Source organism: Pavona decussata, unplaced genomic scaffold, assembly GCF_977016875.1.
Source record: "Pavona decussata unplaced genomic scaffold, jaPavDecu1.1 SCAFFOLD_127, whole genome shotgun sequence".
Lineage (NCBI taxonomy): Eukaryota > Metazoa > Cnidaria > Anthozoa > Scleractinia > Agariciidae > Pavona > Pavona decussata.
In genome coordinates, this window is record NW_028145541.1 from 1,886,130 (window position 1) to 1,954,436 (window position 68,307).

General features: G+C 38.3%; 5 protein-coding genes and 1 long non-coding RNA gene across 6 annotated transcripts; 5 read left to right on the forward strand and 1 right to left on the reverse strand.

Moving 5' to 3' along the window:
* Positions 1-5,758: 5,758 nt before the first annotated feature.
* LOC146469164 (uncharacterized) lies at positions 5,759-7,285 on the forward strand. The gene is made up of 2 exons (XM_085123872.1): positions 5,759-6,047; positions 6,535-7,285. Exons 1-2 carry the CDS (start codon positions 5,811-5,813, stop codon positions 7,189-7,191), a joined length of 894 nt encoding a protein of 297 aa, XP_084979998.1. The 5' UTR covers positions 5,759-5,810; the 3' UTR covers positions 7,192-7,285.
* A 519-nt stretch (positions 7,286-7,804) lies between these two features.
* LOC146469165 (cilia- and flagella-associated protein 45-like) lies at positions 7,805-17,634 on the reverse strand. The gene is made up of 15 exons (XM_085123800.1): positions 17,518-17,634; positions 17,292-17,390; positions 16,907-17,003; positions 16,516-16,594; positions 15,677-15,743; positions 13,266-13,427; positions 12,581-12,667; positions 11,974-12,237; positions 11,538-11,645; positions 10,661-10,744; positions 10,062-10,175; positions 9,530-9,609; positions 9,267-9,380; positions 8,364-8,540; positions 7,805-8,221 (listed from the first exon to the last, which is right to left on the reverse strand). The coding sequence occupies exons 1-15, from the start codon at positions 17,518-17,520 to the stop codon at positions 8,089-8,091; spliced, it is 1,668 nt and encodes a 555-aa protein (XP_084979926.1). The 5' UTR covers positions 17,521-17,634; the 3' UTR covers positions 7,805-8,088.
* LOC146469166 (uncharacterized) lies at positions 13,847-15,205 on the forward strand. The gene is made up of 2 exons (XR_014867325.1): positions 13,847-14,018; positions 14,223-15,205. It is a non-coding gene; the product is annotated as an uncharacterized LOC146469166 (long non-coding RNA).
* A 35-nt stretch (positions 17,635-17,669) lies between the features above and the next one.
* Positions 17,670-23,257, forward strand: LOC146469167 (large ribosomal subunit protein mL37-like). Its single transcript, XM_085123804.1, has 3 exons — positions 17,670-18,065; positions 20,912-21,252; positions 22,794-23,257. The coding sequence occupies exons 1-3, from the start codon at positions 17,701-17,703 to the stop codon at positions 23,141-23,143; spliced, it is 1,056 nt and encodes a 351-aa protein (XP_084979930.1). The 5' UTR covers positions 17,670-17,700; the 3' UTR covers positions 23,144-23,257.
* Positions 23,258-24,336: 1,079 nt separating this feature from the next.
* LOC146469168 (prenylated Rab acceptor protein 1-like) lies at positions 24,337-27,514 on the forward strand. Its single transcript, XM_085123608.1, has 4 exons — positions 24,337-24,617; positions 26,289-26,386; positions 26,571-26,672; positions 27,141-27,514. Exons 1-4 carry the CDS (start codon positions 24,367-24,369, stop codon positions 27,233-27,235), a joined length of 546 nt encoding a protein of 181 aa, XP_084979734.1. The 5' UTR covers positions 24,337-24,366; the 3' UTR covers positions 27,236-27,514.
* A 1,539-nt stretch (positions 27,515-29,053) lies between these two features.
* LOC146469169 (NADH-ubiquinone oxidoreductase 49 kDa subunit-like) lies at positions 29,054-44,806 on the forward strand. The gene is made up of 16 exons (XM_085123854.1): positions 29,054-29,184; positions 30,978-31,108; positions 31,190-31,293; positions 31,924-32,004; positions 33,848-33,968; positions 34,235-34,347; positions 36,314-36,388; positions 37,340-37,417; positions 38,631-38,716; positions 39,625-39,744; positions 40,443-40,494; positions 41,128-41,205; positions 42,522-42,617; positions 43,519-43,602; positions 43,896-43,953; positions 44,527-44,806. Exons 1-16 carry the CDS (start codon positions 29,099-29,101, stop codon positions 44,562-44,564), a joined length of 1,401 nt encoding a protein of 466 aa, XP_084979980.1. The 5' UTR covers positions 29,054-29,098; the 3' UTR covers positions 44,565-44,806.
* The last annotated feature ends 23,501 nt before the right edge of the window (positions 44,807-68,307 follow it).

Here is a 68,307-nt window from a genome sequence, read left to right on the forward strand (position 1 = left end):
CAATAGATTTATAAGTGTAGACTAGATCCAAGTATTCATGCCAATAGCACAGAGGGATAAGGCCTGTGAGTGTTAGTCTGTTTTTATACGAGATACCAGTCCTGTAGGGTAGTGAGAGTATATATTTAGTTGCACGTCGTTGTATTCTCTCGATAATTTCGATCAGTTTGACTGACTGCGGGGCCCATACTTGTGAACTGTACGAGAGGTTGCTCATCACTAAGGCTGTATACAGTGCTTTGCGAGCAGATTGATTTTTGACCTCAAGTGTCGACCTACGAATAAAACCCAGCATCCTATTAGCGTTAGAGGCAGCCGCTAGTACTTGACTGTTCCATTTCAAGTCCTTACATACTAATATCCCGAGATCCTTTTGAGCATCAGTACGTTTGACTGGTGTATTTTGAAGTAAGTAAGGTGTTTCCACTAGATTGACATTTCTCGTTGTAGACATCACTGTACATTTAGACTGGTTGAGATCCATCCTCCAATCATGACACCATAAAGTGATTCGATCGAGGTCTTCCTGGAGTAGTCGTCCATCATCAGTGTTCGTGATGGGACGGTAGCACTTGGTGTCATCCGCGAATAGTGCTATGGAACTATTGACAGTGGCTATGGCCAGATCGTTGACATATATTAGAAACAATAATGGCCCTAGGATGGACCCTTGAGGTACTCCAGAGGGAACAGGGAGAATGTTTGATGTTTTACCGAGAACAGTTACTTTCTGAAATCTAAAATGTAAATAATCGGAGAACCAGCAGAGGAGACTGCCATTGATGCCAAATAGTCGTAGCTTTTTCAGGAGAAGCTGGTGGTCAACTCTGTCAAAAGCTTTCGCAAAGTCTAAGTAGATGGTATCAACTTGCACTCGTTTATCAAGCAGCTCACCAATTTCATTCAAGACTTGAAGAAGCTGCGATGTGGTTGATTTTCCCTTAAGGAAACCATACTGTAGATTGTGAAGCTGGCTAGAAATGTGCTTAATAAGATGATTGTATACTTAATTGTCTCTAAAAAATGCGTGGTTACTCCCAATTTTCTTTTTGGATTCCAATAGCCCCTGCTAAGATCTGTTTTGCCCATATTGTCATTAACCAAACAAAAATACTTCTTTATTTAGTGGGCACCGTCCTTAAATGTCGTAAATGATCCATCGATTCATATTTGCAGTTATTCCTTCCACTTGGTTCCTGTTGATGTTGCTCATCTGCTAATCGATAACAAAAAGGCTTCTGATATCCTAAGTATGCAGTGTGCGCACTTATAATGCTTCGCGTTCCCCTTTTAAGCTCCACTGCCGAGTAAGTGCCTCCATCCCACCTTCCCTGAATAAGCACCACACACGGAAGCAAAGACACTTAAGCAACGCCTTCAAATCCCCCGTGGTTCACATGGTTCATGCTCAGCTAAAATGAAATAAAAACTCCAAACACTCTAAGATAAATGAACGAGCGCCACTAACTTGCGATCAAGCCCAATTTCAACAGCGCTCAGTGCCTCTTATTTATCGCTCGTTCAATTGGGCTTTGAAGTTTTTCGTTTCGCGTTTCCAAAAAAGCAATGAAAAAGGTTTTCCAGGATAAACGAAAATGGAGCCTTGTCGCATGTTAGAGCGCCGCCGCATCCCTTTTTGAAAAAATACGTGAGTGTTCCTATTACAATTTACACAAGACAAAGCCAAAGAAACCGTAGCTTGGGTAATGATTTGATTTGATGTTAACGACAAAAATACTTCTTTTGGTTGGCCTCACGGATTTGAGTCTGTGACTCAGTTTACTTTAAATATATATTTGCTGCATTAGGGTTATATTATTTTCTATCGAATTTAGGAGTTCTTGTTTAGTTCGAATCACCCTGAATCAAAGCGAATTGTGTTGTGAATAAAGTAGTAGATCATTTATTATCACTGATCCTTCTGGGTCTGTGTGTTAAAGTAGCACCAAGGTCCGGGGGGGGGGGGGGGGGGTGGGAGGTACTCAATAAATTTTTCTACGGACAGGCTTCGCTCCGAACCCCAAACCCTTACACTCTGATATATCATTTTTGACAGAAAAGACAACCCTTTCATGTACCTTCTGTACAAAATGTTACCCCTTTCATACACGTTCAGTATAAAAACTGTATCTTTTCTTAGTGGCTCTGATCGAGATATTTTGACACTTTTAAATACGTAAATAACAGTCCCATACCCTTTTCTATACTTCAGCTAGTAAAATCCCTCCCCTTTTATTAACCTCTAGCTCAAAAAGGTGCCTCAAGGAAGATAATATGTGCACCTTTTACAATATTGAGGTGGAAAGCCTAGTCCATCTTTTATGGTTTTACAAGGCGACGTCCTGCTTCTGGCCTTGTTGCAAGCAATAGCTTATTACTGTAAAAGGCATGACAGATTTAGTGGCTATCAACCTTGCTCAAGCCATAATATTGGGCCTAAAGCCTCATTCTTTCAGAAATAAACAAGTGCACCTCTTTTTCTTAATCGCAATATATTTTATTTGGCTCAACAATTCAATTTTTTTTATTTTTCACACGTACAACGAGATTCAATACAATACATAAAAAACATAAACATTTATATTACAAAGGAGTATTAAAAAGAATTAGGATAAATTTGTTTGGTTTAGTGTGAGCAGTGCCCAAAGGAGCAACAAAATGCAGGATAAAGACCCTGATATACAAAATGTTTTGTCTTTCCTAGCCTCCTTCCTGTGATGAGAGGTATCAAATTGTCTCGTGTGCTTTGCCTGTCACGAAGTTAAAATTGATACTCTCAGCCATGCTTCCATAAGCCATGTGATTTTTCCTCCTATAATTTAATTTAACTTTCCGCTTAATAAAAGTTCTGTATTGTATTTGATTGCTGTAACTGTAGCGTGCCAGTAATAGTGTTACAACTGTACTGTAATGTAATTATAAATGAATTAATTTTAAAAGTATCGGGAATATTGTCAATATTGTAAGTAATGTAGGTATTGTAAGTATTGTTTAGTGTCAGAATTGTAAGCATTGTTAGTATTGTGCGCGTGGTAAAAGTATTGTCAGTAGTGCGAGTATTGTTAGTATTGTAAGTAGCTATTTATAGCAAAAATGGTGCCTCTATCGGGCGGAGCCTCCCCCTATAGACCATTTTAGGTAGTACCAGAGCTCCCCCCCCCCCCCCCGGCACCAAGGAGTTGCAATAATAGCTTTATTATATACGTGCAAACGTATGTTGTATATATGGCCTTAACCTGCACCACAGCGAAGACTAGTTTCTTAACTGCTTTGATCGCATTCTTTGTAAGCAGTATGGATGTGTCTCCAGATCTGCGACGAAAATATAAAGGACCGAATTTCAAGCGGCAGTTATAACGTCAATATTATTACTCAATTTTAAAAATGGTTTGGGCATGTTAAAGTGCCCCTAACCCTTCAATTTTTTTTCTTTTGGTAGATCTCCATATCTTTCAAGAACTCATTTTCGAAAACTTTTTTAAGAAATATAGAATCCTTTTTTTTTACGAGCGCTAGAAGTGAAGGCAGTCTTGTCGATATTTTCACCTATCGTTTGCATTAGTCCCCCACTCGGCCAAATGTGTCAAAATATGGAGCGCGACGTGAGAAAAAGACATCGTGCAAAAATATCCGAAGATTCGCGGTAATGCTTCAATTGTAAACAGAGAAAATGGTTGAGAAATGTGTGGTTTTTGGATGCAGCAACTCTCGAAATGTAGAGAAAGGAATCAGCATGCATAACATTCCTTCCTTCCTTCCTTCCTTCCTTCGTGCTTTTAGCCTCCCACGCAGACGTTCTTAGGGGTTCATCACGCGTTCCTGCCCCACGAACGTCTGCTGAAACGAACAGCCACTTCCGTTCGTCGACTGCGGACCAATCAGGAGCCGTTTCCCAACTTTGGGTAAACTCGTGTTTGATATTAAAAATATTACCCGAGACAGGATGGCGGACTTAAATGTGGTTTTTGGCCCGGGTTTTTCGGTCATGTGTGCCAAACGTTTGGTATAAGGGAGTTGAATGCGTATGAAAGAGAAGTCATAGTGCAATTTGCGCAGAAGAAAACTGATGTGTTCATAAACCTTCCAACTGGTTATGGAAAGTCACTTATTTATCAAGCTCTATCGTTTGTTTACAATTCAATATTCTTGAAGCTGCTGGTCACTGATTGTTGTTGTGGTTTTGCCGCTTGTAAATCTTATGAAAGACCAGGTAGACAAACTGGCAAATCTTGGAATTCATGCCGCTTCTCTCAGTGAAATCACTGAAGAAAATGCAGGGTGTTGTGGAAGGAAAAATTTCAATCGTATATGCACGTCCGGAAGCAAAAATATCTCCACGGGTGATGATTTCCGTTGTTTAGCAGTATGTGATTGGCTTTACTTGTCATAATGAGTCAATGCTGATTGGTCTGTTCAGACAAAGGCAATTTGCCGACGAACGGAAGTGGCTGTTCGTTTCAGCAGACGTTCGTGGGCAGGAACGCGTGACGAACCCCTAAGAACGTCTGCGTGGGAGGCTATCGTGCTTTGGAATGGTGTCCTTTTCTAAGGTCACAGCTAAGAAAGTGTCAAATATCGGACGCTTCTCATTGGCTCGTTCCTAATGAGCCCACGAGACAAAAATTTGTCCAGGGGGGCTTAAAGCGCGAAAAAATTTAAAAATTTCAGTAACTTTTAGCGCTGGTAAAAAAAAAAAAAAGGATTCAATATTTCTAAAAAAAATTTTCGAAAATGAGTTCTTCACAGATATGGAAATCTACCAAAAGAAAACAAATTGAAGGGTTAAGGGCACTTTAATTATTATTTCACTATGAAACATACATCATAATGTCTACTTGAAGATAATAGTAAATAGATTAAGATTGAGCATTCTCAACAGTAGATTTCATTTGACTTATTGCCCTATAGGAGTTTATACATAGAATCGAAAGTTGGAGCTACCTTATATACTAAACAATTATTCACCGAATGGGAAGTAAATATTCAGTCTAAATTTTAACCGAGCTGAAAGGCGGCAGTGAATATAATCATTGACATCATTCAAAACTGCATGATACATACGTAAACTTTATTTTCACTCGAATTTGAGAGTTGTACTGCCGATAGCTAGTGTCTTCGAGCAGAATTAAAAGAAATACATAAACAAAACCAAACAAAAAAAAGGAATATAAATAAAATGTGTACTAGAATGCGAAACTGAGATCTGATAGTCTTATTGATAAGGATTAGCATGTTATAATTTCCAATTTGCATCCCCCTTAAATTTGTTCATTTGCCGACAAATTCGTATTTTCTCTGGGAGAGAATTCCACAGTTTTGCAGATAGATACCTAAAATTAAAGAGTCCAACCCATGGGTTGTAGTCCTAAGTTTAGGCAGGGCAAAAATGTTTCTGCCCCGAAGGTTGTAGTTAACAGACTCAGCGGAGGCTAAACATTTCCTCCGTGTAGTTCGGATACTTTGATAGAAACAGGCTCTTATAAGTTATGAAAGTACTCGCTAGGTACATGTAGTCGGGGGCTTCACCCACTGGGCCAATAAAAGTTAGAAACACACTACCCAGGTTTGGCTGAAGTCTATAAACGCGGAGCAGGATGTTCTTTACCCTACGACGATCTTGAACAAATAATCTTAACCTTCCTCATTAAGAAAACTACTTCCATCATGCATTGCGATCGGAATTCGTGTTTCTAACGTGTTCACGGATAGCATTTTTTTTCTTTTTAGATGCCATAAATAAACTGATCCTTGAAACTTGAACTTCCGTTCAGGAATAAGAAAGTTGTGTTGCCTTGTTGTCTCTAGTAACAATGTCGAATTTCAAGCGTTTGTTTGTGGTATTTGCTCTCTTTGCCGCCAATTCAAATTTTGGCGCAACTCTGCGGCATGCTCAACTATCCGTGACAGGCTACGGATCGCTTGAGATTGCTATGATGCGACATGGAGAGAAGTACGCCACTAACAGAGCTTGCTACCGGTGGGAAGATGTTTCACCGTTATATCACGGCTTGACCCATGTTCGAGGACTGAACGATAAAAGAGGAAAGGTAACTTTTTTTTATTCGGGCAGTGATTTCTTGTACAGGATAGCCCTTCACATAGGAAAGGAAGGGACCGTAAAACTGGCGAAATACTACGTCCAAAAAATCCCTACAAAAAACCCAAGAGTCAAATGTTTTCGTACTTGCGGTGAATACAGCATGAGGAACTGATACTTTGCGGAACAAACGCTTAAGACAAACGTAGTATTTTCTTCAAGTACAGAGGAGATTGCAACGGGATTCGTTAACCTCTGTAGCATGAAACTGATCTAAATGAATTCTCTCGTTATTTTGTCAGTCCCTCGGAACGTTTTTGACTCCCTTTTCGGCATAAAAACATTCGAAACAATTCTTTAAAATAATTTGATTACCCAGGCTGTTGTAATTACTGACCTCATTCTTGTACTGTATACATTCTGTTTGTTGTGTATTTCACCCGGGGGAGTGAATCATAACTGGATTGATCATTGTTTCGTTCCTTGTGTGATTTAAGGTACACTTCAAGGTCAGCGTCCCGGTTATAATTTACCTCGCCGTCGATTCACGCTATTCATATATCCATGGAGACGACTACGAAAACACCGGAGATGTTTTGATGTTAGGGGGGGGGGGGGGGTGCCATAAAAGGGTCAAGTTCCCAATCTACAGGAGCAAGAAAGTTTACGGTCCGGGTTTGGTGACGGTGAATTTTAAGTCTCGTCGTATGACAGGCATCTTCCTCCGTGGTAACCCCTATCAAGTGCGCCCATATGCTGAGCTAAAAGTCATTTTCCCCCGCCACACCCCGCGCGAGATAAGCATGGTACGAGAGGGGGAGAAATTCAGCACCAACCGGGCATGTTACACAATGGTTGATATCCCTCCGAAATACTATGGACTGACGCATCTCCGCGGCCCGAACAACGAGAGAACCATCACCTTTGCTGTGAACGTACCCGTGATAGTGTACGTGGCTATCGACTCCCGCCTGCATCACCAGAACATTCTTCCCTCGACATTCAAAGCCACCGGAGAGAAGATTGTACATGGGGGATGTCACGCTCGCACCGACTTCCCTATATACGAGCGGAAATACCCGAGCGGGGGAACTGTGATCATCCCACTAAGAGAGTCTCGGATGCTGACGGTTATGGTAAAACCGCTGATCTGATTGATTTATGGCTGCGTGTAATCGCTGGAATGTTTGTTATATTTACTTGCTCTTAAAATAAAGTTCCAGCCATGCAGAAGAAACTGGCTGTCAGCTTTTTTACTATAGCCCAACCCCACCCCCCCCCCCCCCTTACCCTGAACAATCTAAGTGCCCATATCTGCAGCTTTCTCTTTTAAAATGGGGTGGAGGGGAGTCAACAATGAAGCAAGCGTTTCACCAGCAAAAGAGAAAATCTTTCAACACTAAATATACTGCAAAAAAGTGTACTAGGAAGGAAGCTCTGTCTAACTCGGTACTTTTCATAAAGGCAAAAAAGCCAGCTAGCTGTATCAGTAACTTGCAGATATAAGTAGCCTGCGTGCAGGCGTCTCGTATTTCTCCCCACGTCCGTTTTTCAACGTAGGAAGAAATACGAGACGTCTGCACGCAGGCTAGATATAAGTTGCAGTTGTGCTTTGCCTACGGTTTACTTCAATGGTTTCTCTTGGCATGTTGTTGTGCAAGACTCATTGTCGAATACTGCTGAGGATTAATTAGAAAGAATAAACAGCTAGCTTTACCTTTCTAGCCTTTTCCGCGCATTTAAAGAAAATTTAACAAGACGTTGGCATTTTTTTATCACGCTCATTATTTAATTATTTCGATAGCATGCTCTTTGTACATGTGGTATGAACACAGCTTCTCTGTAAAAAAATGAAAATATTTACAGTGTAAGATAAATGCGACCAAGTAACACAATCACTTGTTGAAATTCCGTTCTTCCTCTATAAGCAATTTCTAAACGTAAAAGTGACATCTTTTACTTAATTCAAAGTTGAAGCGACAGAATGCCTCAGTACTCTTATTATATTTAAGACTAACGTGAATTTGAGAAAAAAAGAATTAGATGGCGAATCAATACATCCGGGACAGTGAAGGCGGTGGAGCCTCGATTCTGCGAGCAACCTCGTTACAGTATTTGTCGGGAACACCAGCCCCTCTTAATTCCTGGAGTTTTCTCTTCTTGATTTCGTCCAATTTCTGTCGCCTGAAAAATACAATAAATAAATAAATTAATAAAATGAATGGCTTGTTAAAAGCAGTCTCGACTTTTCTACTTTTCAACTTACCAGCATAATTAAAAAAAAACACCTCTAAACAAACAAACAAAACAAATAAGACTGTCATACCTAGCTTTGGCTTCCTGGTCCAACTTGATTCCTTCTTCAAAGAAAGCGTTTCTAGCTTTGACTTTATCTTTCTCCTTTTCTCGTATCTGTTGACGGACTTCTTCCGCGTGCTGATGGCGCCGGATATTCTGGATTCTGTCACCTTCTTCGTCTTTTATTGTCTGTTCTTCTTGTGCCCTGTAGACATGAACATCCAGTTTTTAAAACATCCTCTCTCTTTGCAATTACACAGCAAACGTAAGTAACACAGGTTGTACATTTTCCCGCGCTTGGCTCTGGTTGCATGTTTTCCTGCCTTTGGCACCGGTTGTATGTTTTCCCGCGCTTAACACCGGTTGCACATTTTCCCGCGGTTGGCACCGGTTGCATGTTTTCCTGCCCTTGGCACCGGCTGCATTTTTCCCGCGCTTGGCACCGGTTGTTTATTTCCCGCGCTTTGCACCGGTTGCATTTTCTCCCTTAAAAAGGTGCCATGTTTTCCCGCCCTCGGCAAATGTCTTCCCGCGCACGGCACTGGTAGTTTGTTTCTCGCGCTTTGCACCGGTTCCCCACCGATTACTTGTTTTTCCGCGCTTGGCACCGGTTGCATGTTTTCCCCCGTTTGCACCGGTTACATGTTACCCTACATTTGGCACCGGTTGCACATTTTCCCACGCTTGGCACTTGTTGTATTTGTCCTCGTTTCGTTATATATGTCGCATGCCTTTTTCTCCGAGATTTCATGGATGTAATTTTAGGAGTCTGCACAGAGGATGAAACACTCTTGACCAAACATCATTGCTCAAAACATACCTTGTGTACGAAGTTAAGGAGAAACATTTTTAAGGCAACATTTTTCATGTTTCCGCAGGAAAGTTTCTCCAGTTAACGTTAGAGAGGGCCTGAACAATTAATGCAACTCACCTTAAAACCCGTTCGAACTCCGCCCTGTCTCTTCCAGCTTGTACAGCCAAAAAGTGCTCTTTATTCTTGACCTGATCCTCGCGAGCTCTACGTAGCATTTCCTCTGTTGCTTTCCTGCAAAAGTGGGAATTTGTGTTGAAGTTAGTCGGACACATTGTTAAATAACTATTCTGAGAATACTGTGAGTAGCGCGGAAAGTCAAAAGCAATTCTCCTTTGCCTTGGTTTGTTTCAGATGGGTTTTTTAAACAACGAATTACGTACTTTTTCTCTGCTTCTTCTTTTTCTTTTCTTCTCCATTCTCGCTCAGCCTCCTCTTGATTTCGTTTGGCTCTAAGAGCATCCTAGAAAAAAAAAAAGAAATTCAACGTCACTTTGCAATGTGGTTTTTTCTCTTTTATGAAAGATTCCATAAACCCTCGTTCCCTTAAACTCCCTCTGGTCAGGAGTTAGACTCCACAATTCAGAAACGCGTTTTCGAACTTTGAAAACGCACTCAAATTCCATCTGATACTCACCATAACTCACTCATCGATACATTTCAGAAAAAAAAAATAACCTCAAAGTGCATCAAAGTTGAGATAAAGGTGCGTTTTCAAATGAGGCTCTTGTTCAGCGAGTGCTGGTAAGGGTGAAAGAGCAGGGGGAAGCATAATCCTTATCAGTAATGAACATCATCAACCTTCCTTTTTTCATTGTCAATCAGACAAGCAATCAATAAGGAGCCGAGTTTTCACATTTTGCACTAGAGCTGATAAAACCTTCTTGAACCGGAAAAAAATTATTCCCAACGTACCTTTTCCGCTTGCTTGTCCTTAGCTCTCTCCTGCTGAGCACGAAGACGAGCAATTTCTTTTTCTTTCTCAATTCTAGCAGCTTCCAATTCTCGCTGATAGGCTTCCTCTCTTTGCTGCACAAAAATACACACAAACCAATAAATAAAGATTTTCAAAGACATTCAGAATAATTCTGAAGTTCTCAAGGAAATGATTATGCTCCATACGGACCTTCAAAATCATGAGAGATTTCGGGGAAAGTATCGTCATTGACTGATTTTACGTGGACTTTTCATTTCTCACATTGGTTTGAGTTTAAATATTTTTGGAAAGTATGTCAGTTAAGACTGTAATAGCTCACATTTTTCAACCTGAAGTAAGAAATTGGTCTTGTAAGAATGAATTGGAGAAACATCGAAGTTTTCAACCTGCAGGCATAAGACTCACACCTTAAGTGTGAGAGTTAGCAGGTATAAGTTGCTAAAAGTCGAAACAGGCTGACTGAAGTAGCCTGAAAGTAACGATTAACAACAGGCTGCTAAAAGTAAGAGCAGCGAGAGTTGTTACTTTCGAAACTTCATGGCAAAGTGTTAATTTTACACAATTATGTAGTACATACCGCTTTCTCCTTTAAATAATTCATGACTTTGATGTCTTCCAGTTGTTCCTGCTCTTTTTTGCGTTCTTTCAGAACTTGCATCTCCTTAAAGAGTAAACAAGATAACATAAAATTGTCAGGGGCACCCAACGACAGTTTTCTAGATCCAGTCCTTTGAAACACAACTTTAGGCTATGTGGCCTTGCTTTTAAAGCTCTGTAGGTTCATTTCAGGCCGCGCAAAAATATTTTTATCTGTTTGGTCATTCTAGGGGAACTTGAGTATTTTCGAAATTTCAAGGGTTTTTTTGTCCATTTCCCGAAAATCTTATCAAACCTTAGGTCTTATTTCTTATTTTCAATTTTAAAGGGGCAGTGTCACATTTTTTGTGTCATTTTGAATAGCTAAAAAAACATATTTGCATTGGTGCAATGGTCAAAATAATTATCCAGTTGTGTTAGCAATAACCCTATCAGTGCACAGACACTATAGTATTAATTATCTTTGGCTGCGGATGGCTAGGATGGAAATGGATTGCAACTTGAAAAAAATGGCCAATTTTTTCAAGTTGTAGAGAAGTCACTAAAACCTAATTATAGTTTGTTCTTTCTCAGAGGAATCCCTTAGTATTTTCTCCCCAATGCTCTAAGAACGATTTCATGTTAGAAAAAAGGTTCTTCCTCAAATATTTGAGCTGTTGTTACCAAAACACAGCCAAATCGCTATGACAGTACCCCTTTAAGACAAAAAAGTCACATACATGTACAGTACGCGTCTCTACCACAAAACCCTCCAATTGGCATGTTGCACAACCCAAAACGTTGTCTTGTATTTTAGCCCTTCAACTACCTTTCATACCTCACTACTGATAATCAACAGGTATAGAATGAAAGAATACCTCATTAGCTTTAGCTACATCTACCATCAAGTTTCTTTGTACTTCACGCTTCTTGATCAGGTTCTCCATGTCCTCTTTTTGCAATTTATCCAGATATTGTAACATTGCCTAACAAGGAACAAAATACTGTCAACACCTTCCACTCTACATGTACCTTTCAACTGTAGCATTAAGGCGCCCCAGTTTAAATGTCAAACTTTAAATGTGCCAAACCTAATGTGCATGAGCCAAAGCTTTTGTTTTTCCTAATTTGCATTAGGCTCAACAACAAGTAAAGTTTGACGTTTAAACCGTGCCCAAGAAATCTGGAGATTTGCTTTTCCATGTAACTGACACCCCCCCACCTCCTGCCCTCCTCTCTGCTGTATTCTGTTCATGACTACCCACCCACTCCACTCAAAATCTACAACCATTTACTTTAGGAATTTTAAAGTACCTTTGTTTCTTGGTCCTTTTTCTCGCCATCAAGCAGCCTCAATTGAACTCTATCAGTAATTTGCTGCTGCAGAACCTGAGCTCCCTTAAGTCTTTCAAAGTGTGCTGCTTTTTCTCTCTCCTCATACTCATTCAGGGCTTTGCATCTCTCTACCTCCATCATCTCATCAAGGCGTTTTTCTTCATCCAGCTGCTCTTTCTTGATCTCGACTTTTTCAATGAGCTGTGCATCACGGATTGCATGACATTTAGCATTCAGTATGAGCTGCAACGGAATAAAACAGTCATGGGTTAAGATACAGTATCAGATGTCTTTAATTTTTTAGTTTTATTTTTTGGAGGCACAATGGTCCAGTAGTAACTGAGCTGTTCTTTTTAAGTTTTGTTATTAATTTTACAGTAAGTTGCATAGTATTGTGGCAGCTTATACCCCACTGGGACTGGAGAGAGTAAAAATCCTCAAATGTCAACTCTCAAATGAAAGCCATTGATAAGTTAATTTCTGTGGTTTATGATCATATTATTTAGTTTCTTCATCTTTTCTGAAGTTGAAATTAAAATCAAAAGAACATCAGAAAAAAAGGTAAATATTAGACAAATTTTGATACCTCATTAAGCTTCTTGATTTCATCTTCTTGTTCCTCCATCTGTTCTTGTGCCTTCTCTAGCAATGTACCACTCTTTTTCTGTTGTTCCTAAAGTTATTAGGGGAAAGAGTTTCAATAACATAATTATACAAATGAAAATCAACAAAAGTATGGCTTAAAACCGAAGAGTGTGGAGACAAGCCTTTATCCACAAATTGAAAATTAGGTACATCCAAGCAGTATGGTTTTAAATGAAAGGGTCTGTTCATAGCCAATAACATGCACACTAAGGAAATAGTGGAATTGTGCAAATAGGCAATTTTTTAGTTGCTTTTAGTGAGGCTGTTAGTGCAAAGCTTTTACCATGATAATAATGTTTGTGCAAAGTGTGCCTATATAGAAGTTATGGACAGTGATTCTGGCCGGGAAATTACAAAGGTGTTGGTGTTGTTGTGGCATGCGAGCAAGCTCTCTTAAGATCAGCTGCGAGAGGATTAGGGCAGAAGAATGCCCCAACCCTATCGTGGCTGACCTAATAGAGAGCTTGGTCGCAGGCTATTGTTGTTGGTTTACATTAGGAGAGGAAACAGAAACTCTTAAGGGGGGAAGGGGGTGATAAATTAAATTCCTAAAGGCAACGCAGTTAAAATATCAATGTCACCCATGGCAGGGTATGGATGTTTCCTGCAACCACCAAATAATTTACCTGCTCCAGATCAGAAGGCTGAGCATTCTCTTTCCTCTTTAGCTCCATAGTCTGCATAAAGTTCTTTCGTTCTTCTGAAGCATTCTGCTCATACTCTTTTCTCCTTTTAATCTCCTCCATGGCAAATTCTCTTTCCTCTTGTGTAGGGACATGCGATGCTGACTGAAAATTATATATATATAAAAAAAAAACATTTTTAACATGACTTGTTTTATTAAAGGATTCATGTAAATTATGTGCTATCATGTATAATCTAAAACCATGCTCAAACTTGGATCAACACTTTCAGCTCCCATATCAACATCCATATTCTTGTCACAGGGTTGTCACTAAAATTTCAAGTTGCCGGGTAAATACAACAAGTAGGAGGGGAATCAAACAGCAAGGAATTTCTTTCAGTTCTATTTTTCTTCTATATTCCAATAAAAGTAGCCGGGGACCACACTCATAGTAGCCGGGGGAAATCCCCGGCCCCTGGCTCTTAATGACAGCCCTGTTGTCAATATTTTCTATTAATTACTTCTTATCTTACTAGTAGGAAGAATTCAATTAAGGTAATACTTATAGGGAAGGAAGGTCGAATTTTTCTCAAATAATTTTTTTTAGATAATTGTTGAAACAAGAAAGGGATGCAAATTTTCGTGAAAACAGCCGTTAGAAATCTTAAAAAGAACGCGAGCTATCTGAAAAACAAAGTTTTGTAGGAAAAGCGGTGAGCGAGTGAAGGTGTCATAATCCAATTTATGCGGGACTGTGTTGAGATATTACGCGGGAAAATTTACCCGCGATCTCGAATAACCGGCAAATTTGCATATTTTTGTCTACATCGTGTTCATCGCATGTCACGGCGTTGTATGTAAAATTTTACTGTGAAACAGCGTTCCATTTTGGATTCAAGCATTGCGTAAAAGGTTGTGATGAAGAAAGCGAAACTAGAAAAGTCGCCTTGGGTGACAGTTAAGAAAAAACCGGGTCGAAAAATCATTTGACGAAGCCAAAAAAATTCAGCTGGCGGAGAGTGAAAAGGGTTCTTGGTACAACCAGTCAGATTTTCTATAACTGCCTCGGCAGCAGAGAAATTCGAGGACGAAAAAATTGGATAGTGGGGAGTCGAACATCAGTTCGGAGTCCGAAATCGAAGATGCCGGCGACAATCCAGCCACTTTCGCCGTTGTTGACCGGCTGAAAATAAGCAGCGAACCTCAGCGCGAAGCCTCGTGTACTGATAGCGGTGAGAAGTGCGTGCCTCGTGTCAACTCCGCTGGGGCTGCCAGTTTCATGTTCTGCGTCTATCTGCCGTTTTCTTCTTTGTTTTGGTTTCGCCGGTGGCTCTCTCGCGCCAGACTTAACTTTTCCCATACAGAAATCGCTTTACATTATTACAGTAACACTAAATGCTTACAGAACTCCCCACGGAATGCTTCTTTGTGTTTGATTGGCCGGCGGCTTGAGCGCGTTGACAAGTATTTTAATGAGGTGCGAAAACTCGGAAAATGTTTCAAGGCCGAAAACACGGCTTTTGTTTTTGCGCGAATTCCCCATCTTCAAATGAATTAATAGGGTATGTAGATTTGCCAGATTTCAACGAAATTTGGCCAAAATGGTCATCAGATATTAATGCATCAAAGTGTGTCAGGCTTTTACGAAATTCAAAATATTTTTCCCGTGACGTGTTAACATCTGACGGGACTACAAAAATTTTCCATTGTCCATCTTTAGAATGGGTTTTCTCACAAACCAATAGGAATAAAGAAAAAGCCTGACACACTTTGTTAGCCTATTATCTCCTGATTGATATTGTGCAGTCTGTTTGGTTGTGCGCCTTTACGTGAGAGTGGGTAATTCAGTTAAGTACACGTCGCTAGTATTGAGTTTGCAGGCCTCTGAGCGCTTATGCATCCAACAAAATAAAAAAACAGTGATATTTTCGCAAACTTCAATTTATCAGCTTTACAGTGATATATAGGTTTCCGTGGTTTTATTGAAAGCAGCGCGCGTACGCTAGATTTCCCTGAAGGCACTCGCGAAACATGGAAGTAACCTTAAAAAGCGACACATTTCATTTCTGGTGATCATTTTCTTTGTTCTCAATTGACCTAAATGCTTAATCAAGGAGTGATATTGTAAAGAGAAATTATATGCTGATCAGTACTGGGACTTACATGGTTAACTCAAACTCTCAATACCTTGAACTAAAGGCAGTTCCACTTAAAGCTTCTTTTATTACAGTAACACAAACTTTTTCCTGACCCGACCAATTTTGCTTTTCCCTTCATTGCTGAAATTATTGGAGAGTCTTTTTATAAACTTATTTAGGGGTGTCTGATATGGAAACTGTACAGTTGTGATCTCTGGCCCACTTCCACAAATCTCACTAAAAGTTTTCAAAAAGATGCTCTTACTAAACTCACCTTTATTCGGTGAAATTCTCCGACCTCTAGAATTATACTCCTCCCTGAAGGATCTTCTTTAGGGACTCTACACAAAATTAAACAGATTCTTTCAATCATAAATACAGTAATTCAAAAAGGTACTTGTAATTACTGACTTTCTCTCCTTTTAGCAAATTTTGAAAAGCATCCAGACAGTCTACCAAAAAAAAGCTGTCTTCATGAGCTAAAAACCTGGAACAGCTGAAGAAATATTGTGTTCAGAGCTGACCAGATTAATTATGTCTGTTGCCTTGGTAGCATGCAATAAAACCTGTAAGATGCCTATAAACATTTTAATAATGTTTTTGCAGCATATTTTGTATTTGCTTTGAAGGGCTGAGAGCATAACTGTTTAATAGGTTGCATTTAGGTTGATTTTTGGTTTCACTCAAGAGAGCCTAAATTTTTCCGTGGCCTTTAATTTGGTCACTAAGTAAATCACTCAGTGTTTTTGCACTGGTTTATGGTTTTTGAGAAAAATGAGGTTAAATACTGAGTCAGTGAAAATGAAAACAAAGACACTTAGGAGCGGAAAAAACAGAGCAATTTTCTTTGATTAAATTGAAGGCCACATAAGACACTTTTGCGTGAAACAAAAAATCAACCTAAAATTCAACATACAGGATGGTTATGTTCTCGGTCATTCAATTGGAGAATCAAACTAAAGTCAATTTCCTTTCACAGACACCTTGCTAAAAGCTAGCAGATACATCTTTGCACCTTAGCAGAGTTGGTACCATGAATACTTTCGTCCAGACAGCCAAAGCAGTTTGAACTGTCCATCTCAAGTAGAGAGAGCTCAGTGTCAATTATCTAACCTTAGTCTTCTGATCAGATCCTTTGTTATCACTTGAATTGTTTCTGGTTCATCAGATTTCTTACCAGAAGATCCTTTACCTGAAAATATGCCATAACTGTTAGCCATTAATTACCTACACTGCAACATGTGCAACGCCTTTACCTAATAGCCACTTTGGTCAACAACAAACTAACTTAGAGGTCTCCACAACTGAGGAAGCGTGATAGTAACTTTCCAAAACTTTCAGGAATGCCAGTGTTTCCCTAAAATTCTCCTCATCTGTGCGAAAAGAAACATTATTGAATGTGCACACAAATAGAGAAACATTCTCACTGGAAAATAACATTTCCACAGGCTTGTTTCAAGTGAGAACCTTATATGAAACACAGCATCACTCCACGTCAACTTACCACTCCTTCTTCTGGATGATCTTTCAGATAATGCAGTTGCAAAAGCGTCTTCTTCACCGGGTATTGTCTTCTTTGGGGAAGCAAATAAAGATTCATCCTGACAAAAGAAAGAAATGTCATGGATTGTCCATCCTTTTACACCCAAAATACATGTTATAATACTACAAACGAACTCGAAAGTTCTAAGGATTTGATGGCTTTCAAAAGTACCGTTAAAACATAATGCTCCTATAAATTTCGACTTAAAATTTATCAGCTTACTCTTAAGCTTAAATTCGGTACATTTTCTTTGCGACCTGATATATCAATATATCTGATATATCGATATTGGCATTTCTATGTTTAAACTTCAAAAACATAGAGAACTTGCTTCTCCAAAACTTACCACTGTGGACGTCTTATTTACGGTATGATACTGTCTTGTCCATGATTTTCTAGATGCGTTTGATCCGGCGGATTCTACCGAGCCGACAGTACTGTTTGGCTGTGGAGAAATCGATTCAAAACAGCACGTAAAAATCACGGATTTTTAGACAACATGACACAAAAGGACGATTGTTATCGCGTTGAGAATAACTTAGATCTACAAATAACTAGAAACTTGTACTGACCATCGTTTAAAAATCTTTTTCTCGCAGACTGTTTTCTCTAGTGCGACGTGAGTCCAAAATGGCGAGTCCCCGGTTGCAGATGTGAAGAAATATTGCTTTGTTTCCAAGACAACTAAACTGAACAACAACCGCTACAGTCTGGGACTGATTCGAACCCAGTCCCTGCTCAGCCATAAATTCAAGATGGCCGCCTTCATTTCCATAACGCGTGGAAACCTTTCTCGGTATCTACCGTCTTTTCTTCATAGAAGAGGCTATTGTATTGCAGCGGGCATACAGCCTTATATGTATCATCCTCAAAGCCGCGTTTTGGAACCAGAAAATCAGACACTATACCTTACGAAGACGTTGCAAATGGGGGGAGTTTCAAAATGCTTGCAAGAAACTGTTATAGATCGTCAAGTGAGAAAAGAAATGATGGAAAAATTCAAACAAAACGTCATTCAAACAAGGCTCTTCAACTATGAAGGTGAACATGCAACCAGAGAGATGTGTGCGTTACCCCTAATGCAGAATATGTTGAGGGTTGTGTGGAGCTATTCTGGCAGGTGAGAATCTACACCATAGTGTTTTTTTTGCGGGGGTGGGGGGGGGGGGTGGGGTGGGTGTGGGGAGGTAGGGCGTTGGGAGATACTCATAACATTTTTCAGGTGGTGTTATGTAACCATGTTTTGCAATCTTTGAACCTATTGTGGATTACACATGCTATTGATTCACTGATTTGATTAATTCGTTTCTTCAACTTGAGCAGTTGCAAAAAGAAAGCCCGAAAAAAATTCAGGCTTGAACGGAATTCAAACCCATGACCTTTGTGATGCTAGCGTTGGTGCAGTGCTCTACCAACTGAGCTATAAAGCCAACTGGGAGCTGGTCATATTGTGAATTCGTAACAGAGTCGAACCTCCCTTTGTGACCACCTCTCGTAAGCGACCACCTCTCATTAGCGACCACTTTTCCAAAATACCAAAATTTTTCAAGTCAAATCACTATAGATGGAACCTCTTGTGGGCGACCACCTCTTGTAAGCAACCACTTTTAGAGATGATTCTTTAATATTTTCAATTGTTTTTAACCTCCCGTAGGCAACCACGTGACACACAATCTGCTGTATCTCTCAAGGGCAGAAATTGAAAATGTGTCGCTGTAACATAATATTATTGGCTACATCATTACAGCGGACGCCGTAAATCTCACAGCCGGAGTTACGAGAAGTGTTTCCGATATAGCTTAGCATTGAAACAATTGATAAAATACACATGCACTATACTTCACACTGAAATAACATTTAATCAGATTGAATCCCTTGTAGGAAAAAACTGTCATCTTTTATCGTTCTTATCTTTTTGCTTACATGTATGTTCCGTTCCCTGAAAAATTTAGACAGCGCCACCTGGGGTAATAAAAGAGTCAAGTTTCTTTCAATAATTATCTCAATCGCTGTAATAAGTATTCGTGAGATACAAACAATAATCACCATAGACTGGCCCTAAGATATTTTGCCTGGAATAATTTTGGACCAGTCTTAATATACTTGTAGCTAAGAAAAGTTATTACTATGGGTTTCGATAAGCACTGGCAAAAGGGCTAGGTCTCCGCAATCACCATATGTAAATTACTCAAAATCTAGACATATCCTTGACATTATGGGTGGTCGCTTACGGGATGTTCGACTGTATACCCGTGAAGGATGAATAAATTAATATGAATATATGAAACATCTATTTGAACTGCGGGTGAGAGATTAAAATAGAAGAATTTAGTTATTGATTCATTTATGACAGTTTCTGTGGTGGGTTGTGCTGTCCAATTACTCAGGCATGATACGTCCACATCGCAATTGCTGCCTTTGTGACTTTTAACCAACTTATATTTATACTGTCTTATATCTTACTTGATTATCCATTATTTTAAATCATGTATATGACTTTCATGTACATAATCTTTGACTTATATTTTATATTTATTTTTTTAATTCATTTATTTTCTTTTGTATCCCCAATTTGTATAAGGATATTTTTTCCTTCGGCTAGTCTTGTATTTTGACACATAAAGTTATTCATTCATTCATCCATCCATCCATCCATCCATCCATCCATCCATCCATCCATCCATCCATCCATCCATCCATCCATCCATTCATTCATTCATTTATTTCACTGTCCTATTAATGCCTGAATTGTGGATTCTTATAGCCAATCAGTTTCCAGAATTTTGTTATAGTTATGATAAACTCTGAAATAGGTTATGTTTGGGTGTAGGTTGAATCTAGGATCCCTAGTTTTAAATTTTGACTTGAAAAATGGATTGATGTTAGGAATGTAGTCTGTGATGTGATGTTTAAAAAGAGAAACATACGTTTTGAAAGTGTTGGTGTTTTGAGCTCTAAGCAGCACATGTGACATCCTGTCACTCCCACAGAGAGTAGTTTGCTTTATTTGTTCCAAAGTATTTCTCTATCTTTTACTAGCTAGTTTCCCTTGCAGCCGTTCTGTGTCCCGTCACGGAACGCTCCTCCCCACAAACGGCTGCTCACATTCAAACCACATTCCTTTTCCATAATAATTGTTTTTGTGGTCTATTGAAGGGGCCAGTCATGTATCAGCGAAGCGACAATGACATAAGTTTTTGCATGAAAAAATGACAATGAGACAACAATGACAAGCAAGAGACAACAATGAACCATGATAAACAAACATACTGCAATCTTCCTGCAGCCAGATACAAGAGCATAAGCGAAATCAAGAGTATAGAAATACAAGGATCCTGTGTCTTCACAGAAAACATTTATTAAGTGCTACCTGAAATCTTGCAGTTTATCCGAGCCGATAAACCTAATGAAATGTCCCGGCTAGCATATCAAAAACTAATCCTAACGGTTGAGAATGATCAGTAAAAAAAACTCCATGCAGTATATTTGAGAATTTCCCCTCACGATCAAGACAAACACCATTAAGCAGCAGAAGCAGAACGGTCACACCGCATTTTGATCAAAAGGGAAAAATCTCTTATACAAAAGGAAAGTCGCTTTAAGACATGCTTGTAAAAGCAAAACTGAAAAGGCTTTTATCAACACAACGGATGCACAGTGGGAGTTGCGCAGGTCTGTCAACCCCATTTTAACATGATTCTTATCAAATTAGCTGATGATAAAACACGGGCTATGATTGGGCGAGTCGTCAAGAGATAATTTGGCGCGAGGCAGTTCCAGAAAATGGAACTGTAGCTGTGATTGGCTAAAATCGGGAAAGGAATGTGGCTCGATTGTGAGCAGCTGTTTGTGGGGAGGAGCGTTGTGTGACGAGACGCAGAACGGCTGCGAGGGAGGCTAGTTACTAGCCAACTTTCTTCTTAAGTGGCCAGATTCAAGTAGTTGTTTTTTTTTTTTGTATTTTAGGTTACCGAGGCTGCTGGAGACATCACTGACTTACAAACCCCGTGTCAGTGTATCATACAAAAGAGATGAGAATAACCTTATGGTTTCTGGAAATCTCGGTTTTTTGCTATCGTCAAAATATCCTCTGAAGCAAGTAATGGACATGAAGACGATAAAAGAGACAGAGCAAGTTGAGGTGGAGAAGCCAGAGATTATATCTCCAGTATTCAATCTAAACAAGGCAAAAACAACACAGAAGTTGGACACTGGATTCTTCGATGGTGCTCCGTTTCCTCATCCACACACTCTTGTCATTGTCAGTACAAATCAGAAATGGACTACAAGTGACCTGGTTGCTCAAGGTAAGGTTATCTTAAGAAATTGAGAATGGCTGACTTCTGGACATCCTTTTCATGGATGGTTGTTTTATGGGAAAATTATTGCAATTAGATGTTTCATCTGAAGGTCATGGAAGGTTTGAGCTTTCTCTCTGTCATTATGTGGTTCCTTTAGACAATGGGGTGGTGCTTATTAATAAAGAAGCAGACCTTCGAATGGGGGCTTATTTAGAGAGGCAGACTTAATAGATTGTTGGTGGGGATATTAAAAGAGTTTTTAAGGTACCGAAGTCTCTCAGTGGTTTGAGCGTCTGAGTGGCATCCTGAAGATCTGTATACCTAGGGTATACAACGCAACCTTTGGAATTGTCCAAAAAATGTAAAAGAAATTGCATATACATCCCTAGTTCGACCGAAGCTGGAATATGCAAGTGCAGCTTGGGACCCGTTTTGAAAGAAAGATATCAGTGCTCTGGAAAGGGTTCAACGTAAAGCAGCACGGTTCTGCTCACAGAATTATAATAGATATGCTAGTCTAACGGACATGATTTAAGACTTGGGGTGGGCCACGCTGGAAACGAGGAGAAGGCAGTCTAGGTTAACACTTATGTATAAGCTAACTCATGGTCTTATTGATATAGATAACCGAGAATATTTAATTCAACACTCCGAGAGTCGCACGAGGGGAAGCCATCAATTTAAATTTCGCATGCCATATGCAAATAAAGACGTTTTTAAATTTTCGTTCTTCCCAAAAACTATAGCAGACTGGAACTGCCTCCCAGAGGCCATTGTTTCGTCAACCTCTTTGGAAATATTTAAACATAGGTTATTAGCTTTTCTTAAGTATTAGTATATAGTTTTTATAGTTTTCTTTATTTGACTTTTATATCATTATTTTATATATTGACATATCTGTATTTTATTCATTTGCTAACTTTATTTATTTTTATGGTTGGTGTGATATCTAATGATTTTACCGACCAAATAACATGTAAAATGTAAATCAAAGGCTAGACTCCTGTCGAGGATGCATATTTTATCTTTTTTATTTTTTTATTAATTTTATCTTGCCTTTATCCCATGGTTGTGAAATTCTGAATACTGTATACATCATTAATTTTGTATTGTATGATCATTCTTCAAAGTTGCATATTTTTTCTTTATTAAGGACGGTGCCTACTTTTGTTACAGCGCATACGTTCTGTTTATCTCAAGACACTGGGGTTTTGGAGTATTTTTGCACGGTTTAAAGCTATGTGGAGAAAGCAGAACTTAGCAAGTGCTCTTGGTATCCAAAACGAAAATTGGGGGTAACCATGCATTTTTCAGAGATAATAAAGCTTCAATTTGGGAAAAAGTGCCATACATTGTCAATTGTTGCTTAATTATCTCTGAAAAATGCATGGCTACCCCCAATTTTCCTTTTTAATTTCAGTAGCCCTTGCTGAGATCTGCTTTCCCCACATAGTCATAAACAACCAAAAATACTTCTTTATTAGTAGTCCTAAAGATTCTGTCTTTTTAGCAGATTCATTTGACTGTAGCATTGTTGTCACTTGCAGGTATCATGTTCACATTTGGACGGCTTGCGGCAGAAGCTCTAAATCAAGGAGCTTTACTGGGAGACAAGTTAGAAAAGCCACTCACAGCACAATGTATTACTTCAGATGGAATCAAACTTTCATTCTTGCGTTATCAGTTGAACACCTTAGACTTAGAAAATAGCGATGGCGTCAAAAACATGGCCTGGATCACTCCTGGAGTTTTTATGTATGTAAAGCCAGTACTCCATGAGATTCCTGGAGCCAGGAAAAAAGACCCACCAACTTATGAAGTGGAATTGCAAGGTTTCAATGACACATGCTTTGAAACTTTTGTAAGGATGATTCTTAATGGAGCTCAAGATAGTTAAAGCATTTTGTTCATGTATGGTAAGAACAAGTTTTAATTAATTTTTGAAAGTTTTTGGAATTATAGTATTATACAAAGACTGTTGGATCTGTAAATTTGTCAATAAAAGTGTTGAAGAGAACCTGCCTATTGATCTGTAATTTGAAAAGAAGAGGGAAAACTTGTAAACTATTTTTATAGGTGAAAGTGCACTGAGTCACCACAAGTTAGTTCACAGGCACCCCAATCAAATAATAATTATTAGAAAAGAAATAATCAAAACTAATTGCATGGCTAAAAACTCAACTGGCCAAAGATGGACAATAATATTATTAGCCTTTTAAAATTGTGGCTAAGTACTTCAACTTGAGCTACCAAGAAACAAATCCAACTTGTGGTCAGTTAACCTTGCTGGCAGGGGTGGGGAGGGGCTGGTTCTAGCCGTCTACCCTCTCTTCTCTACAGAGGCTTCGCAATAAAAAAAGAGTGAAAAGTCAGAAATATGAAGTAAAATGGAAATGGAGAAAAAGTGTTACAGGGGATGACAGGAAGAGCGATAAGGAGGTAGTCTTCTTTCTTTCTCTTCTCTTCCCACTGTTGACCATTATTTCACTCTCTCCAGTCCCACATTCCCTTATTTGTCTCAAAGGTCATCAATCCACCGGTAATTAATTATTACATGCTCTCCAGTGATGCAAGCTTGGGCCTCCCGATGGTTTGCTGGGTTTTATTTAAAGATGAGATTGTTGACTTAGCAGTTGTACCTTTGCATGGACCACCTAGCTTGACAGTTTTTGTTGGCAATGAGGTACTTGACCAATGTACTTCCTACAGAACATTCAGTTAAATTCTAATGTAACCCCTCCCCCCGACCGTTGAAAATCAATTCCTAAGTCTAAGATGCTAAAGTCCTTTCTATAATCAGTGCTTGCCCTTGGATGAGATTTTAAGGGTTTCTAATCAAAGCCAACCGATTTTAATACACAAAATTTCCTCCAATATAAGCCCCACCATCCCCGGAAACAAGCTCCCTATGATCTGGAATTTTATGGTATTTCCCAGCCATAAGTGCTATCAGAACTTGATTAAAAAAAAATGCTTTTGAATCCCCCTCCTTGCTATATTTTTTTTTTTCATGATTGCCAATTCTCACCACCTGTGTGGTACCTCCTGGGGAGTGAATTTTCACCGTGGGGTGAGGGGAGAGTAAAATTGGTGACGCAGTCGAAAATTTGCAAACAAGCTATGGCGACGGAGGAAATCAGTGGTAACATCGAAATGGCGGCGGCAATAACTCCTTCCTCTCATGTACAGCTTGCAAAAGAATGGCTTTACCAACGGAAGACAAAACTGAAGCCATGGACAGAGTTTTTCAAGAGTTCTCGCTTCAGCAGACCAAAGACTGTGGCTGAAGCCGGCAGTAGAGTGATGAAGAACCTTGAGGACTACCAAAGTAACTACGTTCTCATCGTAATACTGCTGTGTTTTTACTGCGTGTAAGTATCACGATTCCCCTGAATTGGTATTGTCTTAAAAGAAAAACGTCTGTTTTAATATCCTAAACTTGCTCAAACTGAGTCGAGACGCTAGGAAGCCAAGTGCCAGCATTTTTCCTTAGCCAAAACACAGGAGTTCTTCGACTTACTTCATGATTTGCTTACGTAAAGCCTTCATAAAAGTTTTGTTTGTCCTTCGATCTGTGAGTAATGAAACTAAAAGATGGACTTAGATTTGTTCCTTTTAATCAGCGGTTTATTAGGTGGAATGTTTCAGTATTTGGGTAAGAGTAGTTGAGAAAAATTTAGTTTAATAATGCTTACGTCAAAATCAAAACGTCGGTAAGAATCTTGAATGTTCGATCGAATTTTTATATGTTTGTGCTTAAAGTTAACCTTAAAATGCTGTACATACTTGTTGCCTTATAAGTACAACAGTAGAGTATAGCATCTACATTATGACTCTAAATTTTACGTCTTACTCTAAAGTATTTCATACTGCTCCTAGAGGGGATATTCGACAGCGTCCATGTTGCCCCATATTTGTGAATTAATGCGTGTAAAAAAATACGCCAGCACATTCTTTTATGGAATGTTATTTGCCATGCCTACATGCTGTGTATGGATGGATGGTAATTTTTTTTTTATGACGCCCTGCCTTGTGCAAGCTTCACTTCTACCACCATTCAAAATACTAGGTGATAAATATAGAGCAATGGTGACTCTTAAATTTGATACTTTGTGACACTCATTTTTTGGGGGGGTGGGGGGGGGGGTGCGGGAGGGTTACTGTTTGTAATTTCTTGATGGAATTTCACCAAACCATGACCCTGTCTCAGAGCAATAGTGAAAATGTCCCATACCCTTTTTCAAACTGGGTCTCTAAAACCTTGATTTAACGAACCTCTATATAACAAAGTCCTTGGTATAATGAACAATTTTCTCCAGCCTGGCCTTTTAAAGTGCAGAGAATAGAACCTTGGTGTATAACAAACCAATTTCCCTAGTCTTCGTTAAATCGAGGTTCCACTGTACCCACTTCCAGATCTCCAAACCAAACTGGTTGAAAACTGTACCCCTTGGGATAGTGCATACCCTATGTAGATTATAAAAGGAAGAACCCCCTTCACCCTAGACATTGTGAGATTATTATTCCATTAATAATAATAATAATAATAATAATAATAATAATAATAATAGTAATAATAATAATAATAATAAAGTGTAATAATGGCGGTTTTTGATTAGCAGTTTAAGCAATAGTAATGACGACTGACGTTTCCATTACTCCATGTCATCATTTGAAAATGGTGATGCACAGTCATCAAAATGTCAGTCAACATTATTATCACTTGTTTTTATTGTAAATAATAAATTGCCTTCATAATCTGTTGTTGTTACAATTTTAGGTAATGGTACTGTTATTTCATTTGCTTTCGTTTTTAGTTTTTATCATTTGAGCTCTCTTACTTGTTCAAAGCATTAGTTGTCCTCCTTGATTACCTTTTCTAAGTATATGATCTTCTCTGCGACATGAAATAAAGAATTGTTGTTTGTTGATTCTAAATTCTAGTCAAGCCTATTGAGTTCCAGGAAAGCTTCAAACTGAAATGAAATTAATGTTCACTTTTACCTGTGTGACGTACCTGCTCAAAATTTCTTTCTTTACAGCCTCACATCTCCGCTGCTGCTTATTGCGCTGTCAGTTGCTGGTGGTGGCTGTTTGGTTATATCATACAAAAACCAAGGAAGAAAAATTCAACTGCTAGGTGAGTTAATTTGTAAAGAGATCTGAAACACTGACACTTTATTTGAGAATTTATTGGTGTAAATATTAATATTGCAGTTGTCATTGTTGGAACTATTCTATAAGCTTGTAAAATGTAACTGAGGTACATATATCCTTTCTTATGGTAAATGTAGTGAAGTTATAAACTTTTGCTGAATTTGTAGGTCGTGAATTAAGTCGAGTGGAACAGTATGGACTCGTCTTGTTGATCAGCCTTCCTCTCTTTATCCTGGCTTCAGCGGGATCAACAGTGTTCTGGATCATAGGTGAGTGAAAAATTGTTTTGGTCAAGGCCAGATGGTTTGGTTAAACAAGAACAGTTCCGAGCTTATTAGTTACTGTAATGTAAGGATGATGTAATTGAGGCCAACAAAACTCAGTCCTTCCCGATTTTATCACAAAAATACAAAGTGCCCTCCAAACAACAATAATAATAATATTAATATTAATAATAATGATAATAAATATATTACCCTGCGAGCAGAGATCCCTACTTGGGATCCTACTTGAGATTCTACTTTGGAAACTTAGAAAAGACTAGATGATTACTTCAACATTTATGCATTGCTCTCATCAAGCTCTTCATATAATTTGGTCCAATGTAGGTTCTGGGTTAGAATTTATGGTTTACTATGCGCCATCTTGGCACCAGGGGGCAAGTGAAGTGAAAAATTACAAAGAGTATCTCCCTTCCTGCAATGCTGTTTAACGGGATGTTTTATTGTTTATTGCAGGTGCTTCATTCTTCATCATTGGTCTACATGCTTGTCTCTTAAGTTCCTCTGATACCCCTGCAATCACAGAACAACTGACTATGGAAGAAGTTTAATTGCTGCTCAGTTAAACTCAGCGAGACTTAACAGAGAAGAAGAAAAAACATAAGTGGATTAACAAGCCCTAGAGTCAATAATGTACTCCATACAGACTTTTGGCACAAATGGAACAGCTAGACTTGTTGCCATTAGTTGTTGAATTAACAACACTCAATTCTGTTGTGAAAGACTTTATAACAGTGTGGAGTAAATACTGCAGATAAAGAGTAATTAGTAAAACTTAATGTACTATATCCTGCAAGTATTTATAAATAATATTTTTTGGTTGTGGTGTACATTTTATTTGCAATAATTTGATTCAGATGTTAATTCCTTGTAAGCCCCAATAGTGATCAGCATCAAATTTTTCTTTACATTATCTCTACTCAATCAAACGTACTGGTCACGAGAATAAGCCAAATCGTCACTGCAAGACATTTGCGCAAAAATCTTACTGTAGCTAGGTAACGAGTTACACATGTCAGAAAATTCCAAAAAATGCATATGGGAGGTCACCGACTTTGTTGTGGAGGAATGTTATATATAAGACCACAGTTTCAAACAATTGATCCTGTTTACTTCATATTGCCCATGTCTGTTAGTCTCACAATATTGCAAATGAATGCCTTAGAATGTAGACTGTCGGGAATAAAAGTGAATACAGGCTTCTAATGAATGGTGTGTGGATATTCCTGAAGAATCAGTAAATTTTTAAAGTTCATCCATGTGGCATTCCTTTTATTTTACAATGTGTCCACTGTTGATTTTTCTGTGAGGTTATTTGTAGCTCTTTGTTACAGACACCAAAACAATATTCTAAGACCCTCCTGATATCCCTTCGGCATACAATGCAAAAACCCCAGGGGGGGTATTCGGGTATATTAGTGACGGGGACGTGCGGAGACCTTTTTTGGGTTTGAAATTCTCAGCTTGCGACTTTTTGGGTTTGAAATTTTCTGGAGAACTTTTTTTGCCCTTAAAATTTTGGCGAGGACTTTTGTTGGGGTTGATGAAAATCGTGCCCTACCATTCTTGATTTTACGCAAAACGATTTTACTAACAAGTTTAAATCATGCAAATAAAATGACAAGACAAAGACAACTCTCGTTAAAGCCTTATTTTGTGATATAAAAAGAGACAAGATGTTCCTGTTTTTGGTTTTCCTGAACAAACATATATTGTGCTCGACTTTGAAAAATGACTGCAGTCTGCCTAAAGTTTTGTGACAGATGCACGAGGAATGAATAAAGTCGGACGCATGAAATATCTCGCATTCTCTTGGTGTTTTGTACTTTTATTGTTTTTGATGCTTAAAAAATTTGGACTTTTTTTGGGTTAAGTTTTTGGCTGCTGGACTTTTTTTGGGTTTTCCTTAGCGTGACGGGACTTTTTTTGGGTTTCAAAATTTGGCCTCATTCGCACCTCCCTGTAACTAATATACCCGAGTAACCCCCGCTGGGGCAAAAACTACCTCTAAAATTAATGACGAGAGAAATCCCTCCCCGCTAGTTTTTTCCGTTACCCCCCAACCCGCCTCCCCCAACCAGTAAAGACACCGACCCTGCCTGCTTGGTACGTATCTGTCATTTTTGCACAAATCACCCCTACCCTTAAGGTAGATCATTTGCCCCTAGTGGAGGCTAGATATAAAATGAGTTAACTTTTTGTCAATCAACCACATGCGCGATATTATTTTCATACCTCGGCGACTGCTTCACGATTATTTCTCACGCACCCTACTTTTGCCACTCCCCCTCGCTGTATGGCATCGACCTTAACCATCCCCTCCTCCGGGCCTACTTTATCACGGTCCTCGAGTGTTGTCATAATGGAGCAGGACTGGGAACTACATGTAATTTACTGGACGAGATATATCCAAGATGGCGGCGAGCGCTGTTCGGCAGTTCGGTCGCCTTTTTAGAGGCAAATCGCTTCTTCATCGAGCGCCCGTGGTTTCTTCCGTCCGGTAAAGTATCCATTTTCAATTCAAGCTAATTTAAATGGGACAAAGGCTCATTACTATTGCGAGAATTGCATATTAGTCCATGTTATGTAACAATATGTTTTGCTGTTGGGCTGTTGTTGAGCTGTTGGTCATTTCATGTTCCTCATTTCTGATCGCTTAGACTCATTCGTTTTCTCTAGAAACTGTGGCATCTTCGTCTTCCGCCAATTTTAAATGGTCTGCAATACTGTGCTTATGATTTGGATAAAAAGTAATCAGTGGTCTCAAAAACACTCTGCTGGCGTAATTTGCTCTGTTTGAACTTTACAACTTTAGAGATTATAACCTGTGAATCTTGCTTGAAAAATCACATTTTTTATTCATTTCTTATTCTTCAAGTCTTTAATTCATGACCAGTGATACTGATGTGCTTTTTCATAAATTAACAAATATTGGTTCATACTGTAGCATGTGTATATTGAGTTATGATGTAAACAGAAAGTTTGGAGGGTAAAAGGAAAGCATAAGAGTTGCTTGAAGAACAGCCAGAAGCAACTCTAGCTTCTTGAGTGCTCTCCAAATGCCCCACGTGCATCATAACTTGATATATGCACAGCTAAGTGAATAAACCAATTATTTTATACTGTTGGCCCGCACCGTTTGCAAGCTTGTCCATGATTGGCTTATAGGTCACTTCTGCTAGTTGCAAATGGTGTGGGCTGACTCATTTTATAGCACTGCCAGTGGAAATGTATGACAAATAACTTGATGAAAGATGACAGGCATATGAGGAAGGGGTCTATAAAATGAAAAAAAGCAAAACTTTGGCTCTGCACGTGCATTACACACTTTGGTACCAAATTCAAGGTTTGTGGAGAACGTGAACACACAATGGTTAAATTTTTCATTTTCTTTCTCAACTTGAATACCACTCCTACCAATTTAGTTTCTAGGTGGTTCAATGTTTTCATACAAGTCAAACAAGTTGAGATAATCACAAAGTAGCACAAATAAAATAAATCAAGTAATGTCTTTGGTTGCATTGACATCATCATTGTTTAAGTTCCGTAATATCCAATATATCCAATATCCAGCACCCTTCCATTCAGGACGTTAAAAGACACATGTATTTACGTTGCATTTGTAATGTTACTTTTTTTTGTTTATAGCATCCCAATTAGCACTGCCAAAACTGTGACACCTAGATAAAGTTGTTGTTATTATCATTATTATTATTATTATCATTATCTGCAATTAGTTAGACTTTCTAGTCTTCTTGGATAAGGACGATAAACCGTAGGCCCCGTCTCACAACCCTTGTTTGTATAAAACTCTGTGGGACGTTAAAGAACCCACTCACTGTTCGCAAAGAGTAGGGGACGTAAGTGTTGTGGTCTGGTCTTTGTGTATACATCTGTTTCAACAAAGGCTGTCCAAAAGAGCGTAAAAGCGTACGCGACAATGTCGAAAGGTAGTCTGGGAAATACCCAATAAATTTCAATAAAAGCTCAAAATCCATAATGCCTAGACCGTACAGGGAAGACTTGAGATGGCGGGCAATATGGATTCTGAGTTTTTATTGAAATTTATTGGGTATTTCCCAGACTACCGTTCGGCATTGTCGCATATGCTTTTACGCCTTTTTGGTCAACCTTTGTTGAAACAGCTGTATACTCTCATGGTTGGTTGGGGAATGGTTAGGTGGTGGGTTTACCCAGCAGGGGACCTAGTGTTCTATTATATGCCCACCTGCCTCAGGGCGAATTTGTAAGATGAAATGAAATGTTGTGTCTTGTTGTTCTGTCCCTGAGCAGTTACCTTCGCCGACTTCCAGAGAGTGAAGTTGAAGAAGAGAATAAACCGCTCAAGTTGCCAGGTGTGCTATCAACAATGACTGGAACTGTTCTGTATCCTGATGAAGAGTCAGCCAAGTGGGATGTGGATGGTATGTGCAAATCTTTCTTAAACATGCTATGAATGATTAAAAGTTGGAAAAGTGTGCTAATGTGATTTTCTGTACCTGTAGTTCCTGCCCAGGAAAAGATTGTGACTACAATGACAATGAACTTTGGACCTCAACATCCAGCAGCTCATGGTGTGTTGCGGCTTGTTCTGGAGCTTGATGGAGAGGTAATTATTTTATCATTTTCTCTGTTTACCATACCATTCAGTGTTTCTAAACTAAGGTGTATACACTCAATACCCCCAATTTTCATTTCATAAACTTGCCAAAAATATCTTAAAATATATCATTTTAGTAAGCACCATCCGTATGAAATTAAAGTTTCCCAGACCATCCCGAGATACACAGAATGAATGTGCATTAGCAAAAAGCAGCATCATCCTTAAAGAGACCTGAAATCAAAGCCAGGTTTCTGGGCTGGACTGGATGTCTTGATCAGGTCTTACATAACAACATACTTCTAGTTCTACTGTCAAGTTGAAACCTACCATACCCCAATTTGTTTCTGAGATTAAACATATGAAATATCATATATTCAAACTACAGGTGAAACATTTTAAATTAAGTTTAACGAAACATTAAAATTGAAATTACATTATGTTTTGTTTGCAAATTTAGCAGTTACAAAACAAAGCCTGAGGAAAAAATCCTGGGTTTTGTCCGATTCTTTTATTTATTTATTTATTTATTTATTTATTTATTTATTTATTTACTTCTGTAACAACGTATGTTATCTACATAACTGGTATGATCTTTCATATACTGGTATATAAAACAATCTTTTCTGCTGCTTTTAGGTTATTGCACGGGCAGATCCTCATGTTGGACTGTTGCATCGTGGTACAGAGAAGCTGATTGAATACAAGACATATCTACAGGTATTCACACCTGCCTAATGTTTGGTAATATTTATGAACGGATAATAGATAGGCATCACTCATTGATTTGTCTTGTTTAAACTGGCTTTAAATCTCTCAAGCGGCAGGTTTCATTTTTCAGAGTAAATGGGTGTAAGCACCCAGGACCTGACTTCTTATAAACCCCCTGCAAATGTAGAATGCAAAGTTCAAAATCCGAGAACTGAATTTTCATTGGATTAATAGATGGCTTCATGTATCTGGGACATGAGAATTTGACAGGTTTTCCTTCTCCAAATGGTCATCTGTATTTGTGCAATTTTTTCATCTCCTCTTTTCTCTTTGGTACCAGCTTTTCCAAGGGAAGGTATTTTGGAATTCTGTTCAGGTGGTGGCAAAGAGGAGACAGGAGGAAAAGAATGAGGAAAAAAGGATTTCCATCGGGAGATGGATCATGGAAGTAATATTTGGGAAACTGGTCAAACTCCTGGAGTTTTATTAGAAGCAGGGACACAGGTCCCAGCACATGTGTACTCTGAACATTGTATCTGCCTTTGAAGGATTGAAAATCACCTGGCTAGTCACCATTAGAAGTCCTTCTACTTTGAAAACCCCAATTCTCACGTGCCTAACATATGCAGCCATCCAAACATTCACATCTTAGATAAAGCTTCATTACAAAAAGTCCAAAATTTTGCTGGACAAATTATTCTGGGACTATGAAAGTATGACCATATTTTGGATGGGCTGCGATCACTGAAATGGCTTCCTATTAGAGGGAAACTTATTTTAAACGATGCAACCGTGGTGCACAAATGTATTAACAATCTTGTTCCAGACTATCTTGCTGATAAGTTTATACTAGGTTCCCAAGTCCATTATAGACAAACTCGATCGTCTGGTGCGGCCTTGGACATACCCTTATGTCGCCTGTCAACAGGGCAGTGATCTTTTGCTCTGGAAAACTCTGGAACTCTTTGAATAATAATAAATTAAGTCCTTAAAATGCCCCAAGAATTTTAGGCGTCATTTCGCAAATGTTTTATTAGGTTAATATATACTTGTAATACTCTTGATACATGGTAATATTATTATAATATTGTTGTACTTTTATCCTTAATTATTTAATTTAGATTTGTAACTGTAATAATTATTGTATTGAGCTGAAAAACCCACTTAGGGAGCAATAATAAAGTTTGCATGTATGTATTTTGGATTTTGCATTCTTCATTTCAAGAGCAGATTATTGAAATGAACAATGGAATCAATATTGTAACTTGCCTTGGCTTCACTTACACTGTTGATGGTCTGCAAGCATCAATGCAATGCCCCATCGTATTTTCAAGACTGGGACTAATTTTTCTCTCTGCAAATGCTGTCAGGCCTGGTACACACTAGCGAGAGAAGCGACAGAATCGGAATTGGAATCCGAATCAGAAGTATCTTCTGACCTAGTGTGAATTAATATGCGGAAGCAGAAACGGAAGCCTCACTTTTGTTCAAAATGGCAGAAGGCCATCATGTATTCCACTCTTAATCTCACCTAAAGGGATTGGGAATGAGCTATGTGATTGGTTGATTCTTCTGCTTGCGCTTCCGATTCCGATCAACCAGTTCACACTAATTTTATTGCAAGCGACGGAAACGAAAAGGAATCAGAAGAAAAGGAGATGTTCTGATCCTTGCGATTCTGATTCCGTTGAGCTTACGACTGTGATTCCGTGTCCATTTTTTTATTCACACTGGAACAGAAGGTTCCTTACAATTCTGATTTCAGCTCCGCTTCAGATTCTGTCGCCAATGTAAACAAGCCCTTAGAAGTGCCAGTAGAGTTTTTGTTCACTGAATGTCTCTTGCCTCGCAGGCTTTGCCATACTTTGATCGTCTGGATTATGTATCTATGATGACAAATGAACAGTGCTACTCACTGGCTGTGGAAAGACTTTTGAACATTGATATTCCAGAGAGAGCAAAATGGATCAGAGGTAAAAATGTTCATTGCCAGTTCAGGATCAGCTGCTTTCTTGTATCAACTAGTAATGTGTTTCTGTTCCTCATGTTGAATACAATAAAAGCCAGCATATGAAAAACTGCACTGATTTTTCCAAGTTAGCCTCAAATCACTGTAATTTAATTTACTATTGGTTTTCTCAAACTCCTGCTTTCTTGAGCAAATTTTTATTTCCCTATAATAGTGTTTGAAATAGTGGGAATCTCACTGTTCTTACTGGAAGGTACTTTGCTTTTGCAGTGTTATTTGCTGAAATTACCAGAATACTGAACCACATCATGGGTGTTGGAACTCACGCTCTTGATGTAGGTGCGATGACACCATTCTTTTGGATGTTTGAAGAAAGAGAAAAGGTGATTAAAGGCCTGTTTACATGCTTTGATTTGTTGGCCCTATTTGTTGTCCCAACAAATCTTGTGTGTTGACTTTATTTTGACACCTGATTTTGGTTGTGAATTTTTATAATTATGATTACTATTGAAACATTCAATAGTTGAGCAAACTATTGTGATAGTTTTGATAGGTATGTAAATAGTTTGTGATCTACGCATTGCTTTTGTAACACTCAACATTGCGATAAGTCAGTATTCTGATGTATTGTTCCACTCTGTATTATTTACATTTAATTTAGCCATGTTTAAAAGGATTTTGTATGTTACTGTCAAATTGTTTTACAGTCAACCCAGGTCACGCGTGAACAATATTTCCAAGAATGAAATGAACATTCGAATTTCTCTTTGTAATGTCAGACGTGTGAATGGAATGTTGGACATTTCTCTGTAAATCGTTCCAAAAAAGACGCATTAACTGAAAAAAAGATTCAAAATACTTTGAAACAATTGTTATTCTTGAAATATTCGATTTTGCAATGTAAAGAAAAATTCATAGCTTTATACCGTCAATAAGCTAGGGAAATTTATACGAGAACGCGATTTTCAAAACTGACATGTAAATTTCAAAACTCCGTTCAAATTTCAAAAATATCGTTCACGCGTGACCTGGGTTGACTATAATTAGTTTTTCAACTTACAGTCTTACAATGCTCGAAACATCAGCACTCAAATCTCTTTACGGTGGCAAATTTACCTTAAGGACATTCGCGCTAATTGTTTATGCGCATCTTTAGTGCGCAAGTAACACAGCCACACGCCACGCAATGTCACCCGCAATTCAGGGTTGACGATACACAGAGGAATATGGAGGTAAACACACATGTCGGCCGATGTGACAGCATTAAAAAGAGGGAAAATCATCTCCGTTGCACAGTTTTGAAAACGAAAACTCGACATGAAACGATTAGACGGGTTAAGGTTGCAACAAAAAGTCCAAGAAAAGGCGTTGATACCTGCTTTAAGCTTTTTAAAGTCTTGATAGTAAACGAGAAAGTCTTACCTTGCAAGAGAGCAATTTTATTGATCACCAATCCTGTGTACAATCAATCTCCACATACCCGGCATTCTAGGTAAATAAATAAGCTTACTTCTCACATTTTTGCCTCGCTAACGGCTATAGATGCATTTTCTTGGTATTGGCTAAACAGCTGTATAAGTTTTAAAATATTGACTCGAGCAACCATTGTGAGTTGTGAATTATGGGATAGATAACCCTGTTTAGGTTCCAGTGCTTCTCCGACCTGTCACTCAAAAATGTGACTTTGGAAATTTTTTTCACCACAGCGACTACTTTGCCTAGATTATAAGTACTCTCTTAGATGTTCGGTGACCCCCACTTTTTTTTCAATTGATCACTTTCTTTATCGATTGTCTACATTTTAGGGAAAAATGAAAAAAAAAATTATTCATGGGGCAGAAGTTTGATTATTTTCTATTTTTTGTCCACGCGCCATCGAATTGCTCCCTTTTTTTGGCTGTGTGACGTCGCGAATGTCCTTTTTAAGGGCTACATTTAATTACAAGGATGACACCAGTTGGAATAATTTACGAAACATACACCCTTAGATAAAATTTGACTAATAAAAGTAGTTTGTCTCCAGTTAGTCATCTTGAATATTTTAAACTTTAAACCATGGAGATCATTTTGAGTTACGAAGGCCCAACTTTTCAAAATCAGGGTATTTTTCCAGCGCTATATCTCTGAAACGAAGTCGGTGATCCCCAATTTTTTTTGCATTTCTGACATCAATAACTTATTAGCTGACCATACCTAAAGTATGAAAAAAATCTGTGGGGCAGAACTTTTTTGCGCCCTTAAGTTACCAACTCTGTTGATAAACCAAACATTAGATAGAAAGACTTTGTAAGCAGATATTTGTTTGTCTCAGTAACTAAATGATAATTCATACTGTTGTGTTTCTTGTAGATGATGGAGTTTTATGAGCGTGTTTCTGGTGCTCGCATGCATGCTGCTTATGTTAGACCAGGAGGAGTGGCTTTGGTAAGATTGTCTGCTGAATTGTTTTGAAGTCATCTACAGCTCTGATTCTTAGCAGAACAAAGGATAACAAATAAATAAATAAATAAATAAATTGTAAATATTAAGGATATACAATCTCAACATTTTGACGTTGTCATGATGCCATTAACAGGAGAAAGATAATTTATTCAAATGCCTTATATTAACTTTTTTATACTTTAAAAGGTCTTCTCATAATATTTGAATAATTACCTTTCTCATGATAATGGCATCCTGACGACGTTGAAATGTCACGATTTTATAAGTTTATCCTTAAGTTTATATTTTCAGTTCTTTGCTTCAGTAAATCTCTCTTGATTAAATGAAAAAATGACAATGAAATATAAATTTGCATCTATTTGCATCAACTGTATATGAAATAGGCCATTTCCGAGTTGTGACTGAAAAATAATTTTCAACTCAGAAAAGGTCTATTTATATTTAATTTGCACATATTTGTGTGTTATTGGCAAATGTATGAAACTCAAGTTTTCTGTGTGACTAACAGAAATTACAACAACAATTTTATTTGAAAAATAACAGAATGAATAGCTTGTCCTGCAAATAGTTACAAAACTAATCGAGGCGGGACAAGATGAACACAGGAACAGTTGAGAAACTTTAAAGAAACTTTTCAAAACTTTAAACTTTACACTAGACAAATTCCATAATTTATTAGCGAATTATGACAGATGTGCAGAAATGTAAGAATGCTCTACAGTTTTGAACAAGGCAATGCATTAGACAATGCATTAGTATTTACACCCAAATTGTAGTTTCAGAATTTCATTAAACCTAGACTTGTCTATATTACATTTTTCAACTGTTGAGTATATCAACCTTCAATTGCCAGATACAGCATCTTTCCAATCTGAAAAGAACATAATTACTTCTTCCATTGATCTTTAACTTTTGATGAATGTTTCTTGATAGGATTTACCAATTGGTTTGATGGATGACATTTATGACTTCATTTCCAAGTTTTCTCAGCGGCTGGATGAAGTTGAGGAGGTACGGAAAAAAATTTAGCAAAAATATTTTAAAAACATTTAGTCAAAAATACTCTGCCACGTGTCGTATTTTCAACTCTCTTCTCTGTGTTTGATATGTGATGAAACACTGTGTCTCGTGTTTGATATATTACCGTATTTACCCGTGTATAATGCGCACTTATTTTCCCTGAAATTAGCGTCTAAAATTGAGATGCGTATTATACACCGAATCCTTTGTTTGGGCCCACACGCAATTTAGCATAACAAAGACACTGAACGGTGCGATATAAGTGGTCTTTAATTTAACAGTAAAACAAACTACCAATGGAAACTTAACAACTCTGATCCGTGAATAAATTAAAACGAGCACTTAAATGCAACAGCTGATCAACAAAACGATCAATTTAAAGCGATCAAAACATCAACATGGCTAGGAAACTCACCGGAACAAAGCGTCAAAGTTACACAGTGTCTGATAAATTACGAATCATCAATTATGCCGAACAGCATGGAAATGGCGCTGCTGAATGAGAGTTTGGAATATCTGAGAGTAGCGTCCAACTGTGGAGAAAGAGCAAGGAGAACCTGGAGAAAATGCCAAGACTGAAGCAAGCAAATCGCGGCAAGAAAGCGGCATGGCCAGAACTCGAGATCGATCTTCTCGAATGGATCACGGAGAAATGGAACAATGGCCTCGCTATTTTACCATCGATGGTGAGACTGAAAGCACTCCAAACAGCAAAGCAGGATAACTACAGAATTCCAGCAGGGCAGTTCAAGGCAGGAAACCATTGGTGCCAGCGTTTTATGGGTTACCGGTACTTTGCTCGTTCATAGAATAAATTTATATCCATACGATTTAACCTTCGTTTTGAGTTGTCTTATTTTTATTTTCTTCCAAAACATGGTCCAAAATTGGGGTGCGTATTATACATGGGTGCGCATTATACACGGGTAAATACGGTACATCATATCCATTGAGAATGCGGCATTGATTTTTTTCTTGCTTGGCATGGCCTGTGAGCTGTGATATTTACGTGCAAGATTACAGGGACCATACAGTTCCAACAGCTCAGCATACATGGATACAGAGAGGACAAAGAATCCATTTTGTATTTTTTTTAATCAAATTTCGATAAAAGGTTTTTGCAGTTACCTCAAAAGATTTTAAAAGGAATATTTATGTGTCAAGCTTGAAGTTGTTGACGTAAGTTTCATGCTGTTCTTATCAGATGCTGACAAACAACAGAATCTGGAAGCAGCGTACTGTTGATGTTGGAGTGATCTCAGCAGAAGATGCCCTCAACTGGGGCTTTAGGTGTGTGACTTTATTGTTAATAATTTTTACAATCCTGAAAGACCCTCAAATACCACCACTAATCTTGAAAAGTCCTAAATTTGATCAAATTCTCTGTTTGTTGGATTTTCTTGTAGGCTTTGATTAATCCTTGATTTAATAATATCAAACACTGGGAAGAGCATTTCATCCAATTTTGAAACACCAAAAAGTGGGTTGAAAAAAAGGAGGACTAGAGCCAAGATTTTAAAATCAACTTTGAGGTGTTTGGAAATAGGATGAAACAATCTTTCAAGTGTTTGACGTAGCTTCTCAAACCATTAATAATTATTCTTGGAGAATATCAAAGCAAAAGCTCACCACATTTTATGAAATTCAAAAACTCATTTATAATTTATAAGCCCATTGACCTATCAAATGGTCGATAATACATCACGTGCGGTGACTTTATATCGATAAACCTCCTCCTTATTAGTATGCGGTGTTTTAGCAGCTGATAAAACACTCCTCATTAGTATGTGGTGTTTTTCTTGTATGCTTATTTCCGACGTTCATAAAAGCATCATCGTTATGAACTCTCTTCACACACGCTTTTCCAGAAATGTTTTTGAAGCGGTTCAAAAAACTTGCAGCACATGTTTTATCAGGTCTAAAACCACGAGGCTGCGTCTCGTGGCTTTAAACCCGATAAAACACTCCTGCCGATTTTTTAATAATAATAATTTTAATAATAATAATAATAATAATAATAATAATAATAATTTATTTGCTTATATTGTGCATTTTCCATGACAAGGTGATTACTTAAGATTTTTTCTCAAACCTCCTTCGTGGTAGTGATTTCCTTTGTGTTTTTCTTCTTTGAATCAAGCTCCTTAACCTAATGGTTGATCTGTAATAAACAATCTTATTTGCAAATTTTTTGCTAGTGGAGTTATGTTACGTGGCTCTGGCATCAAGTGGGATCTGCGTAAGTCACAGCCATATGACGCTTATGATCAAGTGGAATTTGATGTTCCTATTGGCAAGAATGGAGACTGTTACGACAGGTACAGCTTGAAAGGAACTTTGGTGTACATTCACTCTCTTCACCCATGGTATAATGGACATTGGAAACATCATGCTAGGAACAACCTTGTGATGTACTAGCATCCCATCTAGGGGGGAGTAACAATACTTGTAGTTGCTTCATGCTATTAAAATCCAGTTAAGCTCCGGCCATGTAAAGGTCCATTGGTATATGGTTCATGTTCAACTTTACTCTTACCACAATATGGCCAGCTCCCAGTTGGCTTGAAAGCTCAGCCGGTAGAGCACTGCTCAGGCATCATAGAGGTCATGGGTTTTGGTTTGAATCCCGTTCAAGCCTGAATTTTTTCAGGCTATCTTTTCGCGACTTCTTAAGTTACGTAAATAACTGCGAGTGTCTTTCTTCTATTTAATTTACTCCTACCCTTATACAAAAGAGGAAAATGCTTACACCCTTATCATCTTGACCAGCAAAACCCTCATTTGCATTTACTTTCAACACATAATTTACATAATTATGCAACTATAAAACTAGTTTTGTTGAAAGGCCTCATCAGCTGGTCACCATGTTTGTTTTGAATCTGAAACAACTTCATGCAACAATAGGCAAAAAGTAACCCTAATTCCCAGGTAACTTAAGTCATGTAACAAATTTTATAAAATAAAACAAAATAAGCTTGGCCTTATTCACTATACATGATTGCTTTTCACCTTTCAGATATTTAATCAGAGTGGAAGAAATGCGTCAAAGTTTGAACATTATTGAACAGGTTAGTGAGTGACTGATGAAGTTGTGAAGTTTTTCAAACTGTTTTGCGGAAAGCCTGAAAGACTTAAATGGAATCTGAACCTTTTACCTCAACAAAATTGCTCATTGCTGCCTATCACACAGATGTCAATCCCTGGTAGCTTAGTTTATAGCAAAGACGACAAAGTTTACAATTAATTGAATATTGTTTAAAATTTAGAACTCTTTCAAACAGTTTTATTCAGGATACAAACAACTATCTAATGTTCACCAAGATGGCCTGCGTTTAATTCATGGACTCGGTGTTATATGTGGGTTGAGTTTGTTATTGATTCATGTCCTTGCTCTGAATAGTTTTTCTCTGGGTGCTCCAGTTTTCCCCTCTCCTTAAAGGCCAACATTTCCAAATTCCAATAAATTATTCCATCTGGAATCTGAGGGCCACAGGTTTGTCAGTGGTAACAGACTGTTAAGGGTCAACTCATTAAACAAATTTAATTTATTTATTTGATTTACTTGAAGGAGGTCCAAGTGGCAAAGATGCAAATGGGGCACAAGTTCCCATGTAAGACGCCACTCAAAATTAAATTAGATTAGAAAATTAAATTAGAAAATTAAATTAGATTGAAAGGGTTTTAATTTGTTTTCCTGACAGTGTTTAAACAAGATGCCAGCTGGTGAAATCAAAGTGGATGATGCCAAGATCTCGCCACCAAAGAGATCTGAAATGAAAGTGAGTTTTCTAAGATGGTAATGCCATTGACATTCCAATCCTAGCAGTATGCAGGATGTTTGTCCTATGAACCTAGTTTAATGGCCTTAGCTCACACGAGTCTCCTGTAGCTCAGGAGTAGAACATCTGAACTAGTTATCGGAAGGTCTTAGGTTCAACTCCTGATAGGAGCACTCAGATTTTTTTTCCAAGTATGCCTGTGTCATTTACTGATTAATACATCATTCTCATTTATTCACCAGGCTTAACATATTCCATCACATAATTTCCAATTCGCATATGCCACACATTGACATTCCAATCCTATTAGTATGCAGGATGTTTGTTCCATGAATCTAGTTTAATGGCCTTAGCTCCCACGAGTCTTCTGTAGCTCAGTGGTAGGGCATCCGAACTAGTAATCGGAAGGTCTTAGGTTCGACTCCTGATAGAAGCACCCAGATTTTTTTTCCGAGTATGCCTGTGTCATTTACTGATTAATACATCGTTCTCATTTATTCACCAGGCTTAACATATTCCATCACATTATTTCCATTGCGCATATGCCACACATTGATATTCCAATCCTAGCAGTATGCAGGAATTTTTTCCCATGAACTTAGTTTAATGGCCTTAGCTCCCACGAGTCTCCTGTAGCTCAGTGGTAGAGCATCCGAAGTAGTAATCGGAAGCTTTAAGGTTCGACTCCTGATAGGAGCACTTGGATTTTTTTCCGAGTATGCCTGTGTCATTTACTGATTAATACAACATTCTCATAATAAAGCCACTATCTAACTTCTCCTTGTATCAAAGATACAGGTCACGAGAATGAAGAAAATGACCACCAAAGCTAAACTGTCTTGATATTTAAACACATTCTCCCAAAGAGCACCATAAGGAATACATGGAAAACAATGAGGAGAAAATACATGTTGATACTTGACTGTAAAGGGTTAAAAGACCACAATACAGCAGCCTTGACACTGTGGGCTAGTTATTTAAACAGAGACCAACTTAGGCAGCGGCTTAAGACAATCAGTGGGCCTCCAAATCTGTTTATAAGTGGTTTATTTTAAGTAGGTAAATAGTTTGCTAGTCTGGGATGCAAGCCTTCTTGTTAGCGTCGGCAGTTGATAATGTTTAGATGTGGTTGTTGGCAAAATTGAAAATAGCTTAGAACGAGGTTTTGTTAAACACCGTCTAATCTGTCTTTTAGTAACTGACCCTGTCTCTTTAATGTGAGATCACTTTGCAACGCATCAATTTTAAAATTGCTCCAGTGTTTTTATTTTTGCAAGCTTTCATACTAATCAGTATTTGTCCTCTCTTGCCTATAGGAGTCTATGGAAGCTCTTATTCATCACTTCAAGCTTTACACTGAAGGATATCAAGTCCCACCGGGTGATACTTACACGGCAATTGAAGCTCCCAAGGTAAGGATATGGGGGAGGGGGTGGGGGAGAGGGAAAAAGTTAAACTGCCTGCCTCCAGTACCCCTCAATCTCAGTTCCTGCCCCTGCCCAGGGGGGAAGGACTCCCTTTTTTAAGCTATAGAGGTATGTGCCCGCCAAGGGGTATGGTTTTTGAGACTTTTGGTCTGAAAATAGGCATAGATTCTAACCATTTTCATCTATAGGTCTGAAAGTCTGAGGAGGATATTGCATCCACACATTGAACTGTTAGAAAATACATTTTAAAACGTGACAAACAGTATCACAGGAAAGTACTGCTCAGTAGCTTTAACTTGAATAAATTATTGTCACACTTTAGGATTTCATCCACAGACTCAAAAGTTAGAAACAACTTGAACAGCATAATAAACAGCACCACAGGAAAGTACTGCTCAGTAGCTTTCACTTGAATGGTCACACTTTAGGATTTCATCCACAGACTCAAAAGTTAGAACTGCCTTGTACAGCATAATAAACAGCACCACAGGATAGTACAGCTCAGTAGCTTTAACTTGAATTGTCACACTTTAGGATTTCATCCACAGACTCAAAAGTTAGAAACACCTTGAACAGCATAATAAACAGCACCACAGGAAAGTACAGCTCAGTAGCTTTAACTTGAATTGTCACACTTTAGGATTTCATCCACAGACTCAAAAGTTAGAAACAACTTGAACAGCATAATAAACAGCACCACAGGAAAGTACTGCTCAGTAGCTTTCATTTTAATGGTCACACTTGGGATTTTTCATCCATAACCTCAAAAGCAGGAACTACCTTATACAACTCATTGAAAAGTTTGTAAGAACAGAACAACAACAACAACAATAAACAAATACAAATGCAAAGTCAAAAAGTGTCATTTGTTTTTTGCCCATTCAAGGGAGAGTTTGGTGTTTATCTGGTGGCGGATGGCACCAGCCGACCTTACAGGTGCAAGATAAAAGCTCCTGGCTTTGCGCATTTGGTAAGTGCCATAGACCTTTCTCATAAATGGCGGCCGATTTATTATTCTTTTCAATATATGTTAATTAGCCCTACTATCCTCGTTTCAAAGTAAAAATTCTTTTGAATTTTGCACATGCTGACGAGGCTAGTAGGGCTAATTTTCATGAAAACAAAAGAATTTATCGGCCGCCATTTATGAAAAAGGTCTATATGACATTTTACCTCAAGTTTTGAGGCGCAAGTAATTTGGCTTGTTGAACTTCCACCCTGGAAGTAGCTTTAATTAATAAGCTGTTTTTTCTCCCTGCACAGGCGGGTCTGGATCATATTTCCGAAGGCCACATGTTGGCTGATGTTGTAGCAATTATTGGTAAGTTTGGTCATTAGCAAATTTGAATCTGAGACCGCAAACAGTCTGTTATTTCCCCCAGGGGTAGTAGAGAAGGTAAAACACGCGAGTGCGTGTGACTCCTCCCTCACGTACCACGTCCCTTTGTTGGAGGCGACATTGCACCAATCATATTCACTTGCGCTTGCCTATTTTGCACTCTCCACCATCCTTCAGGGAAATAAACAACTACTCGTAATCTGCTCCTGTTTATTACTCAGTTAAGGTTGATGTTAGAGTAGGCAAGACAGTATTTCAAGTTTCTTTCAATCATGAATTAAACAGAGTTGGAAGTGATTTTAAGTCTCCAACTTACATCTTTTTGCGACTCCATTTGGCCAGCCCTTACTTGTCCTTGTCCAAGCTCAAGTTTGTGCGCAAGTCAATGCGAGTTTAGTCTGAAATGGCAGCCATCTCTTCCCCCTACCCTAGAGGGGGTGCGGGCCCTGTTAGGTGATTTTCCACGGGCTTACTTGCTCTTCTCAAGCAAACTGGCGACTGGCGGTAGTGTTAAGTTGCTATAAATTTGTAATCAAACATTTTCTTTCTTACCAGGTACCCTTGATGTTGTGTTTGGGGAAATTGATCGCTAACTTTTGAACTAACCAAGAAACTTAAGGCTTTTTTTTCTGTAATAGATGGAAACTTTGTTCCAAGCAATCTTTTATTCCCGTCTGCCAGATTATTTTTAAAGAGTTCAGTACACGTTGTAACTGAAATAGACAGCGTGTTGTGAAAGTGCTGAAGTGTAATTTTCTGGCCATAACACCAGTGTGAATCTATCACTTTGTAAAATAGACTGAGAAATTTAAAGAAACAATCATTGAAACGTTGAGTTGTGTTCTTAATGGTAAAAGGTGCATTTGTGAAGTCTATGGGATGGGTGCATTGTTTTGGGACAATTCGGGCTATTATTATTCTGGTTTACAAATAATAGTATAGCCAGAATATTAGTTCCAAGCAAACTCGATTTCTCTATTGCCATTGACCTGAAAACCTTTGGCTTTCCAAAAGAATGCAATTCTTCTTATTCTGACGGACGGTAGATAGAACTGGAACTATTCAGTATTCAGCTGCAATGCATGTTTATTTTTAATCAGTGGGTGTGTCTAATTACAGCACCACTGCCATCAAAGGGTGCCTGGGCATCCAGCATTGCAGCACACAGTAGAGGTGCTGTTTTAAAAATTAAGAGTTTTCAAGGAAAAATAGCTTCCTCACTGAACAAAGCGTGCAGTGAATGAGACCAGGCAAGAAAGCACCACACGTGATAATCATTACCCCTTGAGGGTGTCATAATAGAATGAATTCTCCAGACCCTGAAGGCACGTGCCTGAATGCGTTGCATGATAAGGCCACTAAAACAGTAGCTATTAAATAGAATCCATTAGTTCTGGGTGTTAAATACCACTATCGAAGGAAGACATAAAAACCCTATTCGCAAGCAAATATTTCCTTTCTTGATTTAATGATTGAATGTATAGCTGTCCTCCTTTCCATCTTAGGGTGTCGGGAACTACAAACTTAACAAGCACACGCGCGCAACATTTTGCAGGTACGCATGCCAAGTTTGCGAGACTAAGAGAAACTACTAGTATGCCTTTACATGCCGTTGACTGAACAAACCTTTTAAAGAATCGTACAACATTGGAGATCCAATGCACCTTGAGCTTTGATTGTCCAAATAAAAAAAGAAACGTCAGAACCTCTTTATTTGGCCAGAGGCCTTTTACAGGTCTTGTTTCACCTGCCAGGGAAACGAGCCTCCTTCTCCTGAAGGCTGCCTTTGGGAGATGAAAAAGCGAAGTGTGCTTGGCTGTCTTTGCGACCCGAGACAACGTTTTTCAGGGGCATCCAACGACAGTTTTCTCTCAGATCCTTTGAAACGCTATTTTAGGCTATCTGGAGTGCTTTAAAGCTCTGTAGGTTCATTTCAGGCCGCGCTATAATATTTTTATCTGTTCGGTCATTCTTGGGCAACTTGAGTCTTTTCAAATTTACTAGGGCATCTTTGTCCATTTCCCGAAAACCTTAGACCTTATTTCCTTTCCGTAAATCTTAGCTGACCTTTTTTCCTTAATTGTCACCTTAATTGTCACCAATAAAAAAGACAAACCAAAAAATAGCGTATAGAGTGTTTTCACATGACGTCACGGCGGCCATGTTGGTGTCCCAAAATAAAGAAATGGCGGCCATGTTGGTGTCCCAAACTAAACCTGGGAATTGAACTCTATTTTTATGTTAATACTTTCTTGTGTTTCAATGAACCAATATGGCCGGTAGTCACGTGAATGAAAACGCTCTATAGTATTAGGGTCAAAATTAGGCTAAAATTCACCTGACCAAAATACGTCCACATTTTTTATTAGGCGAACAATTAGGTTTCCTCCGTGATCGGTATATCTAATAGCAAAGAAAAATCGAAAAATATAGTGTATGGTATTAAGGTCAAAACTAGGCTAAACGTTACCTAAACACCACCCACATTTTATTGCGTTCGACGTAGTATTAGGATTAAAATTTTGCCAAAAACCATAGTCTATAGTATTGGGATGAAAGTTAGGCCAGAAACCATAGTCTATAGTATTAGGATGAAAATTAGGCCAAATCCATAGTCTATACTATTAAGATTAAAATTAGGTCAAAAGCCATAGTCTATAGTATTAGGATGAAAATTAGGCCAAATCCATGGTCTATAGTATTAGGATTAAAATTTTGCCAAAACCATAGTCTACAGTATTAGGATGAAAACTAGGCCAAATCCATAGTCTATTGTATTAGGGTTAAAATTAGGCCAAAATCCATAGTCTATAGTATTACAATTTAAATTAGACCACAAATCATAGTCTATAGCATAAGGATGAAAATTAGGCGAAAATCCATAGTCTTCAGGATGAACATTAGGCCAAAAACCATAGTCTTATAGTATTAGGATGAAAATTAGGCCAAAAACCATGGTGTCTAGTATTAGGACGAAAATTAGTTGAAAAATCATAGTCTATAGTATTGGGATGAAAATTGGGTCAAAAACCATTGTCTATGGTATTGGGATACAAATAGAGTCGAGAATCATATTCCATAGTATTACGATGAACATTAGGCCAAAAATCATAATCTATAGTATTAGGATGTAAATTAGGTCACAAACCATAGTCTATAGCATTAGGATGAAAATAGGGTAAAATTTAATAGTCTTAAGTGTTAGGATGAAAATTAGACCAAAAATCATGATCTATAGTATTAAAATATAAATTAGGCCAAAATACATAGTCTATAGTATTAGAATGAAAATTAGACCAAAAGTATAGTCTATAGTGTTAGGATGAAAATTAGGCCAAAATGATATTCTATAGTATTAGGATGAACAATAGGCCAAAAGCATAGTCTATAGTATTACGATGAAAATTAAGAAACAAATAGTCCTTAGTATTAGGATGAAAATTAGCCTAGGGAAATCAACAAGTAAAAGAAGCCGAATTCAAAATTTCGTCATTTTATAACACAACACCCTTTACCTACCCCTTGGAAAAAAGTCAAATTTTGGACCCCGAAAGTATATTCTTTAAAAAAACTTCCAATAGGCCTTATCACGGTTTTCGACGCCATTTTGACGAGAAGGCAAACAGGCTTGAAATAACACTGTGGAAATCCGATGTCAAATAATTTTCATAAAACATCGCTTCTGAAAAATTCAAAAATTGGAAACCTTTGGCACTAGGAAAAGGATTTTAAGAAAAAAAATTGGAGGAATGTACCAGTGCAAGAAAGCGTCCAGTTGTGTTTTAAACTTTCAACACGTTTCCCTGTTTTTTTTTTTCCCCGCCAACTATTTTAAGTAGGAGTTTACGCCGAGATCCCAAGCGACATAACCAACTGAAAAATCCCCACTTCAAAATTTGGTCATTTTTGGCCAAAAACCATAGACTTACCCCTTGGAAAAAACTTGATTTTTGGACGAAATACACGTATTCTTTTAAAAGATTCCAATCGAATAAGTGTGTCAAAAAACGACCCCTGAGACAGTTTATAAACCTCCCAAGGGACCACGGACAAAGAAATAGCCCACAAAAGATCAAGTCAGGGTGAGAGTTAAACAGAAAATTCTTTGTCAGGGCGTTATTTCCACTTAAAAATGATTCCCAAGGGAGTTTTACGACACGTCGAGATCCCTAGGGACATAAACAACTGAAAAATGCCCACTTCAAAATTTGGTCATATTTGGGCAAAAACCATGGACTTACACCTTAGAAAAAAGTTGATTTTTGGACGAAGTACAAATATTCTTTTAAAAGCTTCCAATCGAATCAGTGTGTCCGAAAACGTCCCCCTGAGACACTTTTTAGGCCTCCCAAGGGACCAGGGACAAAAAATTAGCCCACAAAAGACCAACTCAGGGTGAGAGTTAAACAGAAAATTCTTTGTCAGGGCGTTAATTACACTTAAAAATGATTCCCAAGGGCGTTTAACGATACGCCGACATCCCTGGGGACAACAAGTAAAAAATGCCCACTTCAAAATTTGGTCATTTTTGGCCAGAAACCATAGACTTACCCCTTGGAAAAAAGTTGATTTTTGGACGAAATACAAATATTCTTTTAAAAACTTTCAATCGAATCAGTGTGTCCAAAAACGTCCCCTGAGACAATTTTTAGGCCTCTAAAGGGACCACGGACAAAGAAATAGCCCACAAAAGATCAAGTCAGGGTGAGAGTTAAACTGAAAATTCTCTGTCAGGGCGTTATTTGCACTTGACAATGATTCCCAAGGGTGTTTCACGACACGCCGAGATCCCTAGGGACATAAACAAGTGAAAAATGCCCACTTCAAAATTTGGACATTTTTGGTCAAAAACCAGGAACTTACCCCTTGAAAAAAAGTTGATTTTTCGACGAAATACAAATATTCTTTTAAAAACTTTCAAACGAATCACTGTGTCCGAAAACGTCCCCTGAGACACTTTTTAGGCCTCCCAAGGGACCAGGGACAAAGAAATCGCCCACAAAAGATCAAGTCAGGGTGAGAGTTGAACAGAAAATTCTTTGTCAGGGCGTTATTTGCACTTGACAATGATTCCCAAGGGTGTTTCACGACACGCCGAGATCCCTAGGGACATAAACAAGTGAAAAACTGCCCACTTCAAACTTTGGTCATATTTGGCAAAAAACCATGGACTTACCCTTTGGAAAAAAGTGAATTTCTGGACGAAATACAAATATTCTTTTAAAAGCTTCCAATCGAATCAGTGCGTCCGAAAACGTCCACTCACACAATTTTTTGGCCTCCCAAAGGACCAGGGACAAAGAAATAGCCCACAAAAGACTAAGTCAGGGTGAGAGTTAAACTGAAAATTCTTTGTCAGGGCGTTATTTGCACTTAAAATGATTCCCAAGGGAGTTTTACGACACGTCGAGATCCCTAGGGACATAAACAAGTGAAAAAATGCCCACTTCAAAATTTGGTCATATTTGGTCAAAAACCATGGACTTACTCCTTGGAAAAAAGTCGATTTTTAGACGAAATACAAATATTTTTTTAAAAGCTTCCAATCGAATCAGTGCGTCCGAAAACGTCCCCTGAGACTCTTTTTAGGCCTCCCCAGGAACAAAGAAATAGCCTACAAAAGATCAAGTCAGAGTAAGAGTTAAACAGAAAATTCTTTCTCAGTGCGTTATTTGTACTTAAAAATGATTCCCAAGGGAGTTTTATGACACGCCGAGATCCCTAGGGACATAAACAAGTGAAAAATGCCCACGTCAAACTTTGGTCATTTTTGGTCAAAAACCTTGGAAAAAAAGTTGATTTTTGGACGAAATACAAATATAAATATTCTTTTAAAAGCTTCAAATAGAATCAGTGTATCCTAAAACGTCCCCTGAGATACTTTTAGGCCTCCCAAGGGACCAGGGACAAAGAACTAGCCAACAAAAGATCAAGTCAGGGTTAGAGTTAAACAGAAAATTCTTTGTCAGAGCGTTATTTGCACTCAAATATGATTTCTAAGGGAGTTTTATGACACGCCGACATCCCTAGGGACATAAACAAGTGAAAAATGTCCACTTCAAAATTTGGTCATTTTTGGCCAAAAACCATGGACTTACCCCTTGGAAAAAAGTCAATTTTTGGACGAAATACAAATTTTCTTTTAAAAGCTTTCAATCGAATCAGTGTGTCCGAAAACGTCCCCTGAGACAAATTTTAGTCCTCCAACTTATCCCTTGGAAAAAAGTTGATTTTTGGACGAAATACAAATATTCTTTTGAAAGCTTCCAAACGAATCAGTATGTCCGAAAACGTCCCCTGAGACAATTTTTAGGCTTGACAAAAGACCAGGGACAAAGAAATAGCCCACAAAAGATCAAGTTAGGGTGAGAGTTAAAAAGAAAATTTCTTTGCACTTAAAAATGATTACCAAGGTAATTTTATGACACGCCGAGATCCGTAAGCACAGAAACAAGTGAAAAATGTCCACTTCAAAATTTGGTCATTTTTGGCCAAAAACCATGGACTCACCCCTTGGAAAAAAGTCGATTTTGGACGAAATACAACTATTTCTTTAAAAGTTTCCAATCGAATCAGTGTGTCCGAAAACGTTCCCTGGGACACTTTTTAGGACTCCCAAGGGACCAGGGACAAAGAAATCGCCCACAAAAGATCAAGTCAGATTAAGAGTTGAACAGAAAATTCTTTGTCAGGGCGTTATTTGCACTTAAAAATGATTTCCAAGGGAGTTTTAAGACACACCGAGATCCCTAGGGACATAAACAAGTGAAAAATGCCCACGTCAAAATTTAGTCATTTTTGGCCAAAACCCATGGACTTACCCCTTGGAAAAAAGTCCATTTTTGGACGAAATACAAATTTTCTTTTAAAAGCTTTCAATCGAATCAGTGTGTCCGAAAAGGTCCCCTGAGACAATTTTTAGTCCTCCAACTTATCCCTTGGAAAAAGTAGATTTTTGGACAAAATGCAAATATTCTTTGAAAAGCTTCCAAACGAATCAGTGTGTCCCAAAACGTCCCCTGAGACAATTTTTAGGCTTCCTAAGAGACCAGGGACAAAGAAATAGCCCACAAAAGATCAAGTCAGGGTAAGAGTTAAACAGAAAATTCTTTGTCAGTGCGTTATTTGCACTTAAAAATGATTCCCAAAAGAGTTTTATGACACACCGAGATCCCTAGGGACATAAACAAGTGAAAAAAGCCCACTTCAAAATTTGGTCATTTTTGGCTAAAAACGATGAACTTAACCCTTAGAAAACAGTGATTTTTGGACGAAATACAAATATTCTTTTAAAAGCTTGCAAACGAATCAGTGTGTCCAAAAACGTCCCCTGAGACACTTTTTAGGCCTCCCAAGAGACCAGGGACAAAGAAGTAACCCACAAAAGATCAAGTCAGGGTTAGAGTTAAACAGAAAATTCTTTGTCAGTGCGTTATTTGCACTTAAAAATGATTCCCAAGGGAGTTTTATGACACACCGAGATCCCTAGGGACATAAACAAGTTAAAAATGCCCACTTCAAAATTTGGTCATTTTTGGCCTAAAACCATGGACTTACCCCTTCGTAAAAAGTTGATTTTTGGACGGAATACAAATATTCTTTTAAAAGCTTTCAATCAAATTATTGGATTCCAAAAAGTCTCCTGAGAGAGATTTCAGGCCTCCCAACGGACCATTGACAAAGAAATAGCCCACAAAAGATAAGTCAGGGTGAGAGTTAACCTGAAAATTCTTTGTCAGGGCGTTATTTGCATTTAAAAATGATTCTCAAGGGAGTTTTAAGACACGCCGAGATCCCTTGGGAAATCAACAAGTGAAAAATGCCAACTTCAAAATTTCGTCATTTTCGGAAAAAAAACCATGGACTTACCCCTTGGAAAAATGTCGATTTTGGACGAAATACAAATATTCTTTTAAAAGCTTCCATACGAATTAGTGTATCCGAAAAACGTACCCTGAGAGACTTCTCAGGCCTCCCAAGGGACCAGGGACAAAGAAATAGCCCACAAAAGATCAAGTAAGGGTAAGAGTTAAGCAGAAAATTCTTTGTCAGTGCGTTAATTGCACTTAAAAATGATTCCCAAGCGAGTTATATGACACGCCGAGATCCCTAGGGACATAAACAAGCGAAAAATGTCCACTTCAAAGTTTGGTCATTTTTGGCCAAAACCCATGGACTTACCCCTTGGAAAAAAGTCGATTTTGGACGAAATACAAATATTCTTTTAAAAGTTTCCAATCAAATCAGTGTGTCCCAAAACGTCCCCTGGGACTCTTTTTAGGCCTCCGAAGGGACCAGGGACAAAAAAAATAGCCCACAAAAGATCAAGTCAGGGTGAGAGTTAAACAAAAAATTCTTTGTCAGGGCGTTATTTTCACTTAAAAATGATTTCCAAGGGAGTTTTACGACACACCGAGACCCCTAGGGACATAAACAAGTAAAAAATGCCTACGTCAAAATTTGGTCATTTTTGCTCAAAAACCATGGACTTACCCCTTGGAAAAAACTCCATTTTTGGACGAAATACAAATTTTCTTTTAAAAGCTTTCAATTGAATCAGTGTGTCCGAAAACGTCCCCTGAGACAATTTTTAGTCCTCCAACTTATCCCTTGGAAAAAAGTACATTTTGGGACAAAATAGAAATATTCTTCTGAAAAGCTTCCAAACGAATCAGTGTGTCCCAAAACGTCCCCTGAGACAATTTTTAGGCTTCCTAAGACGCCAGGGACAAAGAAATAGCCCAAAAAAGATCCAGTCAGGGTGAGAGTTAAACAGAAAATTTTTTGTCAGTGCGTTATTTGCACTTAAACATGATTCCCAAAAGAGTTTTATGACACACCGAGATCCCTAGGGACATAAACAAGTGAAAAAAGCCCACTTCAAGATTTGGTCATTTTTGGCCAAAAACGATGAACTTACCCCTTAGAAAACAGTGATTTTTGGACGAAATACAAATATTCTTTTAAAAGCTTGCAAACGAATCAGTGTGTCCAAAAACGTCCCCTGAGACACTTTTTAGACCGCCCAAGGGACCAAGGACAAAGAACTAATCCACAAAAGATCAAGTCAGGGTTAGAGTTGAACAGAAAATTCTTTGTCAGTGCGTTATTTGCACTTAAAAATGATTCCTAAGGGAGTTTTATGACACACCGAGATCCCTAGAGACATAAACAAGTTAAAAATGCCCACTTCAAAATTTGGTCATTTTTGGCCCAAAACCATGGACTTACCCCTTGGTAAAAAGTTGATTTTTGGACGAAATACAAATATTATTTTAAAAGCTTTCAATCGAATTAGTGTATCCGAAAACGTACCCTGAGACAATTTTTAGGCCTCCCAAGGAACCAGGGACAAAGAAATAGCCCACAAAATATCAAGTAAGCGTAAGAGTTAAACAGAAAATTCTTTTTCAGTGCGTTAATTGCACTTAAAAATGATTCCCAAGCGAGTTTTATGACACGCCGAGATCCCTGGGGACATAAACAAGCGAAAAATGTCCACTTCAAAGTTTGGTCATTTTTGGCCAAAAACCATGGACTTACTCTTTGGAAAAAAAGTCGATTTTTCGACGAAATACAAATATTCTTTTGAAAAGGTTCCAAACGAATCAGTGTCTCCGAAAACGTCCCATGAGACAATTTTTAGGCTTCACAAAAGACCAGGGACAAAGAAATAGCCCACAAAAGATTAAGTCAGGGTGAGAGTTTAACAGAAAATTCTTTGTCAGGGCTTTATTTTCACTTAAAAATGATTCCCAAGGGCGTTTTACGACACGCCGAGATCCCTAGGGTCATAAACAAGTGAAAAATGCCCACGTCAAAATTTGGTCATTTTTGGCCAAAAACCAGGGACTTACCCCTTCGAAAAAAAATTGATTTTTGGACGAAATACAAATATTCTTATAAAAACTTTCAAACGAATCACTGTGTCCAAAAACGTCCCCTGAGACACTTTTTAGGTCTCCCAAGGCACCAGGGACAAAGAAATCGCCCACAAAAGATCAAGTCAGAGTGAGAGTTGAACAGAAAATTCTTTGTCAGGGCGTTATTTGCACATGACAATGTTTCCCAAGGGTGTTTTACGACACGCCGAGATCCCTAGGGACATAAACAAGTGAAAAAATGCCCACTTCAAACTTTGGTCATATTTGGCCAAAAACCATGGACTTACCCTTTGGAAAAAAGTGAATTTCTGGACGAAATACAAATATTCTTTTAAAAGCATCCAATCGAATCGGTGTGTCCGAAAACGTCCCCTGAGACACTTTTTAGGCCTCTAAAGGGACAAGGGACAAAGAAATCACCGACAAAAGATAAGGTCAGGGTGAAAGTTAAACAGAAACGTTTTTGTCAGGGCGTTATATGCACTTAAAAATGATTCTCAAGGGCGTTTTAAGACACGCCGAGATCCTTTGGGAAATAAACAAGTGAAAAATGCCAACTTCAAAATTTGGTCATTTTTGGCCAAAAACCGTGGACTTACGCCTTGAAAAAAAGTCGAATTTTGAACGAAATACAAATATTCTTTTAAAAGCTTCCAATCAAATCATTGGATCCCAAAACGTCCCCTGAGAGACTTTTCAGGCCTCCCAACGGACCATGGACAAAGAAATAGCCCACAAAAGATCAAGTCAGGGTGAAAGTTAAACAGAAACTTCTTTTTCAGTGCGTTATTTGCACTTAGATATGATTCCTAAGGGAGTTTAATGACACGCCGACATCCCTAAAGACATAAACAAGTGAAAAATGTCCACTTCAAAATTTGGTCATTTTTGGCCAAAACCCATGGACTTACCCCTTGGAAAAAAGTCCATTTTTGGACGAAATACAAATTTTCTTTTAAAAGCTTTCAATCGAATCAGTGTGTCCGAAAACGTCCCCTGAGACAATTTTTAGTCCTCCAACTTATCCCTTGGAAAAAAGGAGATTTTTGGACGAAATACAAATATTTTTTTGAAAAGCTTCCAAACGAATCAGTGTGTCCCAAAACGTCCCCTGAGACAATTTTTAGGCTTCCTAAGACGCCAGGGACAAAGAAATAGCCCAAAAAAGATCCAGTCAGGGTGAGAGTTAAACAGAAAATTCTTTGTCAGTGCGTTAATTGCACTTAAAAATGATTCCCAAAAGAGTTTTATGACACACCGAGATCCCTAGGGACATAAACAAGTGAAAAAAGCCCACTTCAAGATTTGGTCATTTTTGGCCAAAAACGATGAACTTACCCCTTAGAAAACAGTGATTTTTGGACGAAATACAAATATTCTTTTAAAAGCTTGCAAACGAATCAGTGTGTCCAAAAACGTCCCCTGAGACACTTTTTAGGCCTCCCAAGGGACCAGGGACAAAGAACTAATCCACAAAAGATCAAGTCAGGGTTAGAGTTAAACAGAAAATTCTTTGTCAGTGCGTTATTTGCACTTAAAAATGATTCCCAAGGGAGTTTTATGACACACCGAGATCCCTAGGGACATAAACAAGTTAAAAATGCCCACTTCAAAATTTGGTCATTTTTGGCCCAAAACCATGGACTTACCCCTTGGTAAAAAGTTGATTTTTGGACGAAATACAAATATTGTTTTAAGAGCTTTCAATCGAATTAGTGTATCCGAAAACGTACCCTGAGAGACTTTTCAGGCCTCCCAAGGAACCAAGGACAAAGAAATAGCCCACAAAATATCAAGTAAGCGTAAGAGTTAAACAGAAAATTCTTTGTCAGTGCGTTAATTGCACTTAAAAATGATTCCCAAGGGCGTTTTACGACACGCCGAGATCCCTAGGGTCATAAACAAGTGAAAAATGCCCACGTCAAAATTTGGTCATTTTTGGCCAAAAACCAGGGACTTACCCCTTGGAAAAAAAGTTGATTTTTGGACGAAATACAAATATTCTTATAAAAACTTTCAAACGAATCACTGTGTCCAAAAACGTCCCCTGAGACACTTTTTAGGTCTCCCAAGGCACCAGGGACAAAGAAATCGCCCACAAAAGATCAAGTCAGAGTGAGAGTTGAACAGAAAATTCTTTGTCAGGGCGTTATTTGCACTTGACAATGATTTCCAAGGGTGTTTTACGACACGCCGAGATCCCTAGGGACATAAACAAGTGAAAAAATGCCCACTTCAAACGTTGGTCATATTTGGCCAAAAACCATGGACTTACCCTTTGGAAAAAAGTGAATTTCTGGACGAAATACAAATATTCTTTTAAAAGCTTCCAATCGAATCGGTGTGTCCGAAAACGTCCCCTGAGACACTTTTTAGGCCTCCCAAGGGACCAGGGACAAAGAAATAGCCCACAGAAGATAAGGTCAGGGTGAAAGTTAAACAGAAAATTCTTTGTCAGGGCGTTATATGCACTTAAAAATGATTCTCAAGGGAGTTTTAAGACACGCCGAGATCCTTTGGGAAATAAACAAGTGAAAAATGCCAACTTCAAAATTTGGTCAGTTTTGGCCAAAAACCGTGGACTTACGCCTTGAAAAAAAGTCGATTTTTGAACGAAATACAAATATTCTTTTAAAAGCTTCCAATCGAATCAGTGTATCCGAAAACGTCCCCTGAGAGACTTTTCAGGCCTCTCAAGGGACCAGGGACAAAGAAATAGCCCACAAAAGATCAAGTGAGGGTAAGAGTTAAACATAAAATTGTTTGTCAGTGCGTTATTTGCACTTAAAAATGATGCCCAAGGGAGTTTTATGACACGCCGAGATTCTTAGGGACATAAACAAGCGAAAAATGTCCACTTTAAAATTTGGTCATTTTTGGCCAAAAACCATGGACTTACTGCTTGGAAAAAAGTTGATTTTTGGACGAAATACTAATTTTATTTTAAAAGCTTCCAATCGAATCAGTGCGTTTAAAAACGTCTCTTAAGACAATTTTTAGGCCTCCCAAGGGACCAGCGTCAAAGACATAGCCCAGAAAAGATCAAGTCAGGGTGAGAGTTAAACAGGACATTCTTTGTGGGTTCCTTTATTTGCTCTTACAAATGATTCCCAAGGGAGTTTTACGACACGCTGAGATCCCTAGGGACATAAACAAGTGAAAAATGTCCACTTCAAAATTTGCTCATTTTTGGCCAAAAACCATAGACTTACCCGTTGGAAAAAAAAGTTGATTTTTGGACGAAATACAAATATTCTTTTAAAAGCTTCCAATCGAATCAGTGTATCCTAAAACGTCCTTTGAGAAACGTTTGAGGCCTCCCAAAGGACCAGGGACAAAGAAATAGCCCACAAAAGATCAAGTCAGGGTGAGAGTTTAACAGAAACGTCTTTGTCAGTGCGTTATTTGCACTTAAAAATGATTCCCAAGGTAGCTTTATGACACGCCGAGATCCCTAAGGACATATAATCAAGTGAAAAATGTCCACTTCAAAATTTTGTCATTTTTGGCCAAAAACCATGGACTTACCCCTTGGAAAAATGTCGATTTTGGACGAATTACAAATATTCTTTTAATAGTTTTTTATCGAATCAGTGTGTCCGAAAAGGTCCCCTGAGACTCTTTTTAGGCCTCCAAAGGGACCAGGGACAAAAAAATAGCCCACAAAAGATCAAGTCAGGGTGAAAGTTAAACAGAAAATTCTTTGTCAGGGCGTTATTTCCACTTAAAAATGATTCCCAAGGGAGTTTTACGACACGCCGAGATCCCTTGGGACATAAACAAGTGAAAAATGTCCACTTCAAAATTTGGTCATTTTTGGCTGAAAACCATGGACTTACTCTTGGAAAAACGTCGATTTTTGGACGAAATACAAATTTTCTTTTAAAAGCTTCGAATCGAATTAGTGTGTCCGAAAACGTCCCCTGAGACAATTTTTAGGCCTCCCAAGAAACCAGGGACAAAGAAATCGCCCACAAAAGATCAAGTCAGGGTGAGAGTTGAGCAGAAAATTCTTTGTCAGGGCGTTATTTGCACTTAAAAATGATTCCCAAGGGAGTTTTACGACACGCCGAGATCCTTAGGGACATAAAGAAGTTAAAAATGCGCAATTCAAAATTTGGTCATTTTTGGCCAAAAAGATTTTTGGACGAAATACAAATATTCTTTTAAAAGCTTCCAATCGAATCACTTTTAAGGCCTCCCAAGGTTCCAGGGATAAAGAAAAGATGAAGACAGGATGAGAGTTAAACAGAAAATTCTTTGTCAGTGCGTTATTTGCACTTAAACTACGTTAGCTTACTTTAAAGGCCATAGAATGATGTAGAAATGTACTAAACAACATTTCGTCTTCTTTTCTTTTATTTTTTTGTTGGATGCTCCGGATGTGCATTAGGAGGCAACAAAATAGAACACATCACTTGAAATTCTGCCAGTTTTATTGTATAACAGTAATTAACATGGGACATAGTTACGTTACGAAGAAAAATGTAATGACTTTTAGTCCTAAAGTTAATGCACCAATAGTCTGCCCAAGCCTCTCAAGGAATTCTACAGCATAAATAAGCTGTTTCTAGCAATAATGGATATTTTTACTTTCTGAAGTATTTTTAGTTACTTTGAACACCAAGAAATCTTCCTGTATTAGTAGGTTATTGCTTCATTAGTGCGGTTATAAGCTTGTTAGCATCAGGTAGATTTCAGGTGTTCCAAGTGTAACCAATCTGAGTTATTTCTCGCCTCATGTTTGAAAAAATATCACTCGATGTGAACTTTTAAAAAGAAGAAAGAGAAATATTTTATCAACGATTCTGCTATTGCTTTGGAAAAAGCTAACCCACGTTTCAAAAAAATCTGAAGTTTTTCGTCAGTGAGTGAGAAATAATTGAATTCAAGGTACTAAATTGCGATTGTATATCAGGAAAAAACACACTGATAACTGAAAGTATAGTTGAAAACGAACAGTACAGCTCTAACAAGATCAAACACCAAGAAACTACATGCTATGGCACTCTTGAAGAAAGCAGTGAGACTGAAGCGCTTTTAAGGCAAACTGCTGGAATCAGTTGTTGCATTAATTTCTACTCAATATAATTAGGTATAAATTATGTGTCACATGTGTGTTGCATCAAATATAATTCAGTTCACAGATACCAATCGAACCTGCAGTCTGTTTGACTCTGGGCCTGTCACTATTTAAAGTCAAGCGATATTACTTTGTTGTTTCTGTTGTCATTGGTTAATTTACTACGATCAATCAATTTCCAGTTTTTGCGGGAATTGAATTACACTTGATGCGACAGAGAAGTGACATAAAAATTTGGTCTCATACTTTTTATTTGTATGATTTGAGTGCCACTCTGCATCTGCAACTTTGTTTACAGTACTGATACAGGTTCTATGTCATCCAAGGGGCATTGTTACATTGATCACCCAGATTTTATTTACCGCTTCTGTTATGCATAAGAACTACATTGTAGAAACAAATTTCAAGCCTTTCATTATTACAGCAATGCTAAAAAAAAAACTGTAATACGGTTATTACTTTTTTTTACAAGTGCTGGTGTTGAAAATCTAAATGCTGTTCCAAAAAAAAAATAAAAATAAAAATAACAGGAGAGTTATTGTTTTTGTAATATAATCAAATACATGGAGTGGATAATAAGAAAATTACCAGGAGAAAACTAAAGGCAGCGAACCAACAGAAGAACAATTTGCTTACTAACTCTTTTGAAAAACCTGTATCCTGTGGTGAGTATACCCTGAAAACGTCTCGTTAGAACTTGACCTCTCTTCATGCTGGGGCCGAAATATGCTGCATTTCGTTTGCCAAAAATTCATCTGAAATCTGTCACTACATTAGGTTGCTTTCTACACACAAATTTTCCAATTCAATAAATTTAATCATAGCTGAAAATGATACCCCTTCAAGTCTCTTAACCCTGTTACTCCCACAGTAAAATATCAAATCTTTGCTGGTTCCACTTTTGGTCCACGGATGAAATGCCATTGCATGACAATTACCTCATACAATTAACTGTTTGTATACTACAATAATTTTGATTTAGTTTTGATTTAGAGTTATTTTTTTTCCTTGAATTTTGATTTTAAGCTCGACATGTGGGAGAAAAAAGGTTTAAAACAATAACTAATTATTTTGTGTACTTCTGCGAGTGACACACTTTTCCCAGAAGACCACAGCAGTGAAATGCAAACAGACTACAAGTCTTTGAAACGTCATTTAAAAGAATTATCATTCCTGCACAATCAGCCCAAACAACACTTTTGTAAACAGTTAAGTGGAAAAAATATCAATACTCAAGAAAAATTAATAATGAAAGTAATTTGCAACCCATCACGGAAATGTGTTTTTTTTTTAAATTTAACTCAAGGAGATGACAAGAGGCGGGTGGAGTACACGGGTTTATTTCAAATGGTAAAAACCCATAAAGCGACATGAATCATGAAAGATCAAAGGGATGGCTCGCTTACTCATTTTAATTCTGAGGTGTGGACACAGTTATGAATCAACGAGAGTCTAACGCGAAATAAATGAATTGAAAGGCTGTCAGTGCAAAATGTTCCCATCTATTTTTAATACATTAAATACATGACCAGTTCATAGCTGGGACATTTTACACTCAGCTCTCTCAATTGTGAGATTATACTAGCCCCACCCTCTCAATTTGTTTAATAGAAAAAAAATTTGTCTGCGCTCGCTCGCTCGCTCGCTCGCTCGCAGGCTAGTCATCCCTCTGCCTTGTGGGGTTGGTGGGAGTAGTAACGATGTATGACCTCATGAACCCTAAAACAAGGATGTCATGAAATAATGACCTCATGTTCATACTATTGTTCATAACTACATTAGTGGGAAGAGGGTAGGGGGTATTGTTTCTAAAATGTTCCTGGTTGTAGTGGTGGTGGTGGTGGGGGTGTTGGGACTGGGAGGTGGGGAAAAGGGTAACAGGAATTTGGCATGATTGCTTTGGAAAAGACCTCATTGGCAGCTCCTTGAGTAGTAGGCCAATATGCTTTTTTCGCATCAATTGTTTTGAGTCCTTTAGTTGTTCAGGCTGATTTGTGCACGAAAAAGAGAAACTCTAAGCAAAATGTTTTCCTACTCGGGCTCTCTGAGAAATGAGGTGATCAATTCTGGAACATTCTAGAAAGAGATAGTCACGCACAAAATCCTTAAGTTACTATAGATTAGTTTATCTTAAACTGCAAAACAGTCGTTTGTTTCTTCCTCTTCGAATTCTCAAAAGGATAGCAAGACACCGAAAGTGCAAGTGCGGGGCACAAAGCCCTGAAAGTGTGCATTGTTGCGCGCAAGCCTTGTAGCTCACTCCAATCCATTTGTCTGCAGTGCGTTTCGTACAGATGAAACTAACAACTGTTTTGCAGCGTAAGCTCATCTTAACTAGGTTGGCATATTTATTCCTACAGCTTGATCCTCTCTCGCTTGCTATGAATGGCAAAGTTGATCCACAATAATCTGACGACTTGACTCCACTGAATTGTCCATTGTACACTTTTGAGCCATGTTCTTGACTGAGTTATCTAAAAAGAACAAACCCAAAACAAGAAAAGTTAAGTTAATTTGCAATGTCTGAATTACCACAACACTTTCACTTTGAAAATGAAATGGATAATAATGAGTACATATAATAAAAACACTCATATGGTGAGCAGGTCACCCATAGCTCAGTGGTTAGAGCATCCAATATCTGGAAGGTAGTGGGTTCAATTCCTGCTGGGGGCTCGGAAATTTTTAACGAGAATTTTCATTGTGTACTTATCATTATCTATTTCATTTTCATAGCATTGGGTGGTTGGCTGGTTCACTTTCACTTTGGCAATTAAAATTACATTTGCAGCCTTTACTGACTCTAAAACCTTCCTGTCCGTGGCTTCTCTTCCTGTAGTAAGTTATTTCTGTCTATTAATGTGGGTGGATTCCCTTCTTTCCCTACAATAAAAGGTTTTCTTAAGCAGTTGTATACGCTTCTTTCTGGTTATCATGCATCATGGTCATTGACGTCTCTTTTTTTTCGTGACACTGGTCGTCATGACAATCTATCGATTAATTGTTAGGAGAAATTGGATGTTGAGCGGTTCGTCACTCCACAGGCTAACCAAGCGCACTATTAGTAATCACGGACGTGACTCTTGCTGATAAGCGGTGTTGTGTTACAAGTATTTCGAAATATTCGATCTATAAGGGTTTGTATGGGAACTCAACGGTTTTGCTTCGAAAATTCATAAAAGTGTATATTTTGCAAATAAAATCAACTTACCCTTTTCCCTTGTGTATTACTTGGCGTTTGCTGGCTCCTCAGGTCGATCTGGTGCGATTTCAGCGAGTTATCGTCATTTTAGTTTTCACTGCCGATACTGTCCACTATAAAAGTATAGTGGACAGTATCGGCAGTGAAAACTAAAATGACGATAACTCGCTGAAATCGCACCAGATCGACCTGAGGAGCCAGCAAACGCCAAGTAATACACAAGGGAAAAGGGTAAGTTGATTTTATTTGCAAAATATACACTTTTATGAATTTTCGAAGCAAAACCGTTGAGTTCCCATACAAACCCTTATAGATCGAATATTTCGAAATACTTGTAACACAACACCGCTTATCAGCAAGAGTCACGTCCGTGATTACTAATAGTGCGCTTGGTTAGCCTGTGGTCACTCTAGCGCCAGTCAGGATTTCAAAACACTGAGTGACCTACAAGAATTCGAGACGAAGAAAATAAATTTTTGATTGCTGGCTCTTAAGCTTATCAACAAATTTGTAGCAATTACGGACGACATCATTCAGCTCTCTAACAACTGTTCCCAGGCTATCTACGGTAGCACTATCCTTGTCAATTTTGAACAGTATTTCACAAGCATATATTGACATCTCAATGATAATCTCTGGAGAACGGCTGAAACTTCCTTTACCTCAAAAGGTCCAGCTTCTTTGAACTGTGGCATCTTCCAGAACTTCATTATCTACATATCTTCTAGCTCGTCCGCGCCGGATCTATCTTCTCGGCTATCTCCCGGCCGTGAGCCGCCATCTTTGTTTTTTTACCCCCCACCCCCACAACCGTTAACACAACCCCCATTTCTTTTCTGCGTGCATGCTCACCAATGACACACAAAAATACAATAGACCAACAATAGACCAATAGATCTCGATTCAAATGCACGTGTTTGGAGCTACGCGCGTACATAACGTGCGATTGGCTTAATTCTAATTGGCTGAAAACAGAAGCGAACGCAAATAATGACTTTCCTCTCTCAATTTAATGACTTAGGCCCGGTTCAGACGCCGAACTTTTCATGAGCCGAACCTAATACCTCGAATTAAGTACATGAAAAGTTCGGCGTCTGAATCAGTTGAGAACGGCTGTTTCAATTTGGAACAGCTCAGCCAGGAATTTCGGCTTTGGAACGGCTTTGATTCAGACGAACCTAATGCATAAATTATTATAACGCATTTCAAATAAAAAAAAATTAAAAATAAAAAAAAAACGCTAACATTTCGATTGGTTTTGCTTCAAGTAAATTAAGTTCGGCTAATTAAGTTCGGCGTCTGAATCAAAAGGCGGGATTTTCGTGATTTGGGCCGACCTTAATTTGAATTAAGTTCGGCTCATGAAAAGTTCGGCGTCTGAACTGGGCCTCTTAGCTATCTACCTTGTATTACTGTCGCAGCTGATGCACAAAATTACTTACCACATGTAGTAGACAGCAGCAACATCTACATCGTGTTCAGTGGACTGTGGGAACTGGGCACCTCGAGCTCCTTAGTGCTGTTGTTATCCTCTCATGTGGATCCTGTTTATAGTAGTCAGCTGATCTAGCGGCCATGCTTCTTCCAAATGCTTGTGAATCAACACTGATGTGGACGTTAATACACAGGCAGGTAGTGGTGTATAGGAACATAGGACTGACTCAACATTATGAAACCGGGCGGCGGAATTCTTGGAAGCTGCTCCAGCTTTCTGATGATGATGCTCAGGTACACTACTTCTTCAACTTCCTGAAAAATCAGTCGACTCAAAATATAAACAGTTTAGTACCTGTAAAAAGGCAAAGAACTTACAGTCGAACCAGGTCAAGCGTACCCCCCTAGATTCTATTAATGAATCTATTATTTGAAAATTGAACCCGTTAGTCGTTTCAAGTATTCAAATCAAAATTAGATTTCTGATTGGATTATACGAACCAGGGTACAAATAATGCATGAAACCAGAAAACCAGAAAGCCCACTGGGAAAAACCCCTCTCAATATATTCAGAGCGGCAATTCTTGATTTATGTAACAGTGGATTTTCCAAAAAGCAGATTTCTCGTGATTTACAGCAGTCAACGCGTACTGTCAGAAAGAAAATTCGCCATTTTAAACCGGGCACGGTGGGTCCTGTCGCGTAAATTTAAACTCACCACGGATCACTAAATGAACATTTTACGTTTGTACACTTGCGTTTTTTCCGTTAGTTATTCAAAAACAAAAATGAAAAAAGACTGGGAGCGTTTTATTATAATAAACGGTTCTCTTTTTGAGCTATATGCAAATTAATTTAGCGAAAAGTATGCGAACTCACAGTGAAAGATGTTCATTTCAGTTGACCTTCGACAATGGCAGCACATGTGTTGCGCTATTCGTCGACGTATAATGGACAGTCTGGTGAAATAATAATATATACCAAACTTTTTCATGCTACAAGGTAGGTAATGCTATACATGAAAGATAAATTGGAATTTTTCAGCCCGACTCATTTGCAAGCGCTTGACTTTGTGCTCTTGCCATGACCAAATTTGCATAACGAATTATATGAATGTGTCAACAACATGCAGGAACAGTTTGAACGAACGAGCTGTTTCAAATGTACTGTAGTTTGAATTTTACAGGCTATTGCTTTTACTGTTAGCGCGGATCAATGTTCTGCAAATTTTAATTTGATCATTGATCGGCGTTAACAATGAATAAATGAATGCATTCTTTGAAACGACTAATGGGTTCAATTTTCAAATAATCGATCCATTAATAGAGTCTAGGGGGGTACGCTTGACCTGGTTCGACTGTAAAACGATTGAAAAACTTCACTGCTTCGAGTGCTTCCAAGCTAAAGTTTTCACAATGATACGGGACGGGACGGGACATCCGTACACTCAGGTAGGCAGTCATCAATAGGAACCTCAGCATCATGAGAGGGTTCGTTCAGCGTCCTGCAGGAGTCTTTCTTGACCTCTTGGATGAGCGTACGACAGGACATGGCATCTTCAACAACCTGGTAAAATTGCAACTCAAAATATTCACAGATTAGGATCGAGTAGTAGCCTGAAAAAAGTGAAATATAAGTGAAATGTAGTTGATACGCTGTTATATAGTAGATTGCTGCAAGAATAGAAATAATCTATCCCTACTAAAAAATTTCTGCTGGTATTAGTCCTTCATGAGGTTGAGTTTCAAGTTTGAGTTAAGTTCGAGGTTGCCTTCATAATATAATAGAGTTTATGGTTAAGTATTGATTTTAGTGTTTAGAGTTAAACTTTTATTTTATTTTGAAAACCTAACCTAATTTTATAGTATCTTATCCCGAACCTAAATTTACCTAAATTTAGTGTACTTAAACCTAGACACTGATTTTAAGTATTTAGAGTCTAGCACCGTGCTGATTTAATGCAAGTCTAAGTTAGGTATAATTTAGGTTTAATTTCATTCATACACTGCACCTAAAAGTGAAAACTTTTGCCCGAACTCAAACTCAAACTCAAATTCAAACTCTCGCATGTAATAAATTGCCGTTAACCAGCTCCCAGTACCAATTATTTCTTGTCTTTTGATCTATTCTCTCGACTTCCAAGGCTACTGAAACACCGATCCTAAATCCTATCGAGACGAAATATATTCCAGGCTTCTGACGTGTAACAACGCATGACAATTACGGATAGACAGTAGAAAATTTCCTGGTTACCACAATTAAAGCACGTTTGGCTTGTTGTTTATGCCGCACCTCTAACCACTGTTGTATGTCTGCGGGCTGACAGTCAGCTCAGATTGTAGGTAAAATACCATGAAACCGCGAAACGGCATAGAGCTCTTCACAGGATTGGAAGGAATGTGTCTCGAAAACGAAGACGAGGACGCTGTGTGAAAAGTCCTGAAAAATTCTGGTCAAAATTACAAGTTGTAAAAAAGCAATTGTAATAGTGAAACTACTCTAGTAGGAGCAGATTAAATCAATTTCCTGTTTTACTTATACTGCCTTTGTTGTCCTACTTGAAAAATTAGCTATTTAACTGACGGAGGCTACATATAAGGGTTACAGGTTTGAATCCCGCCCTAGCTTCCAGTCGGAACTTTAACCTGTATTAAACACGCTGAAACTGTTTACACAAGCTCGGTTGAATCTATGGAGGCCACAAACATTGTTCTAAAATCTTTTGATCCCTTCAAATGCCTTAAAAATGAACACAATACTGTAAGTATAGGAAGGTAAATTAGACCCACAAACGTCAACTTGAATCTCAATTGATTGAAGCCATGGAACTTTGTCTGGGATTTTCATCTTGTTAAGCCATCTTACCTGTACCCACCAGAACACAAATGGAAGAAAAGTGCACCAGTTGCCATATCATAATGATATCTTGGGAGTCAATCCAGTCTGATTGAGGCTTCACGGATCTTTCTCTAGCTGTCGATCTACCTGCTTTCATTTCAATGTCAAACATAACACAGCACAATTAGTAGAAAAAAGAACCACTACCAGAGGTCAACTGGGTTTAATTTGAATCCAATTATACTGAAGATATCGGGTTGGAATCTCATTAAGCCAGCTGTCTGTGTTCTTGAGATAGCAGCTTCTTAGAGTTTCTAATAAGTACCAAACAGTTGTTGAGAATATAAACTGGTTCGCACCGCTGAGCCGGCCATTGGGCTTACATACACTGGGTTGCACGAATCATTAACACTCCTCATCCCGATTCCTTGTCATCCGTTCTGGTGTAATGATCGAGTCTGAAACCACAAGGTTGCTTATGCTATACTCACAGTTTTGTGTACCTGCTCCAAAGCTATCTGAGTAGCGGTTAGCCTTCAGTTGATAAAAGGGGGTTCAAGAAGTGGCTGTTGGCAAACATACGTCGCACGGAACAGGAACTGAAAGAGTTCAGAGTATCATTTGTTAAAACGAGGAGAAAAAATAGAATGTGGCTTACCTCTCGCGTTCAATACCGTGGATGTTAACGTTATCCAACTTCAGGGCGTGGCACGCAAGACCTTCACCATTGGACATCTGTTACGTATCAACTGTATTCTCCAGACAGAGGAACTCGAGGATCCTTCTGATCACCGTAAGTGGACTTCACGCGTCTTGGTTTCGCATTGCCAAAAAAAGTCACGCCGGATAGAGAAGAGAAAAAAGGGAAATTCTGTGGACGTCTTCCGAAGCTTCAGCAAGTGGATCATAACGTAGCTCATCTGCAGTGTGTGTGTCATGCGCAGCAAACTGACTGGAGGAACTTGATGAGTCATCTTATCGCCGTAAGTAGACCAAACGCATCATGATTTCGCATTCCAAAAAGCCAGTCACACCGGATGAAGAAGAAAAAAAATGGAAATGGAAAATTCGGAAGCTTCAGCAAGTGGAGACGAATCCAATCGCGAAGTACTCTGAATTCTTCAAAATCCAGATGATTTGAATTTTCGGCCTGAAACTAAAACGTTAGTTGCCTAATTAACCACACAAGGACACGAATAAAACACGTATCCAGTCTTTGTTTTTCAGTTTTATTTTAAGAAATTAAAATGAAGCGCCATTTTATGGCTTTTACATTCATGCAACTTTTACTTAGAAAAGTCGCAAATCAAATCGCATCCAGTGAATGTCGTAGTTGTTGTCGTCGAAAAAGACATTGACTCTTTTGAAGAAAAAAATCGTCGTTTGTTACCTGAAACCGAATCAACGCCATCCAGTGAATGTCGTAGCTGTTGTCGTCGAAAAAGACGTTGACTCTTTTGAAGAAAAAAATCGTCGTTTGTTACCTGAAACCGAATCAACTGCATCCATTGAATATCGTAGCTGTTGTCGCCGAAAAAGACGTTGACTCTTTTGAAGAAAAAAATCGCCGTTTGTTACCTGAAACCGAATCAACTGCATCCATTGAATATCGTAGCTGTTGTCGTCGAAAAAGACGTTGACTCTTTTGAAGAAAAAAATCGTCGTTTGTTACCTGAAACTGAATCAACTGCATCCATTGAATATCGTAGCTGTTGTCGCCGAAAAAGACGTTGACTCTTTGAAGAAAAAAAAGTCGTCGTAAGTTTCCTGAAACCGAATCATTTGGTTAGTATTTTTCCTGAAATAACTGAAAGATCTGCGTTAGTACTGTTTAGTTATGTAGCCGCAGTTTAAGAATAAAGACAAAAGACGCAGAATAAAGACACAAGACACAG

What these genes read in the sequence shown, in the direction of transcription:
- LOC146469167 (XM_085123804.1), top strand. Translation starts at nt 17,701, where the DNA reads ATGGCCGCCTTCATTTCCATAACGCGTGGAAACCTTTCTCGGTATCTA. An exon ending in GTGTGGAGCTATTCTGGCAG is followed by an intron (nt 18,066 to 20,911) that starts GTGAGAATCTAC and finishes TTTGTATTTTAG; the next exon opens with GTTACCGAGGCTGCTGGAGA. An exon ending in AAGTGACCTGGTTGCTCAAG is followed by an intron (nt 21,253 to 22,793) that starts GTAAGGTTATCT and finishes TGTCACTTGCAG; the next exon opens with GTATCATGTTCACATTTGGA.
- LOC146469168 (XM_085123608.1), top strand. Translation starts at nt 24,367, where the DNA reads ATGGCGACGGAGGAAATCAGTGGTAACATCGAAATGGCGGCGGCAATA. An exon ending in CTGCTGTGTTTTTACTGCGT is followed by an intron (nt 24,618 to 26,288) that starts GTAAGTATCACG and finishes CTTTCTTTACAG; the next exon opens with CCTCACATCTCCGCTGCTGC. An exon ending in AAGAAAAATTCAACTGCTAG is followed by an intron (nt 26,387 to 26,570) that starts GTGAGTTAATTT and finishes CTGAATTTGTAG; the next exon opens with GTCGTGAATTAAGTCGAGTG.
- LOC146469164 (XM_085123872.1), top strand. Translation starts at nt 5,811, where the DNA reads ATGTCGAATTTCAAGCGTTTGTTTGTGGTATTTGCTCTCTTTGCCGCC. An exon ending in TGAACGATAAAAGAGGAAAG is followed by an intron (nt 6,048 to 6,534) that starts GTAACTTTTTTT and finishes GTGTGATTTAAG; the next exon opens with GTACACTTCAAGGTCAGCGT.
- LOC146469165 (XM_085123800.1), bottom strand. An exon ending in ATGTAGCTAAAGCTAATGAG is followed by an intron (nt 10,745 to 11,537) that starts GTATTCTTTCAT and finishes TTACTCTTTAAG; the next exon opens with GAGATGCAAGTTCTGAAAGA. An exon ending in GAGTTCGAACGGGTTTTAAG is followed by an intron (nt 8,541 to 9,266) that starts GTGAGTTGCATT and finishes TCATGTCTACAG; the next exon opens with GGCACAAGAAGAACAGACAA.
- LOC146469169 (XM_085123854.1), top strand. Translation starts at nt 29,099, where the DNA reads ATGGCGGCGAGCGCTGTTCGGCAGTTCGGTCGCCTTTTTAGAGGCAAA. An exon ending in GTTTGAACATTATTGAACAG is followed by an intron (nt 40,495 to 41,127) that starts GTTAGTGAGTGA and finishes TTTTCCTGACAG; the next exon opens with TGTTTAAACAAGATGCCAGC. An exon ending in CAAAGAGATCTGAAATGAAA is followed by an intron (nt 41,206 to 42,521) that starts GTGAGTTTTCTA and finishes TCTTGCCTATAG; the next exon opens with GAGTCTATGGAAGCTCTTAT.